Here is a 60,948-nt window from a genome sequence, read left to right on the forward strand (position 1 = left end):
CAGCAACAAAAGAAAAAGAGTGAATGTCACTCAGTTTGGCTCTAAAAACAAGTTTTGAGTGAGTTAAGCAGGGCGGCAGTTAGAAGAAGCAATATCAAGCAGACGCGCGTTGACACCTTTTCAAACTTCCAGTTTCTTGACAACATGGTTTTCTAGTAGTGTCCATTCTGAGCTCCTGGTGAGGTCACCTGTGCGCTGCTCCTTATTGCCAACACCTTTAACAATGTTTGGAAAGAATAAATAGGTCAAAACGATGCAAACGCGTGCCACTTGCCCATTGACTTCCATGCATTGGGGCTATTTACAAACTGGAAAAAACAAAACAAAAAAACAAAAACCAGACTTGCTATTCTTTTTTTCATTATGATTTTGTTTTTTATGAAATGTCTTTGCCCCTTTACAATCAGCTCACCACACAAAGGACCTCGCCAAGACTGCAAACATGGCCAGGACGATTAAAGCTGTGTTTAAAACATGTTCACACTGACGGGGAGAACGAACAAACAAAAAGATTTAAGAGAAAATTCACAAGCCAAAAAAAAGAAAAGAGGGGGAAAATAAGGTAGCTGATGGGAAGTGTTACCAATACAAACCAAAAGAGGATGTACGTATTTAAGATGGACTTTCTGCTGCTAACAATACTGTAGTACACTTGTTTTATTACTCTACCTTTTTATTTAAATATAATTTACTTCCACATTGTTAAAGAAAAAGGATGCAAAAGTGGTAGTTTTGCCAAAAGAGGCAGCAGAAGGTCCGTCCTGCCCTGACCAATTTGCATCAGCGCTCTTATTATGTCAAGATACTCCAGAGTCCAAAGTATTGGGACGTGTCCTCAATCCTCAATGTACTCCCACAAGTCCTTCTCGTAGCCTTCGTGCACGTGCTGGAGTAGAACTCGTCGCCGGCTCTCGCAGTATCTGCCACACGGGAGACCCGCCATAAACCACGGCGCCGTCAGAGGCCGACCCGTTGAGGTCTCGCTCCGCCGCCCATCTCCGCATACTGACCTGTACTTGTCTTGTACTTTTTGCTTTATGTCCTGCAAGGAATCCTGTGAGATGTCTCTTTCTAGGTAGCCTGACAGCACTTCAGTGGCGTTTTCCAAGTCAGCCTGGTTGTTCTGTAAAAGAGACGGCAGTCCCATTTGACTGGAGAAAAATAGCGCTTCTGGTGGAGGAGCTCGATATTTGAAAGCTGAAGACAATGCAAGAGCGATGCCCATGGATGGCCGGCCGGACATGAACGAAGACGGAAAGCAAAGAGTTCCTTTCCTCTCGGAGACTAATCGGACAACTTGCGTCTTACCTCAAAAATAATCGACTGGTTGTTCTTCTTGAGGTAGAAGGCAAAGACGTAAGTGAACATGAGCGTGGAGCGGCACTGGCACAACACGTCCACCGCCTTCTTCAGGAACTGCACCTCGATCCAGGACATGTTGTGCTGCTGCATCTCCTCCATCTTCTGCTTGACCTGAGCGTACAGCTTGTGCTCAAAGCGCAGGCTCTGCATGTGGTTCATGTAGCGGTTGCAGTAGAACAGGTACCTCTGCAAGGCCGCCCTCGAGCGCTGCGCATGGTAAACATTTGCATCACCAGTTGTCATGGATTCAAAAAGGGAAAACTGGATGGCTCTTGCCACAAAAAAATAAAATAAAAAACTACCTCTTGAGCGTCTCTGGCGGCCTTGGCATCGTCTTCATTGTAGCGATTGCAATTGTACCTAAAATGCATTACAGTGTGTCACATGCTTCTATTGGGAGGGATGGCTAACATTCCAGATCCAGTTTGTAGATTTCACATTTCTAAGATGGCCAGAATTGAAGGGTTCGAAACTAAAGGGATCACTACACTTAAAACATCATTAGAAGAAAATCAAATGTTTAGTATGTGAGTAATTTAACAAAGTCTAAGTTCCCTAATTTCTCAGTTGAATCATATTCATTCTCACAAATTACAATACAAGGTTTCAAACGCTAAAATTCCTAGAATTTTCCAACCCTAAAAAAAGCTGGCACTCTATAATGTTATCCAACGGAAGAGTTGTAGCACAAGTAGTAGTTCCAAAATCAATTTACCAAGCAGAACCATGCGGTTCCCATGGACCCAGGCAGACCCAGCAGAACTCCGCTTTGCAGTTCTGGTTCCGACAAACCATGTGATTGCACCCGCCGTCTTTTTCTATGGTCACATGGCACTTTGGACACTCCTTCAAAAAGAGGGTACATTTCACTTTTATATCAAGCTTTGTTCATCTGCAGCATACATTAAAGTCAAAATCTTAACAGGTTTTCTAATTGTAATGTGTATGAAGAGAGAAAAGGCACTGGGACAGTGCATGTAGTTTATCATGTGAGAAAGTGGCGCGAGCGTTTCTTCTGCTGATTATGCTGACACAAATAGGAATACAACCATCTTATCTCCAACCTGACCCATTTTACTGACCGCCCTCTCAGTTGATCTGTGCTTAGCCTACGAGATTTATCAGTTAGATCTGACTACAGCCGAACACCAGCCAACAAGGCAAGGGAAAGGAACAAAACCACAATTATTTGCCATGACAACGATTTTTGGCATTCTTAAGCCCGAAGGTGGCAACCAAACTGGAACACGAGTAAAGTCTGAATACAAAGGCAGATTCAAGTCATTTGAGTTTACCTTTGTATTTGCAGCAATCCAGTTTGAAGTTTCACTGTCATCGTCGCATTTTTTAATCCACTTTCTTAGCCACTGCAAAAGTTTAAAAAAAAAATAGCGTCACAACTCCACTCTTCATCGAAAAACTTCATGTGTGGAGCAATAAATATTTGCTCATACTTTACACTTGACCGGATCGTGCCAGTTCTCCCCACAGTTGAAGCTGCAGAGATTGAAAAATGTATCAGTAGTACACATTTGACACAGCACACTGTTTTTTTTCCATGTTTGCCTTTCTCATACCAGAACTGACGGCCACACTTGCACCTCACTGGTTTGGCATCTGGGTACTGGACTTTAACGACGTGATGGCAGTCTGGAGCGGGGCACCACTTTAACAGTCGATTGCACTGTAAATGACACAAAATACACATGTTATACTTCAAAGTGCAGTGCGTCCATTTTAATAAGAATTTGTTCAAATTTTAAACTCAAGGTGTTGACATTTCCTGTTCCACTGAGTATTCCCACAAAGAAAAAAAAAAGAGGGAAAAAAATCCATCTTACCTCCACAAAACTATTTGTAATTAAATGCTGGTACTTCAACTTGACTTTTGAATCTGTTATGAGGCGCCTGTAAGAAAAGTCATATGATTTGTTATTGTTTCATAAAACTAGTAGACTTCATGCAGACAGTAAAACATTTATTCGGGGAGGTTTCTGGAAAGGCAACTGACAGATCATTGCACTCTGCAACAATTTGAAAAAAAAAAAGTTTGGGGACAAACAGCTTTTTGGGTTACAATGTTAGCATCAGGTTTCTTTCATATGTAATTCTCAATATCCATTTGTATACAAAAGAGTACATCCAAAAACAATATTTTTTTCAGTTTTAAAGATAATTTTGCACTGCCAATGATCAATTAGAAGACCATCATATATCCTGTTAGTAGGAGACATTGCCATGTAGGTTAAGACAATTACTGTCTGCCTTAAGAGTCAGTGTGAAGACTAAATGAGTTACTGACCCAAGGATATAAACAGTGGACTCATGAAATTATATTTTAAAGAGAGAAAATGAAATGTCAGTTTTTGACCATCAAATCGTCCTCCAAACAACAACAACAAAAAAAGAATACTTACATGACTGTGTTGTCATCAACCAAAATGTCACAACTATGAGCAGGACATGAAATGGTCTGAGAAGGAAAAACAAAGGGCACGTTGTAATTGATTCAATGCAAACACTGACATTTGCTTTGTTTATTTATTTTTAAATATAAAAATAGGTTGTATACCTGCCCCATTCCTTCTTCTATTATTTTAGTAGTTAGGTAATCGCCCCAACATTGCATGCAGAACTTGTGTCCACACTCCAAGCCGGTAAAATACTGTAAAACACAAACGTGTTAACCTTCAAAGCCTTGAAAACAGAACCCAGTAAAACATCAGCAACATTAGCTTTGCCCACATTGTATTATGTGATGTATTTGAAGTCCAAGTCAAAATAAATGTCTTCTGAATTTGGCACACCAGAAAGAAATGTTAACTCATGGCATATAATTGCTTATTTAATGCTATTATCTACACTTACAAACTCGATGAATCGTATCATTTTGATCACTCACGGAGTTTGGGAAATTCAGATAGCAGATCTGACACGGCATGTCCTGTGCCGATGATCTGGTGTTAATGGGAGGACGGATCCGGGGTTTCTTGCTGGGGTTGATCACGTGACACTCGGAGAAAAGCTTGTCAAGGTTACCATCAAAATACCTATGTGGAGAAAAATAGGAAAGAACCTCAACTTCTCAGTCAACTTGCTAGGCCAACGTGAACATTAAAAAAGGCCCATCAAGTACATTGTCATTACCTCTCCATGAGTTTTTCCTTATCCCAGTTGAAGTGACTAAGGAGAATGCGTGTAATTGTAGCAGGATTCTAGAGAAATCAAGAAAGGAGTAATAATTTCTTATTATTCCCATTGACAGACCCATTTTTTGGTACTCAGACTGGCATTCAGTACAGTTTGGGAATAGCTACAAAAGCATGCCCCAATAATGTCAACGTTCTGATTAAATTTCATCAATGATTAAAATACCTCAAAACATTTTTCCAAACCACCACGTGTATTTAAAAGATCAGTCTAATAATGGATTTGGACTTTGTAATGAGTGTAAATAAATGTATTTTATGCACTCTGTGCCAATAAAAACACTGCTCAAGCATTGGATACCTATGCAATGGAACACTCATTTTGTGTCACATGACAGTGCCTTCTTAGACCACTGGAAACTTCATTGGATACCTTGCATTAAGCGTCGGATACCGAGGACCTCAGGAGAGAAACAATGACTAGTCCTACTTGAATTTATAGTCAATGGACTAGCATTGATCAGCAAGTATAATAAACACATATGTAACACACACACAAAAAAACAAGTGCAAAACAGGGTTGTGTTGCACAATAAATATATATTTTTAAGAATTAACTGCTTAGTGATAGACTGGATTGAAAATAAATGAAAATTGTTGAGATTTCTGTCAAATGTGAAAAAGATTTTACGTGTCACGAGGATACAAGATCAGTGATGAGAGAAACAGCAGTTAACAAAGAGTTTATTTCCCCCCCTGTATTGGCACAATGCGCTTACTTTGTTTACGATAAGAGCAATAACATTACAGCCAAAAAGTGGATATATTTGATGACTGGAAGTCAAACTATTTCCATCATTTGTTGAAACACGAACATTCTATATCAGTCACACCATGCAGAGTCAAGTACCAAGTTGCGAGAACTGAGAGAACATACAACAGCAAGTCTGGTTAAAAATGTTAAAAACTGTCTTTAATGTTTTTCCACGATGGCACCAATATTATTGTTATGGGCCATAAAACTATGACTGTTATAGGAGGTTCTAACAGATTTGGTAGAACCTTATTAAGGTTGAAAACTGCCATAAGACTAAGGTCAACGACAGAAAACAAACAATTTCCCTGCACCGGTATACATCTGTCCCTACGAAAGGTAGCAATCAAAAACCTGTTCCAATTTTTGGATGTTGTAGAATTTCAACACCTTGATTGTTGTCAAATATAAACTATGCCACACATTCCACACCACATGGATTCAGTGAGTTAGGTGGCCAATTTTCAAAGATTTTTAAAAATACTAACAATTAGAACTAACTTAGTGGTGGACTTTCATCTTATCCCCTCAGCGAAACCTACGATTAAATAATCATTCATAAAAAAGGACAGATTTGGTTAACAATTCAATGAGGAAAAAGATTTTTTGGGCTAACATCAGTAAATACATTATTTTTATCAAATTTGCATAACAATGGAAGATGATCAAGAAAAATGTGCACATACAATTGATCACGTAACATTGATCATGTTACAGTAGGGTGTTGTTTTTAGTATTAGTGGGGCACTGCAAAAATACAAAGATAACAGCTATTTTTCTCAATTATTAGAAGAGAATGCTTAAAATGAGTCTTTGTTTAGTCAATAGTGTAATACTCATTCATTCATTGCTGGTTGTATTGTGTTCATAGTAAGAGGGTGGATTTATAACAAACGGGTGAAGACATTTAATGTGATTCAAGCATTGTTTGGTGTTGCCAGGCGCATTTTGTATAAAACCATGGAAGCTTTCACTGTTGTTTTCCCCAAGTGTAGCATGTCGTACAAGAAAGCAAATGGAGGCCCACACCACGAAGGTGCCACTGCACTACGTTTCTTCTGAAAACCTTGCCTGTTACAAAATGATCCAAATGAACAATCAACGTGACATTCTGCACCTTATCATTTATTTAAAAAAAACAAGATCTAACCTAGGTGTTCTGCCCATGTAGTCAACTGACAAACTAATTCGATGACCAAGCTTTTCGACAAGTGTTCAAAATACCGTTGAGTCCATTGATTTAACCGATTTTATGGTTATGTCTTAACATTGGGAAGCAAATGGGCGAGGTTGTGCAGTATCTCACGCTTGAAATGTTTTAATTTTTGGGAAAAGAAAAAAAAACACACGATACTTTTGAATTTCTAGCGAGCAAGGTGGCTAACAGCAAGCTAGCATTAACTTCTCAATGGGGATTAGACTACTTCCTGGATGGAAATGCAGTTTTGTCGATATTCATTTTTGTCGTAGATTGCCGATTAAATGGAGCTCTTGGGCAAGGCGTCCGCTTTTCATGCAATCCGTGCCCTCCCCGGCTAACCTGTCAACTTCCAGCAAGTAAACTACTGCATGAGAGCTAATTGCTAAGCTAACAAGCACGGCCTGTTTACGGGTCATCAGGAGCTCCGGATCTCGGTCTTTCTTGACCGTGACACGACAAAAATGCCTACCTGGATGACCTCGTTGACTTCCTTGATGCACTCCACCATGTGCTGGAGGATCTGTTCTGCGGTCAAAACCTCGAAGCGATAGTCCTCCTCCTCTTCCTCGCCGGGGCCTTGGCCGCCTCCGACCGTATCTCCGCACTCGTCCCGCTCCCCGGCGGCCACGACGGGATCGACCAACTCCACCTCGCCGAGCTCCAGGGTCTCGTCCTCGGGCTCCTCTTCGGCGCTCTCGTCGCTACATTCCTCCTCTTCGTCGTCGTATTCATAGTTATAACCCTCGTCTGAGTCCATTCCTAGGGGCGCTTATCAACTTGTGACAAACTCACCTAGCGGTCTATGTACACAGTGTTGCCGCGGTTGCTCGCGAGGCCAAGTGATCCGAGCTTGTTTTCCAAGCAGCGGCGAAAATAACAACAAAACGTCGCCCCTGTTAAGCCAACAAAGGGACGCGGCGTCACAAATTGACGGCGCGCTGACGTCACACGGACTGTACAGGAACCCACGAAAAAAATAGTCGGTTACTAATTAAAGCCTTCCCAAGGTGACGAAACGCTTGCCGTTACGTTACAAATTATTAGACCCGCTCGGACACTAATTTAGAGTCCAATTCAAAAAACACGTCAAGCTTTAGAGATTCTCTCTACTGGGCTGAACAGTCATTATTTTAAGAGTTCTGGCTGGAATTAAAAAAATGTCTGCAGATTTTATTATTATTATTTAATTTCAAAACGCATTTGTGGTGACCTACGATGGGGAACAAACCAAGGCTCTTCCAGCTTTTGGGCTTGTTAAACAAGTGGATCGTTAAAGTCGATGGAATAATGTGAAGTATTTGGAATTTCTTAACCATTTCATGTTAAGGTGGTGACTGAATGGACATCTATCGAAAAAATAACATTATCTTAACTCATTCACTGCCGGATCAGGCCACAGGGTATCTGTGTATGCGTGTTGTGGTAGTTACTAAAAGAGGGGAATTCATACTAAAAACACCTACTGACTGTCCATTCCATTTCCACTGGAAGGGGCTGGAAGCAATTGATTGTCCAAAATTGAGGCCTTGTAAACTCAAAATATTCTATCCTTTTTTTACTCTTAGCTTCCCCCCCCAATTTGCTGTGTTTTTTAAAATTATTTATCATTACTGTTGAAAAAAACGGATCCCTTCCAAAATTAAATCTTCAATTAATTCAATTTATTATTCCTTCATTCATTTTCCATTCTCCTTACCCTAACAGGGCATTTGATTCGTGCACGGAAGGGTTAAATGAATGCATGAATTGATTATGGAATGGCTGTTATCAAAATAAAATTAATCTGCTCAAAGAGCACGTGCAAAAATATTTCTACTTTTTTTAAATATTGAAAACAATGTAAACCTAATGACAAGGCAGATGATTTATTGGCATGTCTGCCTCATAATTCTGAGGAAGTGAGTTAAATCAGATCTTTGGCTTTCCAGTGTATACTTTAGATTTTTTTCCTTTGTTTCAAGGAAGTTAAATTGTTCAAACTTTGACTGGGTACTCCAGAACACATTTTGTTCTCAAACTGTTGTGCATTTGCACCTATGTTTGGAGGATGACTTTGTTGCTACAGCCCATCTATTTCAAGGTACTATTGAATGGCCTCAAGTGTTCACTTTTAGGTCGTTTCCCCTAGAACAAATCTGCATGCAATTGATGCAGCCCACTAAAAAAGTATGGCGACCACTTTGCTGGTTTGCTCATAGAAGAGACTGTGCCTTTAGCACCAATATACCACAAGAGGGCGCGCAAGTACTATTAGTATATCACACCAGGTTCGGCCTGAGCACAAAAGCAGTGAAAAAGTTTAGAAAAAGATTATATGTTTACTACTTATTTATGTGTGCAATTTATGGTAAAGCTTTAATCTCTTTGTACTTGTATACCGACAATAAAGGCATTCACTTCAATTCAAAATTAGAATGGTATGCACATTTTTTTTTTGTGATGGTCAGTTTACATTTTAGCTTGGTAAACGATGAGTGGTTTATTTCTTGCACATGCCCTTAAAACTAATACATAAATACCCAGCAGATAAACATCCTGTAGGTTTCAAGACACTGGGTGTGCAATCTTATAGAGTTAAGGTTATGATATAATTCCAGCCAGGTAAGAAAGGACTAGTCCCGTGTGTTAGATAATGTTCAATAGAGATGTTTTTGCAGACACAACCAACCTCAAAGAGCCAAAGCAGGTGGAGAACCAGCGGGATACCAGTGTTGCTGAGTCAGTATATCAGTGCCATTTGCCCCCATTTACATCAAATTGCCAGGAGATTGGAACCTCTCAATTTTTTACTCCAACTGCACTGCGATAATCGAGGGCTTAGTCTTTCAAATGGTTACTGGCAATGTAGAAACTGTTGTGCACATGTTCAAGTATCTGTGAAGAAAAGTGGGACAGAAAATGCATTTTCACAAAATCCCATTTAATACATGCATGCAGTGCATTTACATATAAAGCTAACTACTGGACTCCAGAGAGTTATGATTAAATGTCATAAGGAAAAAAATGTCCATTGATTTGTAATTCACCTTTTACATACGTGTTGTGACCCAATGAGAAAATATTAAGAACAGAGATCATTTATATTCCATATAAACTGTTTTACTTTTAATTTGGTTTGTACCTCAATGTTATTTTTCCCAAAAGTGTACTACTGTATGCTTTTTCTTCTAAGTGTCTTTACTTTTTTTTGGTTATTTTTTATTTTGTTTTATTGCGGTGGGTGTGACAACTACACTCCGCCAGGTGGCGCCAAAGTTAACTTTACACGCGACGAATAAGAGTTGATCAAAACACGGAAGTAATAAAACTACTTAGCAACATGAGCTAAGCGTAAACTTGATTGAAACAACATGATAACAGCACTATTGTGTTGTAAATGTTTTAGTTTTCATCGAGTGAATATATTTATTTAAATCGACAATGTTTGGAAAGTCATACCAGCTTCTTCCTCAGAAAGACCCGTCACCAGGAATATATGTATCCTCTAACATCTTTCCACAAGCAGGCTACCACAAAGGACTTTCGTTTGATTACATCCCAAATGTTTCTGAAAACAACTTCAGTGGTATGTGGCGGAGCTCATTGTGCTAAACCAGGGGTGCTCAATACGTAGATCGCACGAAATCAAGATTTGATTCAATCTGTTGGTTCCCTTAGCAACGGTATTATGAATTTGGCATATCTGCAGTAAGAGTGCACTAATCTGAAGTGGATTCCTCCCATTTCCATATAAAACTGAAAAATAAAACGGCTAATTATCTTCAAAATTTGTGCTTTTTTTCTTGTAACTTTATTTTTTTTGTAGATAGCTCCCAGGGATGGCTGTCATGGGTTTGCAACATAACTGTCACCTTCCTTGTCTACATAGTCACTTTCATAACCTTTCCAATCACAGGATGGTTTGTATTAAAAGTAAGCCCGTTTTCAGCCTACAGTGAAACTGTTTACCTCCGATAACTTGTGACCATTTTTGAATCATCTTTGCAGACCGTACCAAACTACCAGAGGATAGTGGTGTTTCGCTTGGGTCGTATCTGCCCTCCAAAGGGTCCTGGCATTGTCCTCGTGTTGCCCCTTATTGACCAGTGGCAGCGGGTCGACTTGCGCACCCGTGCTTTCAATATACCTCCATGCCAGGTTTACTTTCTATTTGGATATACTAATCCATTACTGTGTGTTTTTACTATGTCATACAATAGTGTTATTATATTGACTCATTCACTGTCAGTGACAGTGACAGACATCTAAATCAAAAAGGGAGCACAGATCTGTCCTGTGCATGCGTTCATTTTCTCATCTCATTACAAAAGGTACATACCAGAGATGATGGCCTTTTCGCCGTGGGAGCAGATATTCAATTCAGGATTTGGAACCCTGTTTTGTCAGTAGTGTCAGTGCAGGACCTCAACGCTTCAACCAGGATGACAGCACAGAACGCTTTAACTCACAGCCTGGCTAAGAAGACGGTCAAAGAAATCCAAACAGAGAGAGTCAAACTGGGAGAATATCTTTGTGTAAGATCATTTTTAACATACCTGCGAGTTCTTCTCAACTGCTTGATGCTCCACTTTAATTCTCTCCTACTGTCCACAGGTAGACATAAATGAGATGACTCGGCCTTGGGGTCTAGAAATAGACAGGGTAGAACTCACCCCGGGTTCTATTCTCAGAGCCCCGGAAGAAGGACCTCGAGGGCCTGTCATTGTTCCTTCTTCTGTACCCGGACTGGAGGGCCTCGCGGGCCTCGCGGGCCCCCTTCAGCAGTTGGCCATGCACTTTATGAGCCAAACCTTGCCGCCGGAGCAAGGTAAGTCCTCGTGCTCAAAGCAATTTAAGGTGCAACGCTTATTAGAAGACATGTTGTTTAACACTGTTATATCCCATTGTAGGAAGCAGTGTAACATTTGTAGATGAACAGAGTGGCATCCACGAGGCTGTGGCCACATTCAGTTCTATTGAAGAGCTCCTCCACGCGGTCCAGCTCGTTCTATCTGAAACTTTGGTGAACCATGTCGGCGCCTGTTTCCAGTTTGACGTCAGCTCTGAAGAGGGATGGCAAAAGAGTTATTATCTGGATTTAAGTCAAGGTGAATAACACAGAAAATGGTTTCAGTCATATGAAAGAAATCAAAGCTGCACATGCTATCGTCAAGTCCCGCTGGGTGTGTTGTCTAGGTCATGGGTCTGCTGGATCTGGATCACTCTGCAGACAGCCAGATGTAACACTGAAAATGTGCGAGGATGACCTTCTGGCCATGTTTCAGGGAAGACTGCAACCATTTTCTGCCTACAGCAGTGGCAGACTCCAAATTCTGGGGGATATTCAGACTGCTATGAAGTTGGAAGAGCTAATAAAGCTGCTGAGAAAATAATTTTATAACCTTTGCTGAAATTGAACTCCAGTTTGTTTCAATTGTGAGTGGCTGGCAGCATATCTATTGCTGTCAATGAGGTAATGAATTATTTATTGAAATTCTAACTTGATGGGAACTCAAGTTTTTTTCATTGTATGCACTGATATCTTGCTATAAATGAGTTTCTTGTGAACCTGACTTATCTTTTCCATTAACCAAACCACTTGTTAACAGGTGTAGACGAGGATACAATAGTAATGCAGTGCATCGTTGTATATTAATTTATGTAAAAACAATGCAGCAAACTTTAATGCAGATTGTATGCAGATTTCCAGCTGCAGTACATCATCAGTAGATGATGCAACTTTGGGCAGCCTTGATAGAAAGTGGGTGGGGAGAATTACTTAAACCAGCCTACAATATTTGAACCTACTGCTTTTGACAAAGGGGCGAGAACAGTCGAGTTTCAGGAATGGCCAGGGTGAGTTTGTGGCGTGAGATCCCTGTGTTTCCTGCTAGCTACCTGGATGAGCTGATGGCATCGGGCGCCCGCAGAAGGTGCAGCAGCAGCGTGCCAATGGCGAGGCAGGGATTCGGTGAAAGCGGTAGTATCATCAAACCCTACAGCGAGATTCCCGGGCTTTGGAAAAACGGCATTGCTAATTTGTACAATTTCTGGAAGATGGATGGCTTCAAAAACATCCACCGGATTATGCTGCAGAATTTTAACACATTTGGACCCATTTACAGGTACTAGAAAAAAAAGGGAAAAATGATTTCAGTAGTATACAGCAATAATTCAGATTACTCCAAGATCCAAGGTTGACTAAAATGCCCTTGAGCCAGGCGTTAAATAGTGTTTCTTGACTGCTTCAAAAGTTATATCTTCCATTTTATACATTTATTTTCTCATGCAAATCTTGTCCCCCCTCTCATTGTGAATGTCAGAGAAAAAGTTGGATATTATGAAAGCGTGAATATCATCAACCCAGAGGATGCCGCCATTCTCTTCAAAGCTGAGGGTTCTTATCCCAAAAGACTAAAAGTGGAAGCATGGACCTCATATAGAGACTACAGGAATCGTAAATATGGAGTTTTGCTGAAGTACATTCTTTTCTTTCTCAAGTCTTTGCATTTAGCTATCAGTGGTTGGGAGACTTGTAATGTTAATTTTGATGGTTTTACCATCAGAAACGGGATAGAGTGGAGGTCAAACCGGGTCATCCTCAACAAGGAGGTTATTTCTCCAAAGATGATGGGTAACTTTGTGCCCTTGCTGGATGAAGTGGGTCATGATTTCGTGGCCAGAGTCCACAAGAAGATAGAACGTAGCGGAAAAAACAAGTGGACAACAGATCTCTCCCAAGAGCTCTTCAAATACGCATTAGAGTGTGAGATTTGCACCTTCATATAAAACTAAATGTAGTCTGTAACTCCAATTGTGACTTGTATTTGTTTTGTTCTACCCAGCGGTGAGCACAGTGCTATATGGGGAGCGTCTGGGCCTTATGCTAGATTACATTGACCCAGAGGTTCAACATTTCATTGACTGCATCACCCTGATGTTTAAGACGACGTCACCCATGTTATACATCCCACCCGCTCTCCTCAGAAGAATTGGAGCCAAAGTGTGGCGGGACCACGTCGACGCTTGGGATGGAATATTTAACCAAGGTACGCTACTCTTAGGATAGCATGAGACGGGTTATCATAACTTGATTGTATCTTTGGATCTAAGTGTGATTGCATCGGGATTCCTCTGTGTCCAACAAACAAGGAAGACATTCAAAATGCTTTTCCTCCTCAGCTGACCGTTGCATACAGAACATCTACAGACAGTTACGGCAGGACAGCGATCAAAGCACAAAATATCCAGGGGTTTTGGCCAGCCTGCTCATGCTGGACAAGATGTCCATCGAAGACATCAAGGCCAGTGTCACTGAGCTAATGGCTGGGGGGGTTGATACGGTAATCAAAAGTCAAAATTAGATGCTTTTTAAGGAGATTTCTACTTTGTTGATGTTGTCAACCTTCATGTGTGCTCAATATTTTAGACCTCTATCACGTTGCTGTGGACATTATATGAGCTGGCCAGACATCCTAGCCTCCAGGAGGAGCTCAGGGCTGAGGTGGTATCTGCTAGGGCACAGAGCCAGGGGGACATGGTGGAAATGCTGAAGAAGATTCCTTTGGTCAAAGGAGCGCTGAAGGAAACACTAAGGTAACCCAAATATTAGGCAATGCAGTGTCCGCGTGTGATAAATAGAATAAACAACTTTCCTGTAATCTTCAAGGTTGCATCCAGTTGCAGTGAGTTTGCAAAGATACACAGCAGAGGATATCATCATTCAGAATTATCACATTCCAGCCGGGGTAATTTTATGATACTATATGACATCTATTTGAAAATATTTCTTTAACAAAAAGCATTTTACCTCATTGGAGGGGATTTTTTTATGTTGTATGTTATTCTTTTGTGACACTAGTCTACTCTTTTATGTCATTTATTTAGAAACTGGTGCAGTTGGGGCTTTATGCAATGGGGAGAGACCCTAAGGTCTTTTCTCATCCGGAACAATATCAACCGTCTCGCTGGCTCAGGACTGAGAACCAGTACTTTCGCAGCCTGAGCTTTGGTTTCGGCCCGCGCCAATGTATTGGACGCAGAATCGCTGAGACTGAGATGCAGATCTTCCTGATCCACGTGAGCTCCCATTTAGTATTTGAATATTCTCTGAAGGGATTATAGCCTGTATATATATTGTTATTTTCCTCCTCTCTCTACAGATGCTTGAGAACTTCCGGGTGGAGAAACAGCGATACGTGAATGTGCAGAGTACTTTTGAGCTCATACTTCTTCCAGACAAGCCTATAGTATTAACTTTGAAGCCCTTGCAAAATAGTTGATAACATGACGTCACACAAAACAAAGTCACATTTGTCAATATTTAGCTCTTAACATCTAAAAATGCATTCATAAATTACCTCAGGATTTTCTTAAAGGTGGAAAATTTCATTTGTGGTTTATTCAACAATGCATGGATATGTTTGAGTACAATATAACAGTGGGCGAAACAAGTACTATACATGCATTTGATTTATGTGTGCATAGCAAATGTATTTTATCAAATCAAGACAAAATAAAATACTGAAAAGGCTGCACTAGTTATTTTCATGACATTTCTTGTCTCCCAGTCACAATTGTCAAATGTAATCTGCAATTTATTCAAGAGTTCCTTTTTCCATTTGCCCTGCAGGCCAAAAAGACATCTTGTAGAAGAATTCAACATTTGATGAAGGTGCTCAACCTAACTTTGTTATCAACTTGTTTCTCTGCCTTAATGCCAGAAAAATGAATGTTCAAGCACATCCTTTCAGTGAAGGTCAAATGTTGTCATTGAGGAGATAAGGGATGATGGGCCAACAGAGCCTATCAGTGGGTTCATGACCAAAATGAGCTGCTCTGCTTTATCACACAGACTCTCACAAGGATGAACAAACAAAACTACAAACTAACTACAACATCACTATTCTCTTTCTACACTCACAATGAACAAACACCACTCCGAACAAACACCACTCCAAACGGACTACTACATCACTATTTTCTTTCGACATCATTACGAGTGACACATGCCTAACCCCCGAAAAAATAAATTTTCCACTAAAGTTAAGGAATAACAATTCCGGCATAGTTTTTATATTTTCTATAAATATATTTAATTTAATTTATTTAACCACTAGATGTCTCTTCAGCCCTGTCTAAAAATAAAGTCAACACTGACATGGAGATACATATTTTAATGTTGCTCCCTGTTAAAAAGCAACTGATGTTTTTTTTCGGCCGCTAATGCATTTTCAAAGGTTATTTTACTAAATTATGTTATATATACACGCACCTATATATACATACATATATATACACATTTATATATATACATATATATATACCCATATATACATATATATATATATACACATATATACACACACACACACACACACACACACACACACACACACACACACACACACACATATATATATATATATATATATATATATATATATATATATATATATATATATATATATATATATATATATATATATATATATATATATATATATATATATATATATATATATATATATAAATAATATGAGTTTTCAGGCTTCGACAGTTTTCAAAATACACGCCGTCATTTGTCTGCTTTTCAATTGCTATGCATCCCTGTGGAAATAAGCAGTGCTTGTTCCCAATGATAGAGCCTTGTTATCAAGACATAGTCCTGTGTCAGACAGGAAGTCCATGGTCATTGTCTTCTACTCTGTCAGATGAGAGACAATTCAGGTGAAAAGACAGTGTTGACTGCTGAGGGAGACCAGGGGTCCAGATGCATGATGCGGGGGTTAGGTGACAATTATGAAGATGGTGCGGTGGGGACTCTCGTGGGACAGGATGGTGAAATTGAGCATCTATTTGAAAGGGCAATGGGTGACGGCACAATCATGAGTGTCGATGGAATCGAGGAGCTACCCGTGACAAAGTCCCTTTACATAGAGTAAATGTGTGTGGGCAAAGGGAATTACATTAAATTATTTTAGTATGCCTATTTCCTTTTCACACTTGAAACAAAAAAAACTATTTTTGTGAAACCACACAAAAACATTTACCATTCAAAAAAAGAATGCACTTAATGCACAAATAGAGAGCAGATCCTCAACTAGTTTGTTCAGCTTGAGTGCAATCAGTGTGAAAAATGCTAATTTAATCTTTGGAGCCATTCTGCATGCTGCTTTGAAAGCATCTGTCACCTCGTAATTCATTTCTTTCCTTGTGTGGTTGTTCACTGAGAAAACATGACTGAATGTTATGTTCATACAATCTTAGCTACGACACGCGGTCAAATGTTTTGAGTCGCTTTCTCACCAGTCATTTATATATATATATATATATATATATATATATATATATATATATATATATATATATATATATATATATATATATATATATATATATATATATATATATATATATATATTTGTCTGTATTGCAGTTCCAATTTCTCTTGATTTACATGAGAAAAAAAAACTGTTACATCACTATGCACACCATTTCTATAACAAAAAAGCTCTTAGAAAATGACCTTGGCGTCTGTCAAAGGTCAACTTTGTATACGCACTTTCATAGAAAAAAAAAGTCATTTGGTACAATTCAGACATACTAAAAAGGCTCTTGCACAACACACCCACGCAGATCAGCACAAAGATTGGAACGTTTTCAGGCCTACAAATGGGAACACAATATGTAGGACAGCAAATACAAAGGCCTTGTCATTTTTGGTTTCATAGTGACCACTTGACAAACACATCAAATATAACAGCAAGATGAATACGGCAGGATATCAGCATCGATTTTACACTGGCAAGAAGCCGAAGCAAAACAGCAAAGCGTCAGAAAAACAAACTCACATTTGCATCTGCAAGCAGCACTTTCAGAACAAATAAATGGGACGTGGCTCAGAGAATATACAATCCCCCCAAGATCTCACTGGAGCGCTGATGGGAATTGCCTAATGACTGCTGGTTAATGTGCTGATCAGCACCTGTGGCTCTCTCCATGGAGACTTTCCCACTTCCATTCGCATCAACATGAGGCTGCAACGAGACCCCAATTGCTGGAAGCCAATAAGGTCATTTGAAAATACAGAAGCATAATCAGTAGTCTGCCAACGTAGCCTGATAATTTCACGTAAGGTTGAGCTCATGTGTATTTTGAAAGCGAACTGGCGTCAGGCTGGATCAATGGTAGACCTTCATGGGTGTCTCATTAATAGCGCTGACTAGGGACACTTATTGATGGTGAAACAATGCGTTGGGAGCAGACCGATTCATCATCAATGTAAAAGCCTCAACAGTATTCTTGAACAGAGGACAGTCAAATAGCAAATAAATGAAAATGACTTGCAGGGTTTAGGCTCGGGTAGCTGTTCCTACATATAGTATTTTGAAGGTGTTCTAAAAGAAGAGTGCTCAGGCTTGAAACAATATTGTCATAACTGACTGCTTTAATTAAGGATCAATAATTCAAAGGGTGCTCGCAGCTATGTGCTTTGCGCGAACATTTCCAATCTTCGCCAATGAGAGAAATCATGCAAAGTGGAAAAACAGTCTAGTAATGCCCAATTACCATGTATGGGATTGCTCAACAAATTGACAGCATCCTCATCGTGAAACTAATTCGTGTTCGCATTTTACCGCTCGCGTTCAGAATATACTTGTGACCCTGTTACATATAATCATTGGATCATGTGGGCTGTGTACCTTCACTGAAGAAGGCGGGGGGCTCAGTGGTCTCTGGGAGACAATGTCTACAGCTTCTGCTAACATCATCAGAATTCTGCACACAACCCGTAAAATGCAGCAAATGGGCTCTTCATTGGAGTGACAGCTCGGAGGCTGCTGCCACACAGGGCCTCAATTAGCCTGCAAGAACGAGGCAGTTCCCAGGGGAGCAGCAGCCCACCTCCTCGCACACACTTTTTACCTTTTCTGCCCACTTGCTTTCAGTCCTCTGCCTTTCTCTCTAGTGTGACCTCAACGTCACACCATTTCCCTTTTTGGCACATTTCATCTCGGTGTCCGTCCTTCACATAAGAGATGGGTTCAACGGACCCCTCTGGTGCCACCATCAACACATGACAGACTGAGCTGAAGGACAAGTGGAGTGAGTGCTAATGGACAGAAGGAGGAAGGCAGAAACAAAAGCACATTCCACAGAACTAGTAGTGGAAGACACAAATTCAACTAAAACCGAGATTTCATTTATCATATAAGCAACACATGGCTATTTAAATGTAAGGTTTTTCCGAAATAAAGCAATTATAAGAATTGAACACATTTTTATCCAGAATTGTAAGCTATAATTTGTAAAACTACAATGTTTTTTTTCACAAGTGTAAATAAAAATATACGAATGAAATGTGAATGCAATTAGCTGTCACTTCCAATGAAAACTACAGCAACCAATTCCAAAGATGGTTATATTTGTCAATTCTAATGATGGAAAGATCACTCAAATTTAATGATGATTCATGTACAAAGATTATATATATATATATATATATATATATATATATATATATATATATATATATATATATATATATATATATATATATATATATATATATATAAATATATATATATATATCAGCCAATTCCGATGGGAATAGGGAAAATCTTTGTGTAATTGCTCCAGGAATTAAATGTCATAGTATTTGTATATTCTTATTTTATATTTTGTTTTAAAAAGCCTCGTTCCCACAAATATTCTTCCTATTGGGAAAAAATGTGATAAATGATTTTATTTATGAAATTATTTTAAAGAAACCATTTCCATGGACACTGAATTTGTTGAATTTGCTCTGAATAGCAGCAGATATCTGAACGGCATTGGTGCACAATATGAGAGTGTGTGTCAAGGACAGTGAACAACTTGGATTCAAGGACAGTTGGGCTATTGCCAGCCCCCCATAGAGCAATCACACCCAAGGCTTATCAGTGAATCAACATCTATCAATGATGATCATGCTGCCACGAGGCAGCCAAACAAACATTTACGTAAACTAAGGCTCGGCCCTGAGTGAAATGAGGCATGTGGGCGATGATTGCATCCAAACACACAGCTCAGTCAAAACACTGTGACCTTCCCACATGCTCATAATTCAGAATTAACATTTTGACTTCACTACTTCTACTTACAGATTGCATTCACCCTTTTGCTTGCCAGAGGGCATCAGACGTGAAGTAAAGATCATTCTTTGAATGCTGTTGCTTAAATCTATTATTCAACCATTTGATTGTAATAGTTACATATTTTAATGGAAATCATTTTAGCTGGAAATGAAAAAAAAATCAAGGGCACAGTTGCATTCGTGAATTGTCTACAGTTAATCTTCTAATGGTGACAATATGCGATACAGTATTTACTCCATGTGTACGTATTTCACAATTCAAATTAAACATGCAGAGCCTCAGTAACAACATTGCCATCTAAATAAGACCCCCCAGTTCTGCCAGCTGCAGGCTAGATTGCAGTTTGCAGTGTGTGACGGCACATATCAATGTTGCTGTTTTACCCGTCAGCTCAATGTAACCTTTCCGAAATGCTACAACAAACCGCTCCGAATGACAAACGCAATCGTTGACATTCACAAGAGCCACCTCAAAGACGTGTGTTTTTTATTTATTTTACCTCAGGTACAATAAAAGGCAAACTGGAAATACTTAGGCAACAATACACACATTGCCTTGAACTCCACATATCTGCAATACAACACCCAAAAATATACAACCTCAACCAAAATATTTTGTTCTTATCTTATTCTTTTTTTATAGCTAAACACAAACTTAAATATTTGTTTTCTTTTTTTTCTGTGGAGGCCAAGGTAGCAAAGGAAATACATAGTGTCATATTATTAAAGTATGTTTCACTGTTTTTTTTCCACTTGAATCAAGGTCTGGACATCATGAACACACACACACACACACACACATAATAAAATAAAAACTAATAATGATTTCCCACCCGGGTGCGGCAGCTAAAACTCATTCCCCTTAGCTGAGCAATATACTTTAAGATAGATAAGGGAGTGTCAGGTGTGCCTGCTGTCTAATAGATCATCCCGTCTTTGGCGGGACTGTCACTACGATTGAATTTACATCAACAAGTGATGCACCATCATCCACACCAAGCCCTACTAACCCTTCCTAAGAAAAAGCCCTGAGGTCATCAGGTGGCAACGGTGAGATTGCAAGGCTAAAACACACCAGCTTCTTTTCTTGCTCCTTATGAGATTAATTTCTGTAGAGAACGCAGGTCACAAAGCCACCACCTTAACTCTATATCCAGCTCTAGTAGGAAAAAGGTTCCGGTAGAGTGCTCACCCGAAAGATGACCACGTAAACTAGTCAGTTGGATTGACAGAGACAAAAGCACTACTTAAGATTACAGCTAAAGCACAATGAATCATGTGCAGAGCTAAATAAATGACATTAGCTCGAGGTCTTTTGAGGGTTAAAGACTTACATTAGCTTCTCATCAATTGAGTGGAGTAAAGGCACAGATAGGTGGCCATACTCTGTACACCACTAAATCAGACTGGGCCAGTAAAAATGAAGACATTAACCCTTCGACTCCTTTTTTGTGCAAGACAATGCTGTGTCCCTCTTAATGGACCGCTGTGCATAAAGGGATAGATTATATCCCATTGGCTGGGCCGAGCTGATACAAGGCGAGCCACACAATAGCTGACATGGCCAAACAGTTCTTTTGTGAGGCATCGGCAGCAGAAGCTTCGGCAATTCTGCATCCGTAAGAGATATTCCGCCGAGGAGGGAGTGGAAATGGCTTTCCAGCCCAGCTGTGGCTCCAAGATACAGTTTCTTCAAGGCACTTCAAACAGCACAACCTGAATTTCTGTAGTCGCACAAACTCCCCACAAGGCTCTTATCAGAAGGCAACAGAGGACAGCGAAGTAAATGCAGGAAATGAGCAAACTAAAAAGCCAGTAAAAAGCTTTTTAAATGACTTTGCTGGTTGTTAGATGTCATGGAGTTCTAAAAAAAGCATAATTGTATAGTGAGACAGCATAATTCCCAATATTTTCATTGGATGAATGCTTCTAAAAGCTTTTCTTTGGGGTTTTACATTGCAAAGGCAGTGCTGAAAGTGGGTTGCGCTGGTCTTTGGTGTGTACAAGGTCCCTCTTACATTGCAGCTTTGCCTCAAAGGTCAACATCCACTGACCCCAAAGCCTCCGCCTACCTCGCTGCTTCAATCTGCTTTTGTCTGTCAAGGACAACCTACGTCTCAACCTTCTGGCCTGTCTTTAAGTCAATGCACATCTGACCACGCGAGAATTTGATTTGGTAGCACAGCCAGTCAGAACTAAAAAGTCAAATTGTGCTCAAAATCTTTCTAAATTTCTGTATTACCATTTTTGGATTGGACTATTTCCAGCTAACTACATTACGTTTCACCTAGAAAATTGACATTTTCATTTCAAGTGCTCAAATATTTGTGGGAAATATTCTGACATTTAGAAAGACACCTCAGCAATACAGAAATCAACCAAAAATTGAGAACTAGGGAGCGAACCAAACAGAATATAAGAGAAATTTATACCCAATCATAACCCCATTTCTTCAATTAATATATCGTGTGTGCAAGATAAAGCTAAATGAAGCAGAACTGAAAACCACAGAGGATTTAGTAAGTGTTAGTGGCAAAATCAGTCACTAGATGTCACTGTGGCCACACTTCACCTCCTATCAAATTTAGTGCCTGTGTGCACTTATGAACACACACAAGTTATGTCTATACTATTTGATGGAAATAGGCTTGCCAAATATTCATAGCAATATGTGTAGGTCCACAACTCTCATCTTTGTCTACAATACTCTCAAGACAACAGTGCCCGGCGGCTTACAATTACTGGCTATACAGCACCTCTGTTGGAGCGTGACTACATATATTATTCTGCATCTGAACCCCAGGTCCTGCCAACAGGGAGGGCGACATCCCTGCCAATAAAAAATACATGAGGGTTGGAGTTGATATTGAAAAAGCTGACAAAAGGAGTTCTCAAATTGCAGAAAATCCTCACAATAAGAGAGTTCTGGATTACATTTGTCAAGATTAGTATTTCAATAGCTACATAATGCATGGAAAGAGATTACTTCTTCCCTTTACACCCCATTTAAATTCACATATTTAAAAGCAAAGTGAAGGTATGAATGAAGCTGTCTTATGCTATCAAGCTCATGTTTGCTCTGACCGAGAGAGGGAAGGTAATCAGACTCGTTTGAGGGCAGCATGAAAATCAATAGCATATAAGAGGGAATGATGAATTTGAAATTTGTGTTCAGAGTGGATATTGATCAGCCTTAGTCATAAAAGAAAACCTGTAGATGTACAATATGTTAAAAAAAACCACCCAACTCTTCTTACATAAATACAAAACAATATTACCCATATGTTATTATTATTGACCTGTGCATTTTTTCAGCAGTCTGGATCAAATTTGGCTGCCGCACTGCCTGATGCTTAACACAGACCGTGGTTGGGTGTGGTCTTGTCGGACCAGATGATTTTCGGGTTTGCCTAAAGCAGGAGAAAAGGATCCGCCTCTGTAAATCCTTTGAGATGCTGGCTATTCAATACCAGCAATGGCGATGCATTACTGTGGTTATCATATTGCTCAACACCAAAAGACGTCAAATCTTGATCGCTCATCTTAATAAATAAGTTACTCTGCAGGCCCTTATGCACAATAAGAGGAAATAATATGTAAACCATGTTAAATGCAACCAAACACCCAGTATGTTGTATCAGGTGCAATGCATGGACCAGTCTCTCTTTGCTCCATTAAAATGAGATGTGTGCTGGAAGCTATTCTCCAGACTCCCATGTAATATCATTAAGAGCGGATATACTGATATATAGCTGTTTCCTGAGATTGTCTTTTAAACTAAGATGTTTGTCTGACCAAAGTTCACTGTTGCAGTGATTTCCGGACATTGAATTGGTGGATTTTAACTTTTTGGTTACTATTGTAACTGTCAGTTATTTGCAGCACTATAAAATTATTCTAACATGCACCCATTCATGGTCATTAACATTAATTTAAAAAATCCTGTGGTGGTCTTTTATGCAGAGTTTAAACGTTGAAGATATATTTAAGTTGAAAAATCTTGAGTCTGCAACAAAAGATAAAGAAGGCGAAGTAAAGAAAAAAAGGCAGAATACTGTACATTTAAAGCAAAAAACACCTTAATTTTAAGACTATGCTTGACTTTATGATTTACAATCATTATCTTTCCAATTTCAGAATGCACATATGAAATGTACGACATGAAGTTATGCACAGTCACACTGCCCTGCTCCTATAACATTTGCTATCCTATTAAGTGCCACCTGCTCTCTGACATACAACTCAAATACTGATGTTGCTTTTTATCAGATCCAGAATAACTGGAGCATTTTCAATCAGTAGTTTTGGCTAGGCTATGTCATTTCAAGGCTGTGTAAGAATTTATGATTCTGTGGCATGGGACACGCTGACCTCCCTGTGCTGCAAAAATAAAAGCAAGTGAGTGCTACTGAAGCATCCAGCAACTAGTAGTTTCAGTAAAAGCCCACGCCCATTAGTCGGTGCTGTCCATGGTGCTGAGACAAACAAAAGCATCAAAGCGGAGCTGCCCTTCTCGCTCCCCTAGTACGGGAAAGGGCCTCACTATGATGGGGGAGGCACCATGTGTACTTGATTCAATTAAGCAGGCTGTAAGGCCTCCCTTGGGATCCGCCTGCAAGGAGCCGGCTGCAGGCCCGGCTAACAAAGACGTTCGACCCTCCCCTCGCACCTCCTCAATCCACCTCATTAGTCCGCCGAGTGAGCGTTAAAACATCCCAGACACTAGCCTCCACATGAAGCTCCACCGTGAGGGGCATTTGGTCTTCTAAAACAAAACTACTTTCGGATTTTCACACAACTGGTGAGCATTTGCACAAGTGTAGTTGCAATATGAATATCACATCAATGAGCGACTTTACTTCTCACGTATACTTAAATTCAACTGCTTTGCTTTGGGAGCAGGTTTTTGCCATGGTTTTCATCAAGAGAGATAATTGCACCAAGCCGCCATCCATATACACACCTGGCCCAGTTTGATCCGCCCCACTGGAGCAGAGTAGCTCGGGTGCAATAATACTTGCCTATATGATTGCATGCCTGACAGTCCCCATTTATTTTTCCACCCAACTGGAAAGAAAAAACCCAAATTAATCGAGCACTTTAGTCGCCCACCCCCCACCCCTGTGAATAATGTATTAGTGCTCCCTGAAACCACGGCCCTCCCTTTCACTCAAATCTCCACCATTTTTCAAACTGCTTTGTATGACTCTAAAGATCAGGCAATGCTATTAAGTGATCATGCCATTTACATGGACTATTTATTGGGTACATTTGAAAAACTGAGTGAGATCCAATGCAAGAGCTGTATTAACGAATCTGCCATGTACATAATTATGTTTTTTTTCTTTCAAATTCATATCTGCTAAGTTTAAATACAGGCAACTGGACTGTTTATGTTTTGGCACGTTATTTCCTAGTACTACCAGATAACGATGATGTTTTAGTGCATTATAGGCACAACAAAAACACATACAGTCATTTTCACATTTACTAATTGATTGGATGTCCTGATAAAAAGAAAGAAAGAAAAGAAATCTGAAAATGCTGCCCATTGTTTATGTCAGCATTCTTGATGTGATGATGCATTTGTAAAATGCAGTCTTTGTGCTCAAATGATGTAGTACGTTCGTGGTCTGGGCATGAGAAAAACTGTGACAATTGCCACTTGTGCACCCCAAGTCCAGTCACACCTTTCGCTCCTTAAATGAGAGCACAGACTTTCTGCTTCACACTCTCTTGTGTGTCATTATATTTATGTAAATGAGGGATAAATCACGGGGAAATCTGGGGACATCCTTTCCTGTTAGTGCTAATTAGAAATGAATGCAATATTGTATACATTATGTATGAAGTCTCTTCCCATCCAAATCTGACCTTGAACACAAGGCAAAGTCTAGCGGGTTCAATAAAATCACCATACCATTTGATCACATCCCATAAAAGAGGCAAAAAGATGCTAAGCAGTTCTGTGGCAAAATGCATGGAAATGGCATTTGAGAGCAAGTACATTTTCTATGATCCCATAAAAGAGGGTATTTAAAAAAGTAATGTGAAGAAACAACGATTAAACCTCAATTTCAGTGAGGCAATTGGGAGACATATTACATAAGTCAATGAAATAAATAAAACAGGCCACCTACTATAAACCCTTCTCTATGGAAATTTGGTTAATGTAGCACCAAAACTAATTGCTCTAAAAACAGCCAAAAAGTAGCTATATATTAACATTCCCCCCCACTTCTAACAACTTAAAATATGAATACACATAGCAATTTTTTATAGACGTCAAATAAACTTAGATATTAATAAATTTATTCATTTTCCCAGCCGCTTAGATATTCTTATTATATTTAAACAATGTTAATAAAAGCTAAAGTAACCCAATTAATAAAAATATACTACTCTGATTGTGGTTCCAAATGTTTTTTTATCCATTCTATCTAGTAATTCCTTTCTATGCCATTGACACAAATAGATGCCAATTTCATTTTACGGAGGCAACTGGCTGTGAATTCTCATTTTTCAGCGCCATCTAGTCCTGTCAATGGCAGTCAATTAGTTAAATAAGTTCTCAACAAAAAGTCCTTTGTGCTGGAAAGGGTTCATTTTTTGAGTGATTGAGTCTATTTCTTCCAAACCTTTTAACAAATGTTCACTTTAACTTCACCAAAAGACACGGGCAATAGAAGTCAACATTAGGGCAGTCTAGCTGATAGTGAGATTTGTGTAAAAATCAACAGTTAGCACAGGGATCGTGATCCCAGCAGGCTGTGCTGTTGTGGCCTGGATGGGGCCAAAGTTCGCCCAGCACCTGGCTGGTGTCCTGGGGTGCTGGCAGATGGTATACTTGCATAAGGGCGTGCAGCCACAAATAAGACTAACTCTCCTTGGGAGGGAATGCTAAAATGGGTTGGGGTTACAGGTGAAGAAAGGAGGCAGTGCCAAAAAAAGTGTTCCCCAAGTAGTCACATACTCGTTTTAATAGTCTGATCTGCATTTAAACAGGAAACCAATATGTGCAACATATGACACAGACTTCAACAGCATGAGTTACAGCACAAATATCACCAAGACTGTCACCCCAAGCTTGCTTATTCACACAGACCTTCCATTTTTACATGTCATTAGCGTAGCACACCCAAAAGGTCACTGGTGACACTGGCTTCAGAACTTATTGATTCCCAATCCAGTGCCATTACACGTAGCAGTCACAGTTGGCACTGAAATGCTAATTATTCAGTGTGACTGGAATTTCAATGTGGGAAAACGAATGTATAATTCAACCTAAGGTCAGAGACTCCTCTGTGAATAGTGGCCCAAAAACACATGCATCCAGTTACACAGCCCATCTCCACATCAGCATTATACCCAATTAGCCTGTTTCAAAGGGTGAACATTTTTGCTATTTTTTTTGCTTTTTAAAACATTTATCATGTTGCATCTGCTGTCACCTATCAAAGCTAAACTTCTATTATTTAAAGTCGCTATTTGTATATTGCTTTTTGTATTGAGTATATTGTTTCAACATTAAAGAGGGCCATTTTTTTCAAGTTCAATGGATAGCAAAGGGAAAAAAGGGTATTAAAACCCACCAATATAGAAATTCGACCAGCATCCCAAAATAGATTGTTCTCACCTTTTAATGTTACACTGTAATTATTTGCTAATAACACATAGATACATGACTTAAAATGCTTGACAGCAAAACTAAATAGATTTGACTGCCAGAAAAACAAACTATTTTTAAATTGACCACACATTACTACTTAAAACACTTGGGCTAGGAAACAGATAGACAAACGTTATAACCATTTGAATGTTATTTCCTTAAAAAAAACCTAACTGGCTTCCATTGATGATGAATATGATCCTGCATACAAGATTACAGCATATTTATACACACCAGTAAGATCCACTTTCTTGTCAACATTTCTTCTGGTCTCTACCAAAGTCACAAAAGTAGACTAAACAAACCAAAAAATCTTAATGTGTCTATATGAATCTGGTCATTATAAAAAGTGGTGTGTTGACTATATGAGCACAGATGGAGGAAAAGCAGGAACTACAACCTGTGGTTTGGCTCACATGCATCCAGGCACACGGTATATGCTAAATACGCTTATATGCATGGACATGTAGGTATCATGTACAGCACAGGAAGTCAACGAGACCATGATAGACATATTCATCTTTTCCGGAGGTGTCACATTTCTTTCACAGAGATCAGCAGTCACAAGCTGACATTTCTCAAATCAAACCTTTAACTTCCTGTTTTTCCAACGGCAATGCAAAAACAGCCAGAAACGTCAATCAAAAGCTGACTGACTGACTGTGGTTCACAGAGACATGCAAGGCCACGCACGATAATTAGTGCGCCCGGCTGATCGATAGCCCACGCGTTGGAAGAGGGGGTTGAACAAAAGCAATCTAAGGAAGAGTTGAAAGAAAAAGTGCAAAACAGGCAGAAACCAGAGATCAGAAAGAAAGGATTCCATTAAATCTAACGAGAAAGTAATATACTCTAATGCACGTACGGAATGTCATGCTTTTTAAATTCCTATCAATATTTACAATTCATGAATGAACCGTATGAGAAGCCATTCAACTGATTTCTTGCAAAAGCGATTGAGACCTCATGAGTGAGTGGACAGACAAGCCGTAAAGACTTGGAGACGTGAAGGAAAGAAGATGCATTGTTGAATGCAGGGGATCGATCTTCAGAGGAAGAGTGAAGCCCCCATGGGGGAGCGGGGCCTTCAGGAGAGGAGGGATGATGAGTTTCCGGAGACGTGTGCTACAACCGCCTGGATGCAAAGGCTTGACGTGCGTGTATTTGTGCGCGTGCGACTACGGCGTGGTTCGGATGACAGACGGTGAGTGCTAGAGAAAAACAGAGCTCTATATGAGGGAGGAGAGGAAGACATACTGGCTCACCATAGCTCGGCACCCTGCCATGCGTCTGGGAGGGCAGCCATGCCCAACCCGTATTCGCTCGGCTTGTAGCCAACAAGAGAACACGGATATTTTATAGTAAATCTATTGACACACCATCACATATTCCACCAGTATCTTTTGCTCTCAAAAGTTTAAATAGCGCAAATGAAACCTTACTTGTAAAAAGTGGAGTAAGACTATATCGTTTTTTAAAGACAAAATTTGACTAAATCCATTGCAAAAAAATTCAGTAAAAATATGAATAACAACCCGAAAAACATTAAAAATTAAGAAACTGTACTATAATTACTTTACTGTGACTTGAGTGTTTGCAATATCAAGCACAGGGCAAGATTAGACATTATCCAGACATCTGAGCAAACCACTATGGTAACTCACGAATAATTGCATATTCCATAGCCCCAGCGGTGTTTTTACCTTGTAATGTACAAAACAGATGCCCATTGTCTGTCTTAATTGACATCGGAGCCATAAGAGGGATTGGCCCATTGCACTTTCTTGCTGTGTATTTGTGCAAAAGAAGCTCACCCAGCAGCTGCAGAAGACGGGCAAAGCATATTGATTATGCCGCCAATGGGAGCAGAATAAAAACGAGGAGCATATTTTTCTCTCTGGCTCAACTGGGAGTAAGTTGGGGGCAGGGGTTGTCGGGTGGGGGAAAAAAGAAGAAGAATTGTACGTGCATTGGATGAGGTCTTTAACAGCATGATGATTTAATAGGTAAGGCCAGGAAAGCAAAGATAGAGTGTGAAAAAAACATCTCACTAAGTAGGTTAAGATATGCAGTATCACACGCTCAGGCTATTCATGATTCTTTTTCCCCTATCAAATGATTGCATTGCCTGATGATGTTCAGCAGTGAGCGTGGATACTACCTTGGATAAAATTTCTATTTCGCTCCACTATGCATTGTATACATATATATCTACATTTTCAATGCATAGAACTTATCATGTCCAAATGCCAAAGAAACTGCATCAATCTCAATCTTTCTTCTAACAGTGTTACCCAAGTGTTTTCCTTCAAACCTAAACAAATATTTGCAAAATGATGGAAATCTGCATGCAATGAAATATACCTTATACCACACACTACGAACCGTATGCCAATAGAAATACATTGCCAGTAATGAATTTCAGTTAAATTCAGTTTTATATTTGGCCTGCAGGTGCAATTCAAGGTTTGCCCTGATAGTGAATGTGAAATACCTTCCTGGTAAGAGACCTCGGCTGGAATTAGTGAGCCAGAAATCTGGCACTTGGCTCCTATGAGTTTACTGCCACAGTGGGGCAGTAGTCTATTAAGATATCATCTGTGGAATGAAACTTCTGCTCTTCTCCTTGCTGAATGATGGACAAGGAAAGTGATTAGATTAGATTTACTAGTAATGCTAATGTCTGTCTTTTGAGAATTGAAAATAAGGGGGAAAAGGTTAATAAAAGTAGGGAACTGACCTACAGAGATTATTCCTCCTCTGTCTCACATGGGTCTTTCATTAACTACAATACGGAAATCAATGTTTATAACCATCATAAACAACTGCAAACTAGAAAGGCCCAAACCAATTATAATGGATCCTGTAAATTGTGTGTTTTTTAGACTTGGGAGAAATAGCCTGGGGCTAAAATAACTTTAGGGCCAAATTTGTCTGTGGAAGATTTCTGGGGGAAAAAAAAAACTTAACTAACCTTAAGCTGTAACATGTTTTCTATGCTTTATGATGCTAAAATTTGTACTACATACACCAAATCATAGAATATGCAGATATCAACAAATTGTATTGTTGACTTGTTATATGTTTTACGTTTTTTTTTGGTCAAAACAATAGACAAAACATTAACACCTTGAAAGTATAAAGATTTAAAAAGAAACAGGCATTGTGTGTGTGCATTACAGGCTGACGGTTGCTTTCTACTAGCAAATTCCAAACCAAACGGAAAGCTGACGTCTACTGGCAAATTAATGAACAATTATATAACAAGCTCTAATTTAAAAACGGGCTCCGGGCATCAATGCGTTTACCTCCCTAAAATAGCCAAACCAAATGTAATTGTGATTCACCTCCACCAGCGGAGGAATAGCTCGTAATAATTTTGTACACACTACGACCACCAACAATAACAACATCATGACAGACAACTTGGCATGCCTTCACCTTGTAAAAAATAAGGGCCATAAAATAGACAATTTCCATTTTTTGGCCTAATTAACAAGCAAGAATGAATGAAAAACAAGTAGGGTAGGAGTATTTTCTGAATAAAAGCAACAGCAGATGTAATATGATATACATAGTTACACAGGAAAGGGTAAAGAAAGCATTAATGATTCAAGTCAATTCCCAAAGTAGAAAAGGCTCCTTTTTGATGAATGGCGCCCGGGGCACTCCTCCCCACTCAATACCAACAGACCCAGACAGCCCTGCTGTACACAGACAGAAGGAGACCATGATGAGCTCTGTTGCCGGCGGCTCCCATTTGCTTGCTACAGTCAGTCGTGATGATGATTATGATGATGATGATGATGATCTGTGGTCCAAGGTGATTCCTGATTTAAAGTGGTCCCCTCAAAATGAAGACTGAAGAGCCGTTGAGAAGCCGGATGTTTCGTCGAAAGACGTTTGGTCCCTGGACGTTTGGTCCCTGGACGTTTCGTCAAAAGACGTTTGGTCCCTGGACGTTTCGTCAAAAGACGTTTGGTCCCTGGACGTTTCGTCGAAAGACGTTTGGTCCCTGGACTTTTTGGTCCCCGGACGTATGGTCGACCAGACGTTTGGTCCCCGGACGTATGGTCGACCGGACGTTTGGAAGAACGGACGGGCCGTCGACCGGACGTTTGGTCGCCGGTTTCGCTCGCTGTCAAATTGAGAGAGAGAGAGAGAGATAGAGAGTTTACTGTTGAAAGCGAGCAAGCAGGTAATCTCTCGCTCTCAAAATGAGAGAGAGAGAGAGAGAGAGAGTCCGTTCTACCAAACGTCCGGTCGACGCCCCGTCCGTTCTACCAAACGTCCGGTCGACGCCCCGTCCGTTCTACCAAACGTCCGGTCGACCAAACGTCCGGGGACCAAACATCCGGGGACCAAACGTCTTTCGACGAAACGTCCGAATGCCCGAAAACCCACAACATAGACTATATATAAAGAAAAAAACAGTCACACATGCACACAAACAGATTGGTGCAATCCAATCATAAGCAGTGACCACCATCAAACCCTCAAAAACACGGATACAACATTTTGGAAAACATCTGCTCCAGTTTTCAAAACGGCTAAATTGTACTTGGTGTGGTGCCTCATGTTAAAGGGTGACAGGACCCTACCACACAAGAAAGAGGAAAAAACTGCCGTGCGGCATTCATCACTTTGCCCTTTTACAATATAGTTTACAATTAGATGAGTTCATCAATATTTTGAGACCAATATTGCTTTCCTGAAGCCATCACTTAAGGTACATGTTGAGGAAATTGAGCTTCCATTGTCCATATTTGAAACATCCCTCTCTCAACATGGGTGCTGAACTGAGGATGAACTCAAGCTTTCTCTGGCTCCTTTTAAAATAGACAATTTACAGACAGCATGAGCCAAACAAATTTCTTTAGGCAGACTATTTGAAAGAAACCGGATCAAGGGGGACCAGCCCATTTTGGCTCAAAGCCCAATAATAGACTTTCCCTGCAGCCAGCTATACTGCGGACAGTGGGTCATCGTAATGTCTTCCCAAATGATGAGAAACTGACTAATGCTGAGATTTTCACATAGATCACACATTCTTCGCCATCTCCTGGCACCGAAGAAGCAAAGGAAACGTTGACGTGTCCAACTAGCCATTCAAAGTATCTTAGCAACAGTTGGGCGCCCAATCGATGGTCAATGTGTGACGTTGCCTCAAATAATGTCCCCTCGCCGCAATGGGGAGGAGTTATCCATACAGGCGAATGCAGCAGAGTTTCGAACAAAGGGGAGGCGGCTTCAGAGAAAAATACACTGCTTGGACCATCAGTATTCCCTCCACATTTTCCACCATCACTCTTCACACATAAGGAGAGTGCTAGTATGTCGCTGTGTGTGTAATTATTCTGTCACTTTGCAGGCATAAATCACGTTGCATGGATGAGCTGAGCAATTAGCATCAGCATGGATGATTTTTGTTCTTTTTGACATTTAAAATCACTGAGATTGACCTTTCTCCGGTAATTCAGCATTCCTAAAAAAACAACAACAGGGCAACATTTAATTCAAAACATGGCCCCAGAAAGATTTTTTTCAGGTTTTCATAGTACTTGGAATTAAAAATGTATACACATTGTGTCTAGGCCTGAGATCAGGTAAATTTCTTCTACTGGGAGGTCGCTGTGCGTAGGTTGGTATTTGTGAACACTCACACACTACTGGACCTGGAAGTAACATTTCCAATCAGACAGTAGACATTTCCTGTTTATTTCTCCCCTTAAACTTGCCATGAATCCCAAGTAATCACAAACTGAATGTTTTGGGCGCAACATTAGGTATCTAACAAACTATCGATAATGCTCAATGGTAATAGAGCGAATCGGAGAACGACATGAGATAAGGTGCAAATCCAAAAGTCATTGAGTGCCTTGATTTCATTAGCAATCATCAGAAACGGGACAATACTAGAATTCCAAGAGTCAAAAATGTTGCAATGCAATTGAAATTCTTTTGCAAGAGCTTATAAACCACATTTGCAAGGAAATCAGTAAATGCCAAGGTAATCACCTGCACCTTTGAAAGGCCCTAATCAAATATGATCCCTCTCCCTACAGAGCTCTATAATCCCTCTTAGCGGGGACGCGAGAAACGTGCCACCTGCTTTCCAGTCCTCCAGCCACTGGCCCAAGAGCCCTTGTGACATCACACTGCCCTTAAACCATTGAACGAATGCACACCATCGGCTGGATGCCATTGCTTTATCGGAACTCTTGCCATGAATAAATACATCCACGCTGAAACCATAAAGCCATTGATTGATTGGACGGTTAAGAATCAATAGTCTATTCAGAGCTATCACTAATCTTATTTGATAACAGGCTCATTCCAAAATTACGTCTCACTCATCCATTTTTAAAGAATCAACATACAAAAGAATAAAAGGTAACCTTTTCTGAGAAAATATACTTGGCATGAGAGTAAATATAAAAATCACTCCTATAGAAGAAAAGAATGCATGAAAATATAGCAAATAAATGCAGAGTACTGCGAGAATGGCTTTTTCTTTTTTCCTAGACCTCCAAATGACTCAATTGAATTCCCAATCGTCATCATGAGACAATTTTCCAAAAGATAAGCAGTAGCAACTAAAATACATATTTGCAAACCTGTTCCCGGCAACCCTGATACTGTGAGAAATTTTTAAAAAAAATAGATGAATCATGTAAAACAAGTCCCTTTGGAAGACAAAACAAATCCATCCTTTGAAATTGTGTTAAATTATCGATGAATACATATCAGAAAACCAGACAACCAAAAGCTTCTTTTTCAAGAAGCCAAAATGTCCTTTCATTCTGGAGCGACCCTACAATTTCTATCTATTCTATCCACATCTGATCAAATCAAAAGAGGTTTCCCTGATAACTTCACAGCAAAAGTATGACATTTGTAGTCATTTGTAGCAGCCCTTTCACGGTAACACAAACTGTTTAAACAAGGAGGCAAATGTCAAAATGCTTTACAGTTGACACGAACACAGGGGATCTAAAGAGTCGGGGAAAAAGAAAGAAATCATTAAATTTGCAACCCTTTCCTCAGCATTTACGGGAAGGGACGACACTTCCAGGCAGGAGGCATTCATCTCAGAATAACTCCATGTTTTTCATTTATCTTAGTATAAAAAAATAATGATGGGCCTATGACACAAGACAGAAGATGCTTTGGCACAGCAGTAGTCGAGTATATTTTTATTTGTGAAGGAGAGAAAACACACTATTTCACATGCAAGCTCATTAATAAATGTGTTTTTAAATATTTCACAGCAAACAAATATAATTTGTTGCAAATTCATCTATAAAAAATGTGTTCCTCATTAAAATTAAGCCTTTCAGGGAAAGAGTTCATTAGTGGTAATGAATAGTTGACACTTTAGCCTTCTTTTTGGTCAAAAGAACATATTACAAATGGTTTATTTAATTTAACTATTAATAACAATTGTGTTTTTTAGACATTTTCAAATATTTTATAAATGAAAGTAAAAATGAACACAATGTTAATAAAAAATAATGAAAATAATATTAATCTGAACACAACTTCACACTGTTTAAGGCCCAAAATGATACTTTATAAGTTGATTTTTTTCTCTTTCATAGTATTTAACTCATTGCATACTATTGATGGTGATAGACTTCCAATTCAATAGAACTAGCAATTAGTGATCATATTTCCCTTCATTGGACGATCCACTCTATTTTGACTGGCTCTCATTTAACGAGTGCATTGTAAGGGTTCAAAAAATAATTCATAATTTGTGCATGAAAGGCTTAAATTTAAGTCTTACATGTTTTGAAAAATACATATTATTATTATTAGAGTTTTGGTCACAATTGTTGTATACATCCATTATGCCTCACCAAGCAGGTAGCAAATTTTGCATTGATTAACATTTCTTTTGTTCATTGGAGTAAACAAAAGGTGTTTTTATTGTTTCATATTTCAAGAGCCCCACCCCATCGCTACCTTTTGTCTGGTTTATTTTGCCAAGCCCAGAAGCGCTGGGTCGGTGCACGCTTGGCCTGCCCCCTCTCGTCTCCCCAAAGCTGCTGGCAGATGAAATATTTATGACTATATGGCTTGAAAACCTCACCATTCCATTTGAAGTGCTCCAGCCCCTCTGATGCTGTCCCCACTGAACGGCAACTGCCTCCGTCATCTTCATTCGACCAGCACTTTCGCTCCCAGCGGGAGGTGCGAAACAAGGTGTGAGGGCGGAATTGCGTCCACTGCTTTTTTGCCTTCGACTAATCAAGGAAATATTTTACCCAGCTCTAAAAAATTTAGTGATAGTATGTACATCACGGCAGACAGAATGATGTTCCTGTCTTCTAGAGTTTGGCAATCCAAATATTTAATTGCAATTTATAAAACTAAAAGATTGAGATAGAGTGGCATTATTTTATTTTCTGAATTCTGGTTTCGAACATGAAACATCAATATTTAAAAAAAGGCCCTGTACTTGTTAATGAAAGAGTCCAGAATTGAAAGTTTTTCCAAACATAAACACATGCGTGTGATAAAATGACACCCATATCATCCATCATCATTCACAACCACTTGAAAATGTGTTTTCTCACATCAGTTTTAATCATCTAAAGGTGGGAAGAGGAAATAAACATGTTTTTTTAGTTGCTCAGTTCCATCCTCCAAATTAAAAAAAACAAAGGTGCAATAATTTGAATTTTCATTGAGATTTCCGTCTAATTTTTTTTATCACTGCACAGGACAAATGTTAAAGAACTGGTGTTCAAACAACAGAACAAAGCCAGTTCTTATGCATGCATGGAGTCGCATTGGTTCCTAAGCAACAGGCCACTTCAAAACGCACACAGCAGCTTTTCAACAGGTTTCAACAACTCTGTATGTCACTTCTGATGGCAACCTTGAACAGCTCTGCTTGCTTTTTGATACTAGATGTCTGGATAATTAGTGCGGGACAATGAAGCCGCGTTCGACTTCTCTGCAAGATGTACTTCAGCAGTGCATCCAATCAACATTCCCTGACAAAACCTGCTGTCGCTAGGCAAAAAAAAGATGATATTCTGAAAAGCTTTACTTTTGAATAGTCCAAGTATCATTTGTTCCATAAATGTCTTAAAACAAATGTCTCTAGATCACAGAAAAGACTGAAATGTGTCCTATTTTCCTAACAAAAGTATACGTATCTGATATACAGTTCCCAGGCAGTGGAATATTTAAGAAGCGTCTGTCCAAAATCAAATAGACAAAACGTAATTAATTTAATTAAAATTCACACTTCTTCCAACAAATCCACATATTTACAATGTGTAGTGTGTCTATTAAAAAGTCAAAAGTTAAATCCCAGCAAGTACTGAGGTTGCTTTGGAGATCTAATGAAGTGAGTATATAGAAAATATATAAAGTGTACTGTAGGTGTTCCTGCAACTCAACCACTGGCTCACTCCCAAGGGACTACACTAGTAAGCCTTTCCAAGCAAGACATGTTATAAAAAGAAGGGGCGGCAGCCAGAAAGCAGAAATGGGATGAGGAGATTGACTTCTTTTTGCTGGCTTCTGACCCTGAGCAATCACATGTAGCTGAGGCTGCCTGGGATTCTACCTGTCAATCAACGGCTCACAATGGAGCCCGGTCAATATGGGCTACAGAAATATAAACACATTCTTATTTTCTTTGAATGTGCTTCCAACAAAAATGTGAGTTATTAAAACATAGCTTGGTTATAAAAAAAAGAGGCACTGCAAACACTGCATCTTACATAAATATGTATAATATATAGTATTACCATATATAAACCCACAGGATGCATATGTACAGTAGCTTTGTATTTCAAATGTTGTAATCAACCTGCTGAAAGGGTGGAGGCTCTCAGGAATAAAAAAAATGATTTAAAACTATTTGATGACGTTTTTCCGTTCATTTCAGAATTATTGCTAGCCGTATCTATTATGACAACTCCTTTGGGTTCTGCAGCAGGCGAACAGCCTCGAGGTGACACTATATCCTTCCACCTCCCATCGACTCGCTGCGGCACCTACGTGCTAATGACAATCTGTCACGATCTTAATGAGGTGAGCTACTTGGTCACGTGCAAGAGAGTCACTGCTTGAGCTCAGAAATAATCGCATAATGAACGAGAATGTAAGTAATTACATTTGAACAAGCATTTCGTCACAAAAGGAAAAACTGGAAATCTGACATGACAGCATGTATTGCGAGCCTGCCAACCCACAACGCATCCCCTTGGGATTGCCAGACAAGATTATCATGTAACCTCACAGGGGAATATGAGTCACATGCGAGTGATGACCATTGGGGGAAATCAATGATGATGTCATTGGCGATGAGAGGATGCATTAATGGAAGAAAAAAACAAAAGGTCGCAGCCACACACACAAAAAGTTAACAATTGATGCAATAGCTTTTCTTAGCATCTTAAACTACAACAAAACCTGTAGTTTACTTCCTGCTGATTTTTATTGTCTATTTCAATTTGACCTGCATGACCTTTAACCCTTTATAGAACATGTGACAAGTTAAAAAATGTATATATTTTTTGTTCAATAATTAAGACCATTGTAGAGTAAAAGAATATTTTATACTAGTTCTTTTGTATAAAATTGGTCCAAAGTAACACTCCAAAGTTGTTTGTTTTCATATTATTCAACTCGTTGCATGCCATTGATGGTGATGATGTCCAATTCATTTAAAACGGGAAGCCTGTTGTTTTAATGGAAAATTGGGGGAAAAATGTGCATGAAAGAAATGATCCCGTGTTTACTTTACTAAAACCTCATTTATGTTGGCCAGCAACCCCTTTCAGTGTCAAAAAAAGTTCCTTTGTTCAGGAGGCGACATGTGGAGCGACACCTTTTACTCCGAGAGGCCAGTGTGAGTGATCTTTGCGGGGGACCTACATGTTGAGACAACAATTTCTCATTGGGAGTGACCACCATGTTCAGAGAACACGTTCCCGTCCACTCGGCCATTTGTGACAAGCGACTTCTACAAATCACCCCAATAATGGCCACCTCCCAGTCTTCAAAGGATCCTTTGCAATGAATTTACCGTGACAAACAAGAGAAGCGCTGAACTGCACAAAATGGTCTTTTTTTCCAATAAATCATTTTGCCACAGATGTTGTAGACTAACATCGTGATGGATTATTACCAATGTTGATACATTTACAATATATATTGCCACCATCTTTCTTTACAACAATACGCCAACATGTGATTTTTCATGTCGTTAAGCCCTATTTTCAGATTGAAGTCCTCACACAATCTTAAATTCATTCATTCTTGTTTACATCTGAACATAAAAGACTTTCTTTTGGAGTGAGCATAAGCGGATAGGGGGCACACCTGCTGGTAATCCGGACAGGCTTGTGATTCAGCCTCATTTTCAGCAGACACGTGTGAAATTCAAACATCTGTGAACACACACTGTAGTCATCTGCAGACTCACTCTATGAATACATTATTTTTACGGACCAACCAAACACTGAATACCATATTCATTCAATCATTTTCCACTGCAGCCAATCCCAGCCAACTGTGGATTCGGACTCAAAGCAAGGCTTTTCTGCTGATAAACATGTATAGAGACTCCATGTTTTAACATGCAGTCAGTATGAGTGGCTAGTTATGAATAACAATCTGTAAATGCACCGAGCAGACACCCACACACATCAAATATGCAATGGCACAAGCCAACGTGATCAAACAAAGTCATCACTACTCACTGCCCTCAATTAGCTCTTGTGGGACAATTTTGGTAAACCTCCCATTTTGAAAGCAATTACTTTTGACATGCTGGGAAGAAAATTCATCTCATAATTAAAAACCTACAGATGAGAAATATGCAAATACACTATCAGTCTTGCATGTTGCAAAAGTGAATTCATGGCTTATTCTCTTTTTATTAAACTTACCCGGAAAATGTCGCCGTCCAATGAAAAGCACATTTACTTTCTGATTTGCAAATATAAAACTATCGATCTTACAAAGCAGAAAAACAAACCATGAATTTCTTGATAGAGGGAGAAAAATGTCATTGATAATTTCCACACTCCAAATTTATTTGAACTCTTTCATGCACAATTACCTTTTTTGGCACTCATTTAATGAATTGTCTGCCATTGAGGGCACAGATTTTTTTTTAAATGACCACAAGTAGTCACTTGTCCTATGAAGATTGAAAATGTCTTAAGTGTCAACTTTTCAATTATTGTCCTTGAAAGAGTTAATGTTAATTCCTGTAACCATAATTGCAACAGCAAAGGAAAGCCTTTTAAATATACAATCACGGATAATATTCATTCATTCATTTTCCGTTCCACTTGTCCTCACAAGGGTCCTAGATAACATCTCACGGGTATTATCAATCACATTGAAAACCGTATTATAAACACAAATGCACAAAAGGAAAAAAAAACTCAAATTGTATCCAATCAGACTATTTAATGGTATTTTCCTCCACTACCGGCTGCTGCACATTTCGTCATTTTATTAGTTAGGTTGGAGATAGAAGCAAAGCCCTATAAATTTGAACATGGTAATAAACCCACCACACCAGCCCTGATGTCCGTTAAGATAAGCAAGTGTGAAAATCCAATTCACTTCCAGAGTGTGTACTACTACCTTGCATGATGTATTGCCTATAAAAGGTCTATTTAGGAGATGATTAGGGGATGGATACTCTGACTTCTCAGACCAACCGAAGCAAGAGCAATTTAATAACTAATAGGAAGAGAAAGATTTGTACTTGTCACAAGCTCCTTACATAAAAAGCCTCATTTTCAGAACTCATAAAGGGGGATATAAATCTTATCTTTTCCGACCTGCCAGGATTATCAACAGACACAGCCAGCAATACTATTGAACGCATAGGAACAGCCAACACTTCATGTTTAAGTGTAACAGAGGAGAACATAAATATTGCCAGAGTTCCATGGTGGACCACAATCACAAATAGGAATAAATAAAACATGTTCAGCTTCATTTACTGCCAACTGAGAGCAAAGCAAGCCTTTCATATCAGCTACAATCTGAAAACCTGTTGCACAAATCCAATTAAGTCCTAATTGAGCGTTATAGGGTTCATTGATTACGATAGAGTTCGTGCAGCTCAATGCACCAGAAAAATGAAATTAGCTGAGAACTCCCAGAAGGCCTTTGCATGACAAGATTTAATACCGTGACAATATTTTGGAACACGACTCAATTTGAATCGACACACTTTCATGAACCACAAATACATGAATAAAATCAATGCATAATTATACATAGGGGCCTGAATAGAAATTAGTGTTGAACAATGTATAAGAATGTTAACTTACGTAAAGGGAGACCATGGCGATTAATCATTCTGATGTTGTATCCATTTCGTGTGGAGAAAAGGAGAATGTCATGAAAAGGCCATTTGGGCAGAGCACAGGAAAGGGTTATTTTCCCTGTCCGCTTGGAAATCCTCTTTGAAAGAAGAAAACTAAATAGACAAAGGTAAGTACTGTTGAATACTTCCTAATTTTCATAAATCACCTTATTTCACTCATCATCCAAATTCCTGAAATAAGTGCATTCTCAAACATTTACCAAAAGTATGATTTTTTCTCTCCAAAGTATGACTGTCAAATTCACCCAAAAAACACAACGGCAGAATTTTCAAGTAGAAGTGCTTATTATATACATTACGCTGACTGTTTCTTAACACATGTAATAGGACAGAATACAACTATTTTTGGTTTATATACTTTGATGCATTTAATATAGCTTTTAACAACTGAGATGTCATGATAAAAGAATACCACATGACAATTTCTTTGATTTGAACTTGACCAAGTGAGTCACTGCTAAATGTTTCACAACACTTAAGCAGTTCAATAAGCAGGAGAAGCAAGATAGAGATGTTCAAAGTCCTGACTCACATTCATATCATGAGGCAGACATACAACAAATAAGTGGAACTTGTCTTTCACCTGTATGCCACGGAGTATTTTTAAAAGTGTTTCAATAGCCTAACAGAGTAGATCTTTTGGATAGATAATAAGGTAAGGTGTCTCATTCAACTGCACCATGTCATTTCTCAGTGTTTTAAATAGGAATGTTTATTTGTAAACAATATTCATGATTTGGCTGTTTCTAGGATATCACCTTCAGCATGATTTTCAGTGAAAAAACAGTTTTAAGATTCGATTTTCTAAAATGAAAACACACAACACAGTGCATGTATAATGCCTCGATGCAAAGTGTCAACCTGTAAAAGTAAAACAGCTACTGCGCAATGCATTTTGGGGATTTGTAATTTAGTGCTGTGGGTACACCTGAAAACACACTTTCAATTTAATCAAACATGTGGCACCTTTCACTCTCCTTTTCTTTCGTTTTGGTGTATTTATTTTAAACAATACTTTATCCACTACACGTGCAGATATGTAGTAAAAACAGGGGTGCAAAGTCACAATGGAAAAAAAGTAGATGTATCAATATTAATCAAACTGGGATGGTCAGACCAGGCTACCTTTTTGGTGGCATATAGAAGTGGAGCCTGTCTTGATGCTTTAATGAAGTCACTTTTACAATAGCACGTTGGATAAAAGCGGTGTTTCTCTACCTCCCAGGAGACGTTTAGGCCGTCACCCAAATAATAGAGCTATCAGTGTCTCAACATGATCATTGGTCAGGTGTAGTGAGTCGGTGACTTTGCTTTGCTTGCGAGCCAGCCTTCCGTAGTTTGGCATGATCAAAGTGCTCCTGTGTGATGTCATTGGAAGCGTTCAAAGCATTCTTTGTTCAGTGACCCCTTTATTTGCCTGGCTTCTTTCTCTCCCCTTCAGCACTTTGGATGTGGTGGCTTACTGTGCTTGAGAAAGACTCTGGTAAGTTGAAAGTTGTGGTGCGCTCTCAACTAAGTGTGGCTGTAATCCCGCCATAATGAGTGTGTGCAGACGTGGGGCCAGCGTTGCGAAACGGCCACGGTCTCAGATCACAGCTTAACAAATCTGCAATCGTCAACTTTTTTTTTGGGGGGGGGGGGGGGGGGGGGGGGTTGCATGTGGGAAAGTCATGCGCTTATTTTTATTTCAAATATTAGGAACAGAACGATTGTATTATAGTTGTTTCTCTGACCTATGGCCATGTCTGTCTGTTTAACACTCACACACTTTTGTTTCACATAAGGGGCTTTTCGAGAATTCCACCCCCTTTAATACGATTTCTGAGCTCCACTTTTTTTTCCCCTCCGTGTCTTTTGTACCTTTCGCAAAGAGATTTATTATGAGTTGTGAAATGTTATTCAAAAAAATGTATGAATATTTTAACGCTTAACAGTAAGCTCCCTGTTTGGACAATAGGTACTTGCTAAGTTGCGTTATAAGTGAACACACTGATAATAATGATAGGCAAAAATAAGTGTGTATGCTTTCTGATGAAATTCTGTAATGTTGCTGTGAATAAAGTGCTTAGTACTCACAATGTAATTGGTCCAAAGTAAATAAGCCCACTTATATCTTCCTTTAAGTGCTCAAAGTGTTTAAAAGAATCTCAGCTTTAGCCCTCCATCTACCTCTTAACTAACCCACAGCAGGTCACATTATCCAAGTATCTGGATATATATACCGTCAAGGGATCCATACAGAAGTTGTTGTTTAAAGAAAACACTTATGTTATAGCGCATTTAGAGAACAAGGTTACCAATTGATGGCATACCTAATTTTTCCACCAGAAATAGTTTAAGTCTTACTGTGCAATTGGTTCATTAATATTATTTTTGGAGCATATAGTATATTACACTGTTGCATGACGAATAACAAAACATAAACTATTATACTAGAAAATAATTTTCCGTGTTGAATGACTTAAATACAAAATATCGCTGTTGAAAATTGAAACAAAACCCTTAGTTTTTTAGTTCACCCCAGTAAACGGTGAAGCGTTGAAGACTGTCTATTGCCTGAATTACTTGCTAGTGCCTAGTCTAAATACGGTAACTCATTTCCACTGGCTGAGGAAACTCAATAATAATGTATCTGCGATTGATAAAGTGCCAAGTTCAGCCAAACTTGTTCTTGATCCTCATCAAGGAATGCCTCTCCATTATCAATGTAAGGCAGTGCTGCATCTTAAAAAAGAACGAGCATTATCATTATGGAAGGCCACATAGCGTCCTTCATCTCTTCATCCATCTACACACAGTCCCAGCTGTAGTTTCATAATAATGCACACCTGACTGCCGCTCCGGGTCCAATAACACAACCTCACAAATAGACGTGATCCCGGTAAGAAGCAGGTGGCTTTCCAGATTGGTTGCACAGATCTCCACTACTCCCCTCCTTTCACACACACATTTTATCCCCCCCATCACAACCCCAAGCCCTCCACCCCCACTCTCTCTTCCCAGTCTGCTGGCGTAGTGGTAAACGGGGCCTTCACCGGGTGGACAAGGCGCGTCGCGGCCCAAAGCCGTCACGGTACCTCAGCGCCATAACAGGACCAAAACAGGGACCGGGATAACCAAGCTGAAACCCCCGCCAGGCCACAAGGACGCCTCTGCGGTTAAAACCTGGCTGGAGTTTGTGTCTCACTATCACAGCAGCGTGTCGCTTTGAAATTGTGGTGAGAAGTTCCTCCGTTGAAAACTTTGGAAGTGTTTCCAAAAAGATACGGCGCCATGGATAAGGATGCTCTGCTGGACTACGAGTACCCAGACCTTGACCCTGTACCCAAGAAGATCAACACAGAGTAAGTAAAATGACTTCAATTTGCCAATGTTGTGACTCACATCTAAGTTATGAAACATTTTGGAAGATGCTGCTTTAACTGAGATATTAGTTGCCAGTTGATACATTTTCTGATACAAATTCTGCCAAAATGGGACTCCTGTTAAGGTTATAAAGGGTTACTCACTGTCAACGAAATTCAATTGTTTTTATCTCCAACAATAGACAAGCAAAAAAATGTGTCTTATCAGTCGTTAAATTCAACACAAGGTTAGTTTTCTCTGAGCAGAGTTCGTTTTGACTTCACAAAGTGCAGTTTGCTCTTAAGTGTAGGTTTCCATTCTTAAACTGTCACTGACTATAAATAAGACAATTGTATTATTCCATAATTTCCTTAGATGAACCCTGAGAAGCGTTTATGCTATATATAAAAAAATAGTCACAGTCAGTTTTAAGCTGTACTGAGTTGTGGTTCTTCTATCTTTAATATATTTTTGATGGTTTTAGCACTTTTGTCAACAGTCCGATATCCTGTTTCAAACCTGCGACTGTAGTGGTGAATTTTGACTTTGCTTTCAATTGACATGCGGTTTGATGTGATGCCAGCGTTTACGCTTTGAGTGGCCGCCAAAGTGCCAATTCGGCTCAATGTTTACTCAGGTGAGGGTCTGTGGTCAACTCTCTCCATCCTGAATGTTGCTGTCCGCTGCATATTCATTATGTATACTCCACCAGCACTTCCAATATCAAAGTAGTAATGACTTCCTCATGACCAGGCATTCCTGTGTTAGCTGTGCACGTAACGTGAACATAGGCGTCAGTTGTTTCCTGCATCACGCTGATAACAATCCGGTTAAATGCAAATCTCTGCTTCGGGATTTCAGCTGCCACAAAAGGTTCTGATGATGACGTGTGAAAGGTTTATTGAAGTGCAGGCCTGCTCACTTACTCAATTGAGGCCTCGTGTTACAAAACACGTTGATTGTTTTTCATGTGTGTGTGCTTTGTTATTTGTATTTTTTTTAGAATTATTCCTCAATGTGACCCCACTGCAGATGACAGACTCTACCACATATGCATCAGTGCAATATCAGTGAGTTGCTTTTTTCCACCATGTTGCATTTGGCACAAATTCACACTGAAATAAATGTTAATTAAACTTTGTAATTGAGCAATAGGAAGATGGCCTAAAGTCATTGTACGATATTTTATTACAATCAAACTACACAAATCACATTTTAATTTGTAGTCTTTTGTTGTATCTGTTGTGAAACATTTGGATACAATTCCCATGTGGCTGAGCCACCACCCAAGACTGACAAGAACACTTGTTCCAAGACTATTAAGGAATTGTTCTTAAGATGGCCTGATTACTTTTAACTAATGTGTGGTCAAGAGTTGGTCCATCCAGGTCAAATTTAGAGCAAAGCATTGTGTCTTTTGCTTTGTGTTTCCTCAAAATGTACCAAGTCATAAAAGGTCACCAAGCTCCCACTGCTCATTGATCTTGACTAATGATGTTTCATTGAAGCCTCGTCCACGGGGGGCTCTAATGAGGCACTGCCTTTTGTGGTGGGCTATCTACATCCACTCCACTTTTTTTTGTCTGAAGCAGAGTAGGCTTAAACCTGAAAAAGAAAGCTGATGCTTCATTGGCTATGCTGGACTGTGCATATCTCTAACTAATGTATCTCCTTTTCCAGCTTGTCGTCATGGTGATCCTCGCAGTCTTAGCCAGACGTACAAAAACCGGCAGCAAACAGAGGGGACTCCTAGGTTTGCTTAGGTGAGGCTCTGATAAACTTCAGATAACTACGACACTGTACATTTTAGATTACATTTAAATTAAAAAAGAAAAAAATATTTTTAAATTGTGACAATTAGCCAGAACTTCAAGGTTAAAACATGGCAACTATTGTATTTTTTGGATTATAAGTAGTATCCAAGTACGTATTTGTTGCACGGGTCCAAAATGGTGCAACAAAGAGCAAACAAGTATTCATGATATTGTAGCATTATATGCAGTCATTTGTACTGCAGTATTACGTGAAATGGAAAACTACATACGTAATAAGCATGTTATTTTTTTTAACAGTTTCTCCGATAACTATAGTCTTAATACCATAGCATAACCAAACTGCAAATGGAATGAAAGCTAAAGTCGCACGGGCAGCTAAACTATGACAAAAAAGCGGGTTTGGATAGTTTATAATTACTCTGTCAACAAAAATACTGATCAGCACCTTTTTGCTCCTTTCTTCACAATTATCATCACATCTGCACGCAGTGTCACCAGCATGTAGCCTCTAAATACCTGCCACTTGCTTTCCACAGTCCGGTCAACTTTTTGGACCATACACAGCACAAGGGCCTGGCAGTGGCTGTGTTTGGAGTGCTTTTGTGCAAATTCTTCAGCATGGTCATATCACCGAATCCTCTACCCTTCCTCACAGAGACCAAGAACAAACGTGAGCTTTTTCAGTTGTCCTTGTTTCTAGATAGAGTGACATGTGAGATTTCGAGTGACCTCTGCACACAGCATTACACAATTTGCTTCTTTTCTAGCCATGGCTTTGTGTTGCTTCCAACGTATGAATTGGGTAATAAGATGTTTGAATTCTTGAAATGAAATTACATAAGAAATCGCCAAATGTTGTCAATCTGCTGCTTTGCACATTACCCAAAAAAACAAGCTTTTATAGATGTTACAGTCACAGCAAATTGTTTTCTTTTTACATTCGTACCAGTCTACCCATGTTGTGCATTCAAAACCTGACATCTCTCTGTACTCAGGTTGTACTTTGCAAGTTGAAAATTACAAGACCAAATGTGTTTTATGCTACTGTATTTAATGTATTCTACAAACCATTTAATATTGAATGAATTAACTAAACATTCCAGTTATTTTTTTAAAAAAACATGTTTTAATATAAACTTTTACTCAATTTTAAATCAATTTCTACAATTTTTTTCTCATGATGTATAACTAATTTATTGTTTATTAACTTTAACAATGAGATGTTATTCTACAATGGATATGGAAAGATGTAGCGACCCTCTTTCAAGCACTGTTTTCCTGTTAGTAATAAATTTAGATTCAAATATAGTAAATGGTTTCGGAACTTTCTGTTATTAGTCTGAGCTGTACAACTGAACACTAGAATTTAGAATTTTTTATTTTTTTGGTTTCCTGCAGAAAACTGGATGATTCTTGGAGTATTCTTCTACCCCGCCCTTTACTACCCTCTCCTGGCATGCGGCACTCTTCATAACAAAGTTGGCTACGTACTCGGTAGCCTTCTATCCTGGACACACTTTGGTGTCTTGGTTTGGCAAAAAATTGATTGCCCTAAAACGCCACAGGTATAGTTTGTAATCTTTGCTCAAATCTTGAAACGGTCATCTTCTTACTAAAGATTCTGGGATATTGGGATAGACTGCATTATATTATACTTCATGTAAATAACTAGTATATGTTGTATCACCCTCTGTCAAGCAGATCAAACTGTGGATAGTTAAAGGTATAAATTAGTTGTGGGGAATTAGAATGGATGCATTCATTTCTTGTTTTTAAAGAAAGGGTGAAATTAATGATCAGTCAGTGATCAGATGTAGATTTTTCCGTATTTATCATGGGCTTTTAGGAACTATCGTTTCACCACCAGTGGCACCGATTACCACTCAGGTTTACAACATTTGAGTACAATTTTAACAAGCACTAAAGTCAATACCGAAGCCTCAATAATCAGCTAAAATAATTTATTTGCGGCTATTCCACAGGTGTCCAAACCATTCCTCAAGGCCCACAATAGATGCTGGTGTTCATTTCAACCAATAAAGAATCTACATTTTTACCAATCTGGTGTTTTCAAACTGAAATCAGTTGATTGCAGTCAGGGACTGCTTGTTTCGGAAGAATTCTCATTGGTTAAACAGTCTGTGCTAAATCAGTTGGAAGAAAAACCTGCACTCAGTGCGGCCCTTTGTGGAATAGTTTGGACACCCCCAGGCTATTCTTATTGTGACTCCCCATTTTTCACAAATAGTCTGCTGTTTTACAGAAAACCAAACATTTTTCTTTTTTTTTTAGATACACAAACACTACTTGCTGTTCTCCAGCCTACCCCAAATTGCTTGTTTGGCTTTCCTTAGTTTCCAGTATCCTCTTCTCCTTTTCAAGGGCTTAAAGGGCACCGAAAAGAACAATGTTCCGGAGGTAAGTCTTCACATTTGTAAGTGTTATATTATTGCATCTGGCAGGTTTAATCTCCTCTCCAGTTGATAACTGACTGAATACCATTTTAATTGATAGCAGCTACTATTTACTAAGCTTTGTATGTTCCAAACAAGATTTCCAAAAGGCGAACAGTACGTACTTTCTGAACTTACACTCACTGTACGAGACCGTAGCCATTTCAGTGTGCAACGTGTGCCGTTTCTGCTGATGCAATGTGCCAGGAGCCTGACCATTTTAAGTAGATTCCATGTAATTGGTTTATGTTTTGTTGTTGATCAGATTAGGGAAAGGTTGCTGTGTTTTTTCGCCAACTAAACCCAATGGCATGTTTCCTTCATGCTAATCTTGAGAATCGTCCAAATCGAGGGTGAGGTCATTGGCCTCACTCTGCACATCCACCAGCAATATGATCAATTATATACTATTCCACAGGTCTTTTTTTCTTTTCTTTTTTAAACAAATAACTTATCTAAGGGGTTGAAAAAATTGCTTGGACACAAATTATTTGGGAAATGTCCTTATTCTACCTTTCCTGAATACATAGGAGCGTCATGCTAATGTCAGTGAAAAATGTCTGTGTTTTTGATTTAATAGTAATACAAATAGTTTGAAACCATTAAAGCTGGTGGCATTTATTAAAAATCTATATAGTTTTGTTGAAAGAAAACCTTATCAGCCACGACGGTATCGTAAATTTTTGCCCCACACTTTATTTAGGGTATCCCTCGTGGTTCTTAAGACTTTTGAAATCAAGTTTAAGAAGTTTTTTTTCTTGAAAATGTCAACTTAAATGATGACCATTTGTGATTTTTGATAGATTTTTCCTGGAAATTTATAGTTTCTGACATGCAAAAATCATGCCCACAAGGTATTTTTTTTAAACTTTTACATTTGTTATTCTCATGTCTTTGTTAGGATCTGACCTGCTGCTACTACAGCGATTATGTGAAGAAATTGCTTAAAAAGAAGAAGCACAACAAGATAAGGTGAGTGGGGCATAATACAATATCTTCTATTCTCTCAGTAAAGTGTGATGACAAGTAGGCTTTTGTGTTGTGGTAATGACGACATGGCCTATGTCCGATTATTATTATTATTAAAAGCTAAAACAAATAAACTAAATAAAACTTTGGAACAAAACATCATCTCTGTTGGTGATGAATACCTTGAAAATAAGTACCAATATCATGTGTTGTATACCTTCCACCCCAGCATATCAAACACAGAGACCCCCAAGCTGCCTCAAAGAATAATGGATGGTGTGAAATCTTATATTTATACACCAGAGGAAGGTGAAATTGGCTTTTTGTTTTCCTGCCCGTGTATTCCTGCCAACAGTTTTGACAATTTAATTTTTTTCCCAATAGCTTTCAGATTTCCTCTAAAGTTAGCCATATCTGGAGTGGTTTCATTTATCACGCTTTATCAGGTAAGCTGTATCTACAGTTACTTATACCTCATCACCAACTGTTTACTATTAGCTTGACATTGTTTTTGATGAATGTTTAACATTTTAGGTCGGCCTGCTGCTAATCATAGCCGTGGTGCCGTCGCTCCAAATCGCCCGCCTGGGGGTTGATGAAGACATTGCCAATGTTTTAGCCGGCTTCCGGATCGTTCTCTCTCCCGACAAACATGAGGTGGTCCGAATAGTGGTCTATTACATTTGGTGTGTCGAGGGTGAGTGAATCAACAAGCAAAACAAAGTCAAGTCATATTTATTAAATAATTTGACTTATTGACAGTCATAGTATTAAAATGTAAAAAAAAACAGATGTATACTTTATCACATTGGTATTACAAAACATTTTTTTTCCTTTGGCAGTCTGCTACATCTCAGCGATGACTCTGTCAAGCCTTGTCAACTTGGCAATGTTCATGAGATCCATGGTTCTCCATCGGTAGGGACACCATTTTTTTATCTTCATTATTTTGCCCCATTTTAGCTAAACTTTGCTAAATTCCTGCTCTCTCACTCAAGCCAAATAGCCCACTTGGGTATTCTTCTAACATAATGGGGTAATGATCTTCCAGACAGGCAGAGCAGCATTTGTTCTGCATGAACTGCTACAAGACGTGAAAAATTGCTATTAAAATGAAATGTTCAGCTATTAAAGTCAATTGCTATCCACTTGTCTTCATGCTTTCACTGTGCAGGTCCAACCTAAAGGGGCTTTACAGGGGAGACATCTATAATGTTTATAACTGCCAGAGGAGTATTCGGGCTTCCCGGCCAGCTTTGGTTTGCTGGATGGGATACACCAGCTTTACGGCGGCTCACGTCTGCATCGGTATAGTTGGAAGGGGATGCGGGGGGCGGTGGGGTGAAACAGTGTCGTATGTGATCCCGTCATCATGTTTCATTACTTTCAAGCATGAAAACTGACTCAAGCTCTCCACTTTGTAGCCGTGATGGTCCAAACCATGGTGTACTTCCTTTGTCTTCTCATCACTGTCTTCCTTATTATCATACCCATCCTGCATGGACAGAACCTCATCCTCTTTCAGGTCTTTTGGAGCATGTGGTGAGCACAGACATTGCAACTCACAAGCTAATCAGGTTCTAAAAAACTCATTTTACTACCAACACAGTTATACTACCATTCAAAAGAATGGGGTGACTCAGACAATTTTGTGTTGTCTGTGAACACTTTTTTTTCACCAAATCAAATAGGTTACAAAATTGATAGAAGATACATATAGTCAAGTCATTGATGAGGTTAGAAATATCTTTTTTTTTTTTTTAAATATGAAATGAAATAATTTTTACTAGTGTCCATTTTTTTATAGGTAATAGGGAGAAATTTCTCCCCACGCTTCCACAAGCGCCTCCTAAAAATTGTTTTTTATTGGCACTTTTTGCGTACCGTAGGATCAAGCTTTGTTTCACAACAGCTCAATTCGGTTTAGATCTGGTGAGTGTGCAGGCCACTCACTCTATTACAGTCTGCAACTGCCTGCTTCTTCCCTAAGTGGCACGAGATTTGATTTTACCAAGGACAATGACTCAAAGCAAAGCTGTTTTGTACCATTTGTAGCAGTTAAACACAGCTAGTGGAATCTGCTCGGTTTTCAAATGCAAACAAATCGTGGTGTTTCTCTTTCATTTCTGGAGATGTCTGATTCTTTTCTACTTTATCCATCTAGGCCTTTCTGGTTGATGATTCTGCTGTCTGTGATGATTCAGCACATCACTTCCAAGTTTTGGTTTATCAAAAGGATATCTGGCACACGAGACCTCAACAACAGGTAATGCAGAGCTTTCTAGACAATGAAGTAGACCTTATTATTCTGGGACCAAAATGGGATAGGGGCCCAGGATAGATGTAGTAAATGTTTTTATATTTATCATTTCCAGTGATTTGGAACCTCCAAATAATTGGTATGATACATCACTTCAAATATAATGTTAGAATAAATTAAGGGAGAAAAAAACCATCAAAACCACACTTCTCCAGCATTTTGGGGGCCCCAACTTCTTGAAATATGCGTAGTTGCTTAGTTCACTGAAAGATGACAGCCAAATACATCCACTATTTTTACTTTGTGTCAGTCAAGGATAACAAAATTGTAATATGCAAAATAAGGAGACCAAATTTTCATTGTGATTTTCTTGAGCTTTGACACAGCACATGATTAGTTTGGGCCGTAGCATGTTGGAAAGACTCTTTGCATTTATATGTTGACTTTGCTGAATGTAACTGAAAAGTACCTATTAATATTATTTATAACATTGAACATTAAGTAATTTAACTACTAAATTACTTTTTAAAAGAGTGATCTTTAATCCATAATCAGATTAGGCCTACAATTTAAGAGCAATAATGGATTAAGAATCACCGCTGTAAATGATAGATGGTTTTATACTAAATTACTTTTCTTGAAAGTAGATTCAACTTCATCTCTCTCACACACAGGGGCAACCTCTTCCTGCTGACTTACCTGCTTTTTCCAGTCAATGTTCTGATTGGGGTGATCCTGGCAGCCTGGCGCATGATCGTCACAGCCTTGTTCAACATTGTTCACATGGGACGCATGGACATCAGCCTTCTGAACAGAAATGTGGAGGCATTTGATCCGGGTAAGCCTCTTTGGATACCGTGCGAGTACGTGCTAACCACTTGCATTACAAACACATTCATTGTCTGATAAATAAGTATTGCGGTAACTGTCAAACTGGTGTACACATCAGATGCGTGATCTTGAAATTTTCCTGGGATTCTTTGATGGAACTCACGTCATTTTGTTATGTTTACACTACTATTTCCGGACGTAGTATTCAATTTTAAACCATTTGAATTGGTCAGAGTTTAGTTAGCTAATACATTTCTCTGCTATCTATATACAAGATTATGGCTCTGAACTTTGACTTTTGGACATGAATCCTTCCCTGCCTGCATAAATTATTGATTTTCTTGCCTAATATGTGTATTTATTACTGGTCCAGTGAGATGTACCACAGTAAAAAATAAGTTGTTTACTTCAATAATCAGGAGAAGATGCAACAAATGAGAAACAATGTTATCTGCCTGCTCTCAAACAATATCTTTAACATTTCACAACACAACATTTTGTTTCTGTGGCATGCTTTTAGTGCACTAACATTCACTGCTCATATTAATTATCAACACTTCTGTATTTGTGGTGCAAATGAAACTAACGGCAAATAGTCATTGCTAAATTATTATTTTGTCATTAAAATACATCTATTTTTAGCAAACACTGATGTGGTCTGGCGTTGTGGCACAGCGCAGGGAGGCATGGGGAAATGGAGAATGGGATGCACTAATGTGTTCTTTTAATAACATAATTGTTCACTCAAAAAGAAATCTTAATATAAAACTCAGTAAAAAACAAACTTACGCAGTGAGATGGTGACTGGAACTCGGCATACATAAAGAAATGAACTGACAAGGGAATGACAATGACTAAATGTTTGAAAAAGACAAACGAAACAATCAAGAACAGCTGGGTGACACAAGAGGGAACAAATAGGAAGAGGCACCAGGGGCAGGAAACAGCAGGTGAAATTAATGGGTAAACAAAAGGACAAGTCACATATAGCTGAAAAAAAAAACCAAAGAATTAACAAACACTGGTCAAAATAATATTTCATCTCCAAATAAATTGGAGACAGACAATGTATTTAATATTCATGGTATTTTATACTTTCCTTTGTTTACTCTTCTGTATTTATTACAGGTCGCTGATGTGAGTAATGAGATGTATCTTAACAGAAACACTCAAACACAGAAAAATCCATGTATGATATATTATATTTTTACTCATTCATTTTCTGAACCGTTTATCCTATAGAGTGCTGCACTTTAATTGGACATCTTTTTCTGAAATGGCTGCAGTTTTGAGACATCTGTTGTCAGTGAAAGCAGGTGTTAAAAAAGGAAGGGGGGGGGGGCTTTGATTGTATGGCTATTATGTGTGATTGCCTCAAAGCCAACATGGAGGGATGTGCTACATGTTTAGTGATTTTTTTCTTTCTTTCTTTCTCCATGGCCACCCCTTGTGTCTGTCTGCAGCCTACCGCTGTTACGCTCATTATCTGAAGATCGAGGTGAGCCAGTCCCACCCTGTGATGAAGGCTTTCTGCGGGATGCTGCTGCAGTCTGCAGACAGGAAGAACAATGTCGCGCAGCGGTCACGGGACATTGAAGAAGGTGTATATCACTTAAATAAAAAAAAAAACACCCACATCCTAGCTGACATAACTGACTTCAAGTACAATTAGTAAAAATACACTGTTAATCATAACATAATGATTCAGAAAATATTTTGGGTGGCTAGTGATGCTTGAGCATTCTATGGAGGTCTCAGACACATAATCCCATCAGGACTCTGTCTCACACGCGCCATAGAAATGAAAGCCGATCTGATTTAATATGAGAAGAGCAAATTGAGTCACGCGTGGAATAATTCACGGTCCTGCGGCTTACAGTCTCAATAAAAATCACTCATAAAGTATTCAGCGGTCCATTCCGGCCCAAAAAAATGGAGAAGTTGCTATGGATTATTTATCTGCTTCAAGGCTAGATATTGGACAGCAGAGTCACGGATAAACAAGGGGGGGTTATACAATACAAATACACATCAGGGGCCCGATAAATGTAAAAATGGGCCCATTTACTTATCTAGATAATGACAATAATGTGTTGTATTACATCAATTAAATCTTTTGGAGCCGATTAAGCAGATGAGCTGCGCTAATGGCCTGGTTACTATTCATGTAGTCAAGGGACTGCAGCGTTCAGGGCGTTAATAGTGATACCTGCATGTGTGTGTGTGTGGGTGCGTCCCATCACGCCTAGAGGATTACAATGTGATTGCTTTCTATTATTACCACTCCTGTCATATCTGGAGGGTCCGCCGTGGCCTTCAAATATTACTGTAGACGAGAAAATGTACACAATATTAGGCACACCGCATAGCGATTTAATAAGAAAAAGCGGCATGAAAAATGTAAACGTGCTCTGAAACAGGAGTATCACAAATTTCATTTTTACTTACCGGGTGCAAAAGACCATTATGGATGTCCACCCTGAGTGATTTAATGTTTTGATGTTCTGTGTTCAGGGATCCAGTTGGTCCAGCAGGAGAAGAAACAAGTGAAAGTGTCGAGTGCCAAGCGAGCCAGGAGCCACTGGCAGCTCATCTACACTCTGGTCAACAACCCCTCACTGGTGGGCACCAGGAAACACTTCCAGCAGCGCACGGCCACCGACAGCTTTGTCAACGGGAGCCTGAAGGGCAGCACCAAAGGCGGCGACAGCAAGGAGACCTGAAACTGAACAATAAATGACGCAGTTTCCACTCCTTGTATAGATCCATAATGTGCTGTACTTAGATCATTTTGCTTCCATTTTCCTTTGTTCTGGGCATGGACTCCCCATGTGTGTGTCAGGGGGAGGGGGGGAACATTTTCCATTTGGACGGAAGCGCAGGTTCAGGCACCTATATCATAATGTGCAATTCTCCTCAAATTATAAAGCTAATTCATCTGTTGTCACTTCAGATCATAAAACTTGGACAAAGCATGTGCTAAGCAACATTTTAACGGTATTTATTCCACCAAGTGACTTTTTTTTATACAGATAAGGAAATTTCCATGGACTGGGCAATCAGTTGTCCTTTTATATCAGATTACAATTTTGTGTGATTTCAAATTACTTGGAATTTAGAAGGATCAATAACACATTTGTATTGTGAAAAAAACATGACCTGAGACTATATGTTTAGGTTTTCAATTTCCAAAATGTTAAATTTCAGAGAAAATCCCTTGAATAACCTTATTAAAATAATACAAAACATTCAAATGTACGTGTTTTGCATCATCTACAATAAAGAGGGGAAACATTTAAAAAGAAGCCTCAATAAATAACATAAATAACCGTTAAAATAGGCATGCAGATGACATTTCTATACATTATTTCATCCACTTCATTAAAGTCAGAGAAATGTTTTTCAAATATTTTATTAATTCCACTTACAAGAAATCATATCAAAACATTTGAAAGATCACGTTCGTTTTTTTTCTTTCATTTTAACATCATATTTCACACAAAAAAACGCACTATCAAAGTATACAAGTACAGAAAAGCTGACAGACGCTCTCCTGCGTCCTTTCGTTTGGGGGGCTTCATAGAAACTCATTTAAACATGGGAAAAATATTGTACATGGCTTCACAGTACAAAATTGACAGCAGCTACGTCGAAATAAAAGTCATCTAGTTACGATTATAAGAAAAATCACGAGTAATAAAACAGCATCATGCCATAGACGATATACGATGGCTCGGTAGAATCGCACATATTTTAAAGCCTCACGCCGCGTCAAATGATATATACTATATCAATTATAAAGCAACACTATACGAGTTTAAAATGCAGCGAAAATTGTACTTTAAGTCGTTTGACGTTAATCTCTTTTTCCATCCAAATGCGGCCAATTTTACCTGAGAGGCGCTTTTTTCAAACACATTTAAAAGTGCCCTTACAAAATTGATTAGTGCGCTTCAAATTATTTGGCAATGTTTTCTTTTTTTTTTTTTGCATGTTTGGTTGTTTTAAAAAATCCCTATTTATTTTAGTTCATATTTAACAATCAATTGCTCTTGCACAATACATATTTAAAAAAGGCCCTACTTTTTGTTGTCTGTGCCCGATTTTTTTTTCAAAATAAAATATGTGCTTTGGCAAAAAAAAATACAAATATTTGGAAACTGCTGGTTTAGTTTTACCCAGTCACTACCATTTTACTGGGAGGAGCAGGCAATGCTGACAGCTCCTCCCAGTGTAAATGGATTGGACGTCTATTGGCGTCAATGGCGTCTAATGAGTTAACAATGCCACTTTTTCTAGCACCTTTTTTGGGGGGGTGATTTTTTTTTAAATTACAAGAGACTCATACAATCTCAGTGATTGGTGAAATCTTTTCTAAAGTTAAAAAAAAAAGAAACCACTCAATTCTTTGAGGATCAGAAGGAGGATGAAATAGATCTTACGAGGCTCTCAGCGGCTCGACTGCTTGTAGTTTCCGTTGATCTCTTCTGAGATGTTGACCGCCTCCGCCCCCAGCGGTAGTCTATCGCTGTACTCTGAGCCCACCTCGAATTCCTCCTGGTTGGTCTTGGATGACGATCCGGGGATGGATTCGGTAGCCAAGCTGCCCTCGGCTTCCCCCTCTCCCTCCGGGGGCTCCGCCTCCCCCATCTCGCTGGCGTCTAGGGTCTTCTCCGATTCCACCAAGGACGCTCTGCCATCAAAGTCCCCGGTCATTTGCTTCTCCATCTGATCGGGATTGTGCGCTTTCAAGACCAGCTTGTAGGTCTTTCCTTGGTATTTGTACAGAAGATGGCAGCAGGTGGCCCCCAGTAGGGGAACCGTGGCCAAGCCCAGGAGGAATATGCTCACCACCACAATGATGAGAAGGGAGGGGATCTTCTTCCGGGTGGTGAAGACCACTTGGACTTGGCAGTCCTGGCCCCCGTAGGTGAGACAGAGGGTGTAATTGGTGCCGGGGTGTAAACCGGTGAAGTGGTAGGAGTTGACCCCTTCTTCGATGTTAGACCACTTAATAAGGGAGTGTCCGTTTCCGGTGTCCACGCAAATGTAAAGCATGTCCGGGCTCGCCTTCGCCGAGGAAGACTGATACAAGCCCAGGGGTTCCCGGACCACCGTCTCCGCGTCGTCGTCACCTTGGCTCAGGTGAAGGTTGGCCTGACTTCGAGCGAGCTGAAGGGGGTTCAGCTTGACCTTGGCCTCGGTCTCGGACACCTCCAGTGCAATGACGCCAAAATCGAAGGTGTACTGCTTGAGGTCGTCCAGGCTCATGTTGAAGGCGTGGTTGGAGACGTATTCGCTGCCGTCTCGCACGCCGCACTTGCTCGTGAACGCGGGGTCCTTAGGAATCCCCGCCTCGCCGGCGCCGTCTTGTTTGTCGGAGCTGATCTTGGACCGGTCGTGACCCTTGTTCCAGTTGATCACGTTGTTTTTAGAGCTCTTGGGTTGAGTGGGCTTATTGAAAGATGGGCGAATCTTGTCTATGGTGGAATCCGCCGTTGCGTGCTTCTTGCTCACGGCCGGGGAGAGTTTAACCGTGCTCTTGGCTTCGCCCAAATCGTTCACCGCCATGCAGGTGTAATTTCCGTCTTCCTTTTTAGTGAGGCGGGGGACGACCAAGGTGCCGTTTTGAAAAACCAAGAAGCGACCATTCGTGGTCTTGTCGTTGATCGGCAAGTCTTGGCCGTTGCCCGCGGAAGGCAAAGGAAACAAGAAGTTCTGATTGCCAGCGATGACCTCCCAGCTGACCAGAGGTTTTGGACTTCCCTTGGTTTCGCAGTTCAAAACCACCGAGGAGCCCTCGACCGGATCTGCGACGCCGATATCGGGCTGGGTGGTTATCGTGGCGATGGGAGCCTCACAGTCCAGTTTGGGGAATTTTGTCACCATCAAACCCTTCAGGTTCACCGGGGTCTCACAAAGAATGGAATTGGGCTCGGGGACGGAGATCTTGGTGGCGGCGATCCAGTCCTTCAGCCACTCCAGACGGCAGGAGCACGCGAAGGGGTTGTTGTAGATCTGAAGGTGGGACATGGAGGACAAGGCTTCGAAGGTGCCTTGAACGATGACGGTGAACTTGTTGTTGTTAATGCGGAGTGAGCGCAGATCTTTCAGCGTTGAGAAGGCATCCTTGGGGAGGTTCTCCATTTCGTTGTTGTTCATTTTGAGAAGCTGCAAGGCGGTCAAATTCATCAAGTCCTTCCATGGGAAGTTGACTATTTTATTGTGGCTGATGTCCAGGTTGCGAAGTTGAACCAAAGGAGCCAACGTGCCCATCTGAATGGAAACAATCTCATTGTGAGCCAGCCAGAGAGAGGTGACCTGGGTAATGTTGGCGAAACTTTTGCTTTTCAGAGATTTGATCTTGTTGGCTGAGAGGCCCACGGTGGTCAGGTTGGTAGGCAGACCCGCGGGAACGTCTAGCAATTCTTTGTAAGAGCAGTCGGCAAATTGATGGGCCGTTTTGTCCTGGCAGGTGCACTGCTCGGGACAGCAGCGCACGCACGCCAGCAGTGTGCCCCACAAAGCCACGACCGCCATGAGTCTCGGCGCCATTTTCTGCACCTGTGAAATGCACATTGAAAGGTTGATGAGTGACAGGATGTTTTCCGAACGATTTAAGAAAAAACGCAAATTAACAATCCTGAAGTTTAGCATGCTTTGCAAAAAGGCCTGTATGTATATGCATTAAGAAGGCAAAATTGATTGTTTTTGAGTAGTTTCATAATCCGTAGATATACAGGATATTAAATGTTACTTTCTGGGTGGCAGGATTGTGGCGCTACTTTTCCATGAATGACCCAAATTAGGAACTGAAGTCTTTTCATTTTAATGCGCCATTAATGTAAGGCATTTTGAAAGGCAAATATCTTGACTGGCTATTTTCTCATCTGTAATTTCTTGCAATTATTTCACCAACTCCAATCAGATTTCAGATATCTTCCACGTTTTAAAAAAGCACTACAAAAAGACAAAAAAAATATTTACTTTAGGCAGAATGGCTCACATAGAGTCAGACGGCATCATTCAGTCTTCTTTTAACCAAACAATATTATTTTGTAATGTGGGAAAAAAGGATTTGAATATAGAAAGCTCAGGAATTCATATTCCACGGTGCTGCCAATCTACGTTTCGTCTTAAATATTGACCCAACCTTTCCTTTTCTCAAGCACTTATCTTTACTATATGGTAATTTCTCATTTGAACTTTATATGAAACTTGATACACAAAAATAAAACCTCAAACACAACCCAATTTGTAACATAGTGCCTCTAAAAACAGTAATTTTTGGTCTTATTGAGCTGTTCTTTCATGCAATTCCATCTCCCAACATTTCCTTACTCTTGTACCAACAATTCATCAAAGCCTTTCCATCTGTTTTGCCTCTTACTCAATTAAATTGAATTCTGAATGGACTTACCTGTACCACAGTAACTCAAACCACGCTTCTATTCAATCAAGATCCACTTTTCACGCCGAAACTTGAGAAGAAATGTTGAAAATGTCTCACAGAGGGATCATTTTACGTGACTTTTGCTGCCATGGGGCGTTGGAGGCAACATGTTTTTGTCCCGGTGAGCAGTTTGCGGTCCTCGGATGATTTTTCTCCCCCACTCTCTCACATCTCTCTCGCATCTCTCTCGCCTTCTGCTCTTCTGCGCGCGCTCCCGCCTCCAAGAAAGCATAGTCGGGAGCGCGCAGCCTCTCCCACATCCCGAGCATCTCCATGAAAGATGCTGCAGCTCCGCGTTCTCCAACTAAATTCATAATTGAAGAGCTTAATGATTAATTGATCAGCCAGACCTAAACATAATCTTTGACCCCATTCGGCTCGCCTGCAGCCCTTTTGTTTCTGCACAAAGGAGTAACAGATCATTTTCACAATAATATAAAAACTGCATGCACATTTTAACCACAGGTCTTGAAATTAAGTACATGTATTAAATGTTTAGTAAAGCCAATACTTTTTGGGAGCCCCAAAAAGTTAATGTTTTTGTAAAATAAAATAAAATAAAAAAATGCAATGTTCTGGATTTGAAAGAAAAATAAGATACACTTACCAATTTCACACAGGGACCACTCTGAATGGTATATATATTATTTTATATACCTAGAAACAGTTTTTTTTTTAATAATGTGTGTTTGTGTGTGTGGGAATGGGGGGGGGGCGTAGGGGGAATAAAGGATGGAACGGGAGGGATTTTACAAGAGCATTTAAAGTTGTGACCACTGATAAATTTGAACGCCCTGCTCAGGATTTTAGGTTATGTGAGATCACAGTGACATCTAACGCTAACATTGTGTTATTACATATACCTGTATATTTTTATTAGTAGTAGTAGAAGTAGTATTATTAATAATGATGATGATAATGATAATATTGATACTAATAATGACAATTATAATAATTATTATAATTGTCATCATTAGTATCATTATTATTGTCATTATCTTCATCATCATTATCATTATGATTATTAAATCATATTATAGTATTATCATAGTTGGTTTAAGATACTACTAGTTTAAATAATACAGAATGTCTTGTTACTGTTAGAGTGACACACCATGAGTTATGTAGGCAGACAACGACACCTACTGTTACCAAACAGGTTTTCCCAT

At 39.5% G+C, this 60,948-nt stretch overlaps 5 protein-coding genes and 1 long non-coding RNA gene across 8 annotated transcripts in view; 3 read left to right on the forward strand and 3 right to left on the reverse strand.

The window, feature by feature from the left end:
• The window catches only part of arih1 (ariadne ubiquitin-conjugating enzyme E2 binding protein homolog 1 (Drosophila)), an 8,012-nt gene extending 495 nt beyond the window's left edge, over nt 1–7,517 (reverse strand). Inside the window, exons 1-15 of one of the 2 annotated variants that reach the window (XR_013299637.1) lie at nt 6,996–7,517; nt 4,510–4,577; nt 4,265–4,412; nt 3,935–4,027; nt 3,780–3,835; nt 3,204–3,270; nt 2,940–3,046; nt 2,817–2,859; nt 2,658–2,729; nt 2,078–2,208; nt 1,665–1,722; nt 1,309–1,569; nt 1,011–1,123; nt 117–920; nt 1–41 (exon numbers count right to left, since the gene is read on the reverse strand). The exon at nt 1–41 is cut by the window's left edge and continues 495 nt beyond it. Coding sequence is in view for 1 of the 2 variants with exons in the window: in XM_077596613.1 (XP_077452739.1) it covers nt 836–920; nt 1,011–1,123; nt 1,309–1,569; nt 1,665–1,722; nt 2,078–2,208; nt 2,658–2,729; nt 2,817–2,859; nt 2,940–3,046; nt 3,204–3,270; nt 3,780–3,835; nt 3,935–4,027; nt 4,265–4,412; nt 4,510–4,577; nt 6,996–7,283 (1,590 nt within the window). In the remaining variant the exon portion in view is untranslated. Of the gene's footprint in view, nt 921–1,010; nt 1,124–1,308; nt 1,570–1,664; nt 1,723–2,077; nt 2,209–2,657; nt 2,730–2,816; nt 2,860–2,939; nt 3,047–3,203; nt 3,271–3,779; nt 3,836–3,934; nt 4,028–4,264; nt 4,413–4,509; nt 4,578–6,995 lie in introns of both variants that reach the window. The other variant, XM_077596613.1, reaches the window with a different exon arrangement.
• A 2,294-nt stretch (nt 7,518–9,811) lies between these two features.
• Nucleotides 9,812–12,073, forward strand: stoml1 (stomatin (EPB72)-like 1). Its single transcript, XM_077596683.1, has 7 exons — nt 9,812–10,091; nt 10,332–10,438; nt 10,514–10,663; nt 10,837–11,040; nt 11,120–11,333; nt 11,416–11,613; nt 11,702–12,073. Exons 1-7 carry the CDS (start codon nt 9,947–9,949, stop codon nt 11,896–11,898), a joined length of 1,215 nt encoding a protein of 404 aa, XP_077452809.1. The 5' UTR covers nt 9,812–9,946; the 3' UTR covers nt 11,899–12,073.
• A 125-nt stretch (nt 12,074–12,198) lies between these two features.
• On the forward strand, nt 12,199–15,042 carry cyp11a1.2 (cytochrome P450 family 11 subfamily A member 1, tandem duplicate 2). The gene is made up of 9 exons (XM_077596682.1): nt 12,199–12,630; nt 12,829–12,984; nt 13,072–13,271; nt 13,351–13,554; nt 13,688–13,848; nt 13,935–14,101; nt 14,175–14,253; nt 14,393–14,584; nt 14,668–15,042. The coding sequence occupies exons 1-9, from the start codon at nt 12,353–12,355 to the stop codon at nt 14,785–14,787; spliced, it is 1,557 nt and encodes a 518-aa protein (XP_077452808.1). The 5' UTR covers nt 12,199–12,352; the 3' UTR covers nt 14,788–15,042.
• A 27,092-nt stretch (nt 15,043–42,134) lies between these two features.
• Nucleotides 42,135–55,579, forward strand: stra6 (signaling receptor and transporter of retinol STRA6). Of its 2 annotated transcripts, XM_077596734.1 has the most exons (18): nt 42,135–42,176; nt 43,670–44,037; nt 45,042–45,108; nt 45,719–45,801; nt 46,350–46,483; nt 47,212–47,378; nt 48,106–48,231; nt 49,168–49,238; nt 49,465–49,544; nt 49,620–49,681; nt 49,770–49,932; nt 50,078–50,153; nt 50,410–50,543; nt 50,660–50,777; nt 51,400–51,501; nt 52,170–52,333; nt 53,790–53,927; nt 54,841–55,579. In XM_077596734.1, the coding sequence occupies exons 2-18, from the start codon at nt 43,967–43,969 to the stop codon at nt 55,047–55,049; spliced, it is 1,965 nt and encodes a 654-aa protein (XP_077452860.1). In that variant the 5' UTR covers nt 42,135–42,176; nt 43,670–43,966; the 3' UTR covers nt 55,050–55,579. The 2 variants fall into 2 exon arrangements, with proteins under 2 accessions (XP_077452860.1, XP_077452858.1); XM_077596732.1 differs by lacking the exon at nt 42,135–42,176 and having other exon boundaries at nt 43,320–44,037.
• Nucleotides 45,515–53,541, reverse strand: LOC144071534 (uncharacterized). The gene is made up of 3 exons (XR_013299660.1): nt 53,116–53,541; nt 52,195–52,302; nt 45,515–45,643 (listed from the first exon to the last, which is right to left on the reverse strand). It is a non-coding gene; the product is annotated as an uncharacterized LOC144071534 (long non-coding RNA).
• A 143-nt stretch (nt 55,580–55,722) lies between the features above and the next one.
• Nucleotides 55,723–59,990, reverse strand: islr2 (immunoglobulin superfamily containing leucine-rich repeat 2). The gene is made up of 2 exons (XM_077596731.1): nt 59,747–59,990; nt 55,723–58,890 (listed from the first exon to the last, which is right to left on the reverse strand). Exon 2 carries the CDS (start codon nt 58,879–58,881, stop codon nt 56,776–56,778), a length of 2,106 nt encoding a protein of 701 aa, XP_077452857.1. The 5' UTR covers nt 58,882–58,890; nt 59,747–59,990; the 3' UTR covers nt 55,723–56,775.
• Nucleotides 59,991–60,948: the final 958 nt, after the last annotated feature.

This window comes from Stigmatopora argus, chromosome 3 (genome assembly GCF_051989625.1).
Source record: "Stigmatopora argus isolate UIUO_Sarg chromosome 3, RoL_Sarg_1.0, whole genome shotgun sequence".
NCBI classification, from domain to species: Eukaryota; Metazoa; Chordata; class Actinopteri; order Syngnathiformes; family Syngnathidae; genus Stigmatopora; species Stigmatopora argus.

What these genes read in the sequence shown, in the direction of transcription:
- islr2 (XM_077596731.1), bottom strand. Translation starts at nt 58,881, where the DNA reads ATGGCGCCGAGACTCATGGCGGTCGTGGCTTTGTGGGGCACACTGCTG.
- stoml1 (XM_077596683.1), top strand. Translation starts at nt 9,947, where the DNA reads ATGTTTGGAAAGTCATACCAGCTTCTTCCTCAGAAAGACCCGTCACCA. An exon ending in TCAATATACCTCCATGCCAG is followed by an intron (nt 10,664 to 10,836) that starts GTTTACTTTCTA and finishes TCATTACAAAAG; the next exon opens with GTACATACCAGAGATGATGG. An exon ending in AACTGGGAGAATATCTTTGT is followed by an intron (nt 11,041 to 11,119) that starts GTAAGATCATTT and finishes TACTGTCCACAG; the next exon opens with GTAGACATAAATGAGATGAC.
- stra6 (XM_077596734.1), top strand. Translation starts at nt 43,967, where the DNA reads ATGGATAAGGATGCTCTGCTGGACTACGAGTACCCAGACCTTGACCCT. An exon ending in CCCAAGAAGATCAACACAGA is followed by an intron (nt 44,038 to 45,041) that starts GTAAGTAAAATG and finishes TATTTTTTTTAG; the next exon opens with AATTATTCCTCAATGTGACC. An exon ending in CAGGTCTTTTGGAGCATGTG is followed by an intron (nt 50,778 to 51,399) that starts GTGAGCACAGAC and finishes TTATCCATCTAG; the next exon opens with GCCTTTCTGGTTGATGATTC.
- cyp11a1.2 (XM_077596682.1), top strand. Translation starts at nt 12,353, where the DNA reads ATGGCCAGGGTGAGTTTGTGGCGTGAGATCCCTGTGTTTCCTGCTAGC. An exon ending in TGGCTGGGGGGGTTGATACG is followed by an intron (nt 13,849 to 13,934) that starts GTAATCAAAAGT and finishes TCAATATTTTAG; the next exon opens with ACCTCTATCACGTTGCTGTG. An exon ending in GCGCTGAAGGAAACACTAAG is followed by an intron (nt 14,102 to 14,174) that starts GTAACCCAAATA and finishes GTAATCTTCAAG; the next exon opens with GTTGCATCCAGTTGCAGTGA.